At 38.3% G+C, this 72,089-nt stretch overlaps 1 protein-coding gene across 2 annotated transcripts; it reads left to right on the top strand.

Annotated features, from left to right (window-relative positions):
* The first annotated feature begins 14,247 nt into the window (after nucleotides 1-14,247).
* Nucleotides 14,248-69,685, top strand: LOC144374197 (palmitoyltransferase ZDHHC19-like). 2 transcript variants are annotated; one of them, XM_078037135.1, is made up of 14 exons: nucleotides 14,248-14,806; nucleotides 35,826-35,981; nucleotides 36,416-36,490; nucleotides 38,112-38,422; nucleotides 38,684-39,017; nucleotides 39,498-39,584; nucleotides 51,243-51,364; nucleotides 51,874-51,980; nucleotides 52,433-52,602; nucleotides 53,037-53,142; nucleotides 63,148-63,385; nucleotides 65,070-65,101; nucleotides 65,586-65,690; nucleotides 69,521-69,685. In XM_078037135.1, exons 6-13 carry the CDS (start codon nucleotides 39,532-39,534, stop codon nucleotides 65,670-65,672), a joined length of 915 nt encoding a protein of 304 aa, XP_077893261.1. In that variant the 5' UTR covers nucleotides 14,248-14,806; nucleotides 35,826-35,981; nucleotides 36,416-36,490; nucleotides 38,112-38,422; nucleotides 38,684-39,017; nucleotides 39,498-39,531; the 3' UTR covers nucleotides 65,673-65,690; nucleotides 69,521-69,685. The 2 variants fall into 2 exon arrangements, with proteins under 2 accessions (XP_077893261.1, XP_077893262.1); XM_078037136.1 differs by lacking the exons at nucleotides 14,248-14,806; nucleotides 35,826-35,981; nucleotides 36,416-36,490; ... (4 more) ...; nucleotides 65,586-65,690; nucleotides 69,521-69,685 and adding exons at nucleotides 58,552-58,622; nucleotides 58,955-62,324 and having other exon boundaries at nucleotides 39,180-39,584.
* Nucleotides 69,686-72,089: the final 2,404 nt, after the last annotated feature.

Raw genomic sequence — 72,089 nt, 5'->3', positions numbered from 1 at the left:
GGCTGGGATAAATGCATGTGTCTCTGTACTCATAACTTGTAATTAAAAAGAAAAAGTAAGATGAAATGATCATGAATTGAGAGAAAGACAGGTAAATATATTAACTAGTGTATACTGAACTCAGAAAATGCTCTGTCTTTAAAAAGTAGCTTTTTGTTCTTGCATAAGTACTTTCTCTTAGGCTTAAAAGCCTTCTAAAAATTAGGGTTGTATAACTTTTGTTCACCAGGTTGTTATTGAGATTTACCAAGATAATATTGAAACATGTTAAGCAAAATAGTAAAATAATGGCATACTTCACTACTTAAAACTGACCTAGAACTAGTGTGTATTTTTCACAGATTCTAATATTCAAAAGTTAAAATTATTTTTAAAAATGCTTGTGTCCTAACTTTCATTATCAATTGGGCTCTTCTTTGTGCTTTATAACTCAGAGCAAATCAGCAATTAATTTATAAATCTATTTATAAACATCTCCTTTAATAAAGAATATAATCATCCCCTTCTGTGAGACTAATCAATAGCATCAAAGGCAAAAAATTAACAAATGCCAAGTACTGGATTGGCCGACTACCATTTCTTCCCTACCTAGTTGAACAGAACCAGCAGATCTTTGTAAGAGTAGCTACGTTTCCATGTTGATCTCCAACTGACATGGAACACAAACTCCTCTTTAACACAATGGATGCTGAGGAGTCATGATGGGGCTTAGCTCTCTTGCAGTCAATGAATCTACTTAATCTCTTCCTTTTGAGATAGAACTTAATAAATGCTCAAAACTTTAGGCAGTGATTCCAACAGCTTGTAAATTTTTCATTGCTCCGGAAAACCATTAGAAGTGCCATTCAAAGGTTGGCATCCACCCTGGAAAACAGTGATATGGGGCTCCCTGCAGTTAAAGAAAATCTATTTCAAGGGATGGAAGGATTCAGGGAACAGATCTATTAGCCACGTTGACAAAAAACTCTTTTTTGATATCTTCCAGTGACATTACTTGAAGCTCTCTAATAGCTTTGAATGATTTTAATTTTATGACAGAAAAGAAAAAGTCCTCAAAGGATAATTCACCAGAAAGGGCAAGGCTAATAGGAATCAGGTTCCTAAAATGGGGACAAGGTCAGAGTGTTTAATATTTGTTGGCCAAAGCTAGAGGCTAAGTTGCCAAAGCAGAGTGCTGCTGCTTGGAAACAATTGTTAAATAAAAAATCATGAGTGCATAAGAACTAAAAAGAGTGTTGTAACTATTGAGTCTAAGTGTGTGTTACCATGAAGACTCAGGGTTTGGGATCAATCAAGACATGTTATAATAAAAGCTGTTAATTACCAGACTGCAGGGCCAGTTCTGGCAGAAACACCACAGCAACAGAACTGACAGAGACAAAGGAATAATTTAAAACCTATTTATCCCCCTCCTTTTGATTATAGAATTGTCTTCATTAGACTTCAAGAACTACCACATATCCAGCAATCCCTATTGGCTATATATCCCAAAGGAATGAAATAAGTATGTCTAAGAGACATCTGTACTCTAATTTTCATTGCAGCACTATTTAAAATATCCAAGGTAAAGAATCAACCTTAGGATTCATTAATAGATGAATGGATAAAGAAATGGTACATACACACAATAGAATAATATTCAATCATTAAACTAAAGAGAATCCTGGTCTTTGTGAGAAGATACATAAACATGGAAGGCATGACGTTATTAAATTAAAACCATGCACAGAAAGACAAACCCCATAATTTTACTTGTAAGTACAATCTAAAATTATTTCCCATTGAACTGCAGAATGGTGCTTACCTGGGTCTGAGGTGGATGTGGGAGGGTTGATAGAGAGATTTTGGTCAAAGGAGACAAAAATCTCAGTTAAGAGTAACAATTTTAAAAGTTCTGTTGTACTTCATGTTAGCTATAGTCAATAATCATATAGCTTAACTTGAAAAATTCTGGGACAGTGGATAGTATGTGTTTTCACAACAAAAATAATAAATATGAGAGGTAATAAATATGTTAATTAATAAGATTTTATTATTCCATAATGCATATATACTTCAAAACTTTTTGTACATAATAAAGAAAGAAAGAAAGAAAGAAATACAATTTTATCTGTCAATTAAAATAATAAAAAAAGAAAAAAATAGAAAAAAAATGTTATCTGTAAAGTAGCTGGGTATAAGATCAACATCTTTATTGTGGTAGCTCTTACCTAAATTGAATGCTTGAATAGAACAAAATAGCAAACTCTCCCATGAGTAAGTAATAAGGAGCTTCTCAACTGTTTCAGTTGTATATTTAACAATATTATATATATATATATATATATATATCACAGACAAGGGCTTTTTCAATGATGACCAGAATTTGTTGTATCTACCAATGTAATTTGTCACATAATGAACAGAAACTGATGAGTATTAATAGGCAGATGAAACATATTTAATAATATTCAATGTCTATTAGTGACTAGGAAATTATTTTTAAAAATCAGAAGTAGAAATCAATTAACCTATTAAAATTAGTTTCCATTTTTCAAAAGGACAACAAATATGAAGCAAAACATCATCTTGATTTGGTGTGCTTGTATAAGAGACCATACATAAATATCTGCTAGAATAGATTTTCTTATTTTAAGTATATTTTAGCCTTGTCTCTCAAGGTAAAAGTATACTTAAAATAAGAATATTTAGAAGAATTTGAGCGAAAAAGTAAAACTCAATACACTCTTTGAGAAAATGGACATTTAACTTTTATAATTATTAAGACAGCTTGAAAAGTAGCTGGCTATAAGGTCACCATACTAAATTTGATGTTTTATCCGTCAATTAATGTTTAACATGCTAATTATGTTAAATTAATAAATTCATTTCTAATCCAATGAGAGTAATTTGGAAAACCTGTGTTGTTTTGTTGTTATTGTTGTTACATTGATAACTTTATTAAAAATTGAATAGAACATAATTTTAAAGGCTCCATATCCATCATCTTGCTCCCCACTTCCATCTTCACTGAGAAATTCTGCAAAATTTTTTTCTGGGTCTGCTGTTTTGGGCTTCTATTATTAACCACATCTTTATTTTCAAATCTGGTATTGCAACTTTTTGATCATTTTAGAATTAGCCTCAAGAGAATGACATCTCCTATTGATCCATTGGCAAAGCTGTCACTTTTGTCAATTTTCTGATAGTCTTTTCCTGGATACATTTTGATCCTCCAGTTACAAGTTGCTTATATATCCTTCAGAGGACTCATTACATGTCTGTATTTATTTCTTCACATTTTGAATAAAAGTTCTGCTCAATATGGCATCTTCTGCTCATTCCTCCTAGTGACTATATTCTTTCTTTTTTTCTGACAAAATCTTGATTTTACTCAAAATTTGGACATCTTATATATGTACTTGCTCCAAAGTTAATTTAATAGAATCAGGAAAGTTTTGGAAGAACATTAAATAGGGTCTGTCAGAATTATGTAAAAAACAATTTTATACAAAATTGTGATGTAGTTCAAAACCTACTCATGTCTAAAAATATTACTAACAAAAAGTTGGAAAGTTTTCCTCAGATATAAAATATTGGTACCTTTGTTTAAAAACAAATTAATCTAAAGTGAGATTGTTCATTATGTTCAATCTTCAGAAAAATTTCTGTGAAATCAGAAACACAATGCAAATACCTGCTAACAACTGTGAAACATGTAATATTTTAAATGCACATCTTCTATCATTCAGTAATTTTACCAAAATCCTTCAATACAAAAATATAGGTACATGTAAATATTCATGCCAATTTATTTGTAAAATGTAAATTCAGCCAGGCATAGTGATGCATGCCTGCAATCCCAACAACTCAGAAGCCCGAGGCAGGAGGATTACAAGTTTAAGGACAGTCTCAGCAACTTAGAACTTGTCTAAAAATTTAAAAAATAAAATTAAAAGAAATGGGGATATAGCTCACTGGTTTGGTGACTCTGGTTGTTTCCACATAGGAGCCTAATTGCACTGTGACTTTTGTATATAAAATTGTGTTTTTATACAGAATGTAAACAAGATTGTATAAAGAGGGTGCAATGATGAAATGCATAGATTCACAGTGAAATCAAAATATCTTTCTTATATTAGGAAATAAACTGTAGTGTGAATGTCTTTTTATATAAAAGAGTGCAATAAAAAGATACAACAATGTACACAATTCATAATATAATGTATAATATTCCATAAAATATTATGCTTCATATCTCTAAATAAGAAACATGGATCCTAAGGCAAATTAAATGATTAATTTTGTTTTAAAATTAGCACAACATGTTACTAAATTGTCTCATTTCTAATAAGATTTTAGTCTATCATTTGCTAATTAGACAGGATGAAAAATACTTATGACTCAAAATCAAATGATAAAAAACATAAAATACAGAAAATAATGAAGAAATTAATATAAGCTGTACAGAGAATCATGAGATTTTATCATTAAAATATCTAACTTTCTTACTTGGAGAGAAAATACCAGATTTTGGTTACACAGTTTTATGTTTAAAGCCTTGAAATTTTTTAATTTTTTTTTGCTATATCTAAGAGATGAAGATACAATAATCAGAGTGAGACTTGTGTGTATATATAAATAAAAAATATCTAGGTATATTATGGCTAACATAATTGTAAAATGATCTCATTTGTCTTTAAATCAGTGGCTAACATAATTTTAAAATGATCTCACTTTTCTTTCAATCAGTGGCATTCAGGAAATGAAAATATAATAAATTTTTTTTGTGAATAAGCATGCACGTGCATTTCTAGTGATTAAGTTTATGCATTGATTCCTCTGAGCCACTTGTCCCCAGATGTTTGGTCAAATATTATTCAGATGATGCACATGAAGGTGATTTTTTAATGAGACTGATTTGAATCAGTAGAGTGTGAAAACAGATTACCATTTTTACTGTGATAGCTCTTACCCAATTTGAATGTTTGAATAGAACAAAATATTATGATTAACTAAGTAAGTAATATGGAGCTTCTCACACCTGATTACCTGAACAGAAACATCTTTTTCTGCTTTGTTTCTGCCATTGGACAAAAACTGAAATATCAATTCTTCTTTGATCTTGAATTGTCTGATGTTTAGACTGGAACATATCTTCCCTCTTCCTCTTCTATATCCCCAGCTTGCCTACTACAGATCCTACAACTCCTCAGCTTTTATAATTGCATAAGCCAATTTCTTAACATAAGTCATATTTATGTCTATACAAGAATGAATGTGTGGTGTGTGGATACAATGGGTTTTTTTTCTATTTCTATAAATAATCCTGACTATCTCACTATGGAAATCAGATACCAGTAAATTTACCATATAATTTATTCAACCAGAATGAGATTTTGAAGAAGTTTTAATTCTCCTAAAAATTTCCAAATGAGGAAAGGAATATGCAGACTTCAATCATCTTGTGAATTATTCATGGCCCATATCACACTTCCCCTAAAACCTTTTTAAACTGAAATACAATGAGAAGGTAGGGAAGTACTATGTAAAGGAAACAACAGTAAGAGCTGTTTGTAAAATCAGTATACAGATTCTTCACCATGGTTCCAGATTTATTTGCCTACATAAATTAGAGTGAAAACAGCATCTAAGACATTGGGAGGAAATTATGAGTATTTGATTTTTCTAGAACCATTAGGGACAGTTTTTTTTTTTTTAAATATTAGAGTAAAAACCCTTTCCATGAAATCCATGGACACACTTTCCTTGCCTTTTACAGTCACCTGTTCAAAACTTTCATTGAACATTTATTGTGTGACATTACATCTTCTAAATTTTGTAGATAAACTGGCAAGAATCAAGGACTACAAGATGCTTTTATGTAACCTGTTTCATAAAGGAAATATTGCAAGTAATAAAAAAAAACATATTTTCCAAGAGCATCTTTTTCCCCTGAAAAAAAGGCAGCAATCAAAATTAATTTAAAAAGAGCATCATGATGCCACAGAGAGTGAGGAATTTAGAGCATGTACAACAACAACAACAACAACAACAACAAATATATCCTTTTAATTCCAGAAACACAGGAGGCTTGTGGCATAAGGATTGAAAGTTGGAAGCCAGAATGGGTAACTATCTCAATATTAAACAACAACAACAAAAAAAACTGGGAATGCAGGTCAGAGGTAGAGCACTCTTGGGTTCAGTTTTCAGTGCTGACAGCAAAATCAAACTATACAAAACAGAAAAAAATTACCAAATAAATTTCTTGCCTATGTGCCTAAAATGTATGTACAATAATTATTCTGACATTTATTTAATATTTTTACTAAAACAACTAGATGGAAAAAGTGTAAACAGGCTCTCTGAAGCAACACAATCAAAAGAAGTAAATTAGGCCAGGTGTGCCTGTAATCCTAGCAGCTCAAAAGGCTGAGGCAGGATGATTACAAGTTCAAACCCAGCTTCCTCCACAATGGTGAGGCACCAAGCAAATTAGTGAGACTCTTTTTGTAAGTAAAAGTCAAAATAGGGTTGGAGATGTGGCTCATTAATTGATTGCCACTGAGTTTCCCAAAACTCCCCCAATAGAAAGCAAGTACAAAATAGTCAAGCAGAAAATTCATTTGCTTCTTTAAAATGTTTGAGAAGAAAATTTCAGTGAACAATATTTGTTGGAATCACACCTGAAAAATCAAAAGCAATCTGAAAGTAGATGAAAGTGCTTGGATGATAGCTGAAATCAATGGAAATTAGTAGCACTTGTGGAGGGAAATGATATTGGATGGTTCCAGAAAATCTCCTTCTCCCACATGACTCTTTGGTAGTCCCTCCTGCTTTTAAAAGATTAAAGGAAAGTGCATGGGCACTTGAAGTGAGAAAAAAAACTCATTGATTAGTTTTGATTCTTATTTAAGGACAGCAGTTACTCTCTCTTACTAGGTACTTTAAAGTTTTAAATAATTTTTACAAGGAAACCACCCATGTGTAATCAACAAAAATATAATCCTTGGCATTAATATGGAATATTATTAGTTTTAATTCAAGCGTGGCAGATTTGAAAAACAAGAAGAAGTGTAGAATGGAAGGATAAGCCAAGAGAAGATACTAAAAATGGGGAAAATTTTTAATAACTCCACAAAAGTTTATCCAAATGGCCAGTGAAAATATATTCAAGCTCATTATTACTACTCAAGGAAATACAAATTAAAACCACAAGATACCATTACATACATATATATGACAGAACTTAATAATTGAAAATATATGTAAAGAGCAACATGATCTTTTATGTATTCTAATAGCAGTAAAATCTGTACTAGTTTGGAAAACTGCTTAGTATTATTTCTTAAACTTTAAGATATACATACTTGATGACAAAACATTTCTATCCCTGAATATGTACTACAGAGTAATTAACTGCATAAGTGTACCAAGAGACATGCACAAGAATAAAATTATGTCATTTGCAGGTGTAATGGTGAAACTAGAAAACATAATGCTAAATGATATAAGCCAATTCCAAGAAACCAAAGGCTGAATGTATTCTCTGATAAATGGATGCTGATCCACAGTGGGAGTGGGGGTAGGGAAGAATGAAGGGCCTTTGGATAGTGCAAAGGAGAGTGAAGGGAGGGGTGAAGCATTGGAGATGGGAAGGACATTACAATTAAACAGACACTATTAGCTTATGTATATATGTATAATTACAGTACTGGTGTGACTCAGCACCATGTACACCCAAAGGAATGAGAATTTATGCTCCATTTGTGTACATTGTGTCAAAATGAATTCTGCTTTACTGTCATGTAAAACCAGTTAGGACAAAAAATCACAGTACCTGGCACATAGTAGGTGTTCAATAAATATTGTTAAAGTAATTTACACAAAAGAATGTTCATAATAGCAAGTTTTATCAGTAATAGAAAAACATTGTTGGGCTGGGGTTGTGGCTCACTTGTAGAGTTCTCACCTAGCAAGTGTGAGGCTCTGGGTTTGATCCTCAGCACCACAGAAAAATAAAATATAATAAAAGCATAAAATTATCAACCATAAAAGAATAAATTACATCTTATGAAGAAAATTGGAAGAAAATTTAGTACAACAAACACCATTATCAGTGATGCTTACAGATGAGAGATGACAATATTCTTTTGTATATATGTACCACATTTTGTTTATCTGCTCATCTATTGATGAATTCTTGGGATTCCTTCCACCTTTTGGCTACCATGCACATCTCATTCTGTAAGGATTAGTGGTGTTGAGTAAATTTTTGGCCCTTTTTTTGGAAAAATATCTAGGTAAGTCCTTTGCCCATTCTCTAACCAGAATTTTAAAATAATTTATAAATAAAAATTCTTTATACATTCAGGACATGTATTGGAGACATGATTTTCATGATACTATTTAGTATTTTAGTAGTAATTAGTACTCACTCAAAATAAGTTCAATTTCCTGTAACTTTGGAAGGAGAATCATAAGAAATAAGGCTGGACTAGTGTGACTTAAGGTTATCACTTTCTTTAGGAATATAAAACACAATATCAGACCATATTTAAGCCACTGTTTTAATTTAAAGTGGCTATCTACTTCAGTGACAAGAAAAATCTATTTGTGAACTTAGTATTTAAATAGTTTTTTAAATTTTATTTCCCCAAAGCACATACATTATATGGGCAGATGGAAAAACATTTATATAATGAGAAATTGTTAGATATCATACATACACAGTTGCCTAAAATTTATTTTCAAATACATTGCTGAATTGCTGTTACTGATAGCAATATTTTAAAGTTCTTTTTGTAGAAAACACTTTTTTGTTCTTTATAAATTGGTCCCCTCCCATGGTTGATTATAAATCTTGTTTTTCATTTTTGTCCTCATATTAATTCATATGAACTCCTTTTTATAAAGATGAATTTTAGTTTTTAAAACATTCTTCAATCATTATTTAATAGGAATAAGAAAATAATCTCATTTCCCAATTTACAAATTCTTTATGATACAATTTTATATTCACATGAAAATATCAAGTCTGTCCTTCATTGCTAAAGACATGAGAATCATAAGAAATAAGGCTGGACTAGTGTGACTTAAGGTTATCACTTTGTTTATCTGCTCATCTATTGATGAATTCTTGACTTCAGTAAATTTAGAGTAAGTATTGGTTCCTTTTTTAGGAGGTCTCTAGTTTAAAGCTTCAGGGGAAGGTGTATTGTTACACCCCCTAAACCTTTTAGGCACATGACTTCACTTCTCTGTGCTTCACTTCCTTTATTTGTGCCATGTTTATGATAAAAAGGCTTATCTTACAGGGATGTAATAAAGATTAATAAGCTAATGCATAAGAGAACATGGACAGAGAAATACAAAAATAGTCATCTTTTTTGGTTTAATATCTAATTTTTAAGTGTTTATAAAGTAAGTCATTTATTTTAGTAAATTCTGCCAGTTTTGGGGGGGGGGTATTTACCATGTGTTAAAACAAATTACTGACCAAAATATATAGGAATTTATGTGTTATTTATGCAATTTTTCTGTGAATGTGCTGTCGCTTCAAAAGAAAAAAAAATAAAGAGAGAAAAGGCTTACTTGGAAGACAAGTTCATTAAGAGCCATTCTAAATATCCTAAAGGCTAAGTTCATTGGGTATTTAGCAAAGCCAACATGTAAAAAGGACCTGGAGCCCATGAAAGAGTATGATTAATTTGTAAATAGTTCAGTATGATAATTTGCATGTCAGTGTGGAAAATTTAGAATATAGGCTTTCAAATGTCTATACAGAAACTAGCTTAGAATATTCTTAAGCTGAAAATTTTAAAAATATTTTGCAAATTATTGGATGAAGTTTATGCCAGAATCATGATTTATATACCAATAAATATAGAAAATCTCAAATTCTAAATATCTGAATTTTTTTCCTGCTTGACAACCTGTAATTATTACAGAACTCTATTAAAAAGACATATGCTGGGGATGGAGTTGTGGCTCAAGCAGTAGCGAGCTCACCTGGCATGCGTGCGACCCAGGTTCGATCCTCAGCACCACATACAAACAAAGATGTTGTGTCTGCCAAATACTAAAAAATAAATATTAAAAATATTCTCTCTCTCTCTCTCTCTCTCTCTCTCTCTCTCTCTCTCTCTCTTTCTCTCTCTCTCTCTCTCTAAAAAAAAAAGACATATGTAACCGTTTGGGTGGGCTTAAGCTAAGTAGACTTTAAAAAATTAGTATCATTGTAGCCCTAGAATCCAATAAAGATTAAATAAGTTAATGCATAAGAGTTATGTTGAACATTAGTGGCAATTTAGAAATTGATGTCAACAAAAACTGAATAAAATGCTTTAACTATTTCTAAAATCAATATCCATCTTTATTAAGAATATTTTAAAGTGGAGTTTAGAAGAAACATCAGAAATTTTAAAGCAGCAAAATAAGTGATTATGCTAGTAAATTTCACTTTTAAATTTTTAAAAGTACAGAATAAGCAAGTGTTATATTTTTGGAAACTTTATATGGTAATTTTACCTATTTTTCCTAATACTTTAATGTTTTATTTCTTAGTCTAGAGATTAAGATATTACTTCAAATGATAGTCACTTAAATTATTTTTATTGCTAATCTCTTAATAGCAAAACTTCTCCAGGTAAGTGCCTCCGTGTTTCATACATAAAGTAATTATTAGGAGATGAATTAAAGTTAATGGATCAAGTTCTCAAATAATATTTTACCATTTCCTTACTGAGAAAAAAAATATCCCTGGATGCTTTTGAGATATTGATTGAAATATGGGGAAAATATAAACTTTGCACACATTTTCTAGACAGTTAAAATCATTAAATAGATTTAAGTTTTATTTTTTTTTAAAGAAGTGATAATAATTTGTTACATTTGTTTTTGCATAAACATACTTTTATATAATTTTATATGATATTTATGCATTATTCCACTTTGAATTTTTCTGTCAAAAGAGCTGAAATATAGAAGCATAGTCCAATGTAATTGATTTAGAAAAAATAAACTTTCTTTCTTTTTGAGAGGGAGATACAAGAGAAGTTTTGGAAAATGAAACAAAACCAAAGATTTGCAGACTAACAAACTGATTTTTAACTATGATTTCTCAGGATTATAACATAGAATATTTATTTTCATGGTTTTTTGATACTGAATATACTGGTTTTATTTTTTCTTATAAAAATTTTAGGAGAATCCTTTATGGACTCTGTATGCAGAAAAGTTTCTGAAGATTTGAAGTGGTAAAGGTTTTCTACTTTATTCTGTTGTAAAACAAAGATATGTAAATTTTTTGAAATTGCTGAAACTCAAGTATGTTATCCTTAAAAGAATATGAAATCATTCGTAGGAGTTTATCCTGTTTCATGCAGTCACAGTTACTAATAAATAAAAGTAACATAGTTTTCTTGTTTTAGATATTTTAAATTATTATTGTAAATCTAGAAGATGTTTAAATAATATTCACTTTTTTACTGTTTGTTTTGGTAGTAATAATTTACATGTATATTGTATTTGTAGAAAGAGGCTTTGTTTAAGGGATAATAAAGTACACAGAGTAGTGTAAAATAACTGTTTTATTAAATATATTTAAACTGTATTTAAAGATTTAAATGCTTGATGATGCTTTCTCTAGTAACAAAAATTGAGGCAAGAATTAAACAATGCAGTTTTAATTTATCTTTTTGGATATTCTTAGCAATTGGAAGCTTGTGGTGAGGAGCTAGAAGACAGAGAAGATTTGAACCAAGCTGTTACTTCTCTCATGAATCACGAATGGACATAATGTAAAAACTGTATTCATCTAGACACCAATCTTCTTAATTCCAAACTGAAGAAACAAGGAATATTTCTTCATGCTTCATTGTATTTGGTGCTTGGTTTTCTCAAAAAATATAAATTATAATGAAAGTTGCAATTTTAAAAGTCGTGCTTTTCTTTCAATTTTCTGTTTGTTTTACTTTTTATTAGCTCTTTCACAACTAATACACCTAAAATGTTTTAAATTATTTTTATAATCAATACAAGAGTTTAAGTTTCTTTGTAATTTTACTACTTAGGGTAATAGGAATTTTGAAATATAGAGTCTGTAGTAGTTCTTTTTCACAGCAATGAAACAGGGCATATATGTATTAGTGACAAAGTTAAAGGAACATAAATTTTGTTTATAAAATTTAGTATTTTGTTATTTATTTTTTTTCTTTTAAAAGTCTGTGTATTATACCTATGGTTTTATTTATACTGATAACTCGTTCTGTACCACTGAATAACACCATTAGCCCAATGCAATATTTTTGCAACTTGATTTGAAAGTTTGCCCTTGAGGCAATTAGAAATTGGGATTGTGCAATTATTGATTAAACTTAAATTCTTATCTTTTTTTAAAATTAGAGATCTAGTTTGCCCTTTTTATAATCATCAATTAATTAGAAAGAACTGGACCAACAGAAAAATGACAGAAATTGGGAAAAATAGATGGATGGTTAAGCAAAGATATTGCACAGTGCTGCAATGAATTCATAATGGAACGACAAATGACAAGAATTGGTGCTAAGAAAGACATATTTTTTTCTTTGATGGCTTAATGATCAGAAGTAAACTGAATCATGACCAGACCAGCTTCCAGATTACAGTAGTGCAGACTATAGATTAAAAAAAAGTTTTCTTTTATGTGGAGAGTAGAAATCTGTGATGAGGAAGATACTTGTGGGGCAGACATGCCTTTGCACTAGTACCCCCAAATGACAACAGTATCATATTTGCTGCTAAGTCTGAAGAAGAGAAAAATAATTGGATGGCAGCCCTTGCTTCTCTTAATTAAGCATCATATAGCTGAACGCAATTTTTTTGTAGTTCTATGTATGCAGTACTGTAGAAAAGATTTTATAGAATTTGTATGTTCTATAAAATGATAGGAAACTGGAATCTTTAGTTGATTAGTTTTCTCTGTTGTATTTAAAATGTTTTTTTATTTATGTATCAACAAATTCCTTTCCTTTTGGTTTTCTTCTTAGATTTGAAATTCCAGATCCAGAACCTACTGAAGCAGACAAATTGGCAATAGAGAAAAGTGAACAGCCATTCAGTGTTGGACTTCGAAATAAATATGTCCAACCAGGACAACTTAGGTTTTAATTGAATATTACATTTTCTATGTGCCATTAAATGTTCAGTTTATAGTAAACACAAACGTTCTTAGCTCTTAATTTAAATGTAAGTATTAGTGTTAACTTGGTGATCATTAAATTTCCAAATTTCTTTATCTGTGAAGCTATTTTAAATAAATTCTCTGAAGAAATGTAGCATGCTATTTGCATTAGCTCTTTCAGGCATGTGATATGTTTACAAATCAAAGTGTGTTATGGTAAGTAAAACTGAAATGGGAAAGGGAGGGGCAGCGTGGGGGATAAAGGAAAAAGAAAAGCAGCCAGTCAGTCCGGGGGTGTATCCGAGAAAACTCGGTCCCCGCTGTTTCCTTCCACCTCTTTCCCATAGAACTAATGAACACATAAGTCGGAATTCTAAATTAAGAAGGGTCCTACACAGAGCCTGGAGACCCGGTCACTTCCCTTCCCTTCCTCCCCAAGTGGGCTGTCCAGGGCGATAGGGTGACAGGCGGTGGGGTTCTGCTTGCAGGGACAATGAGGTGCCAAGGGGCTGGTGATGGCCCGCGGGATCCCAACCCATTGGAGGGCGGTGGTCCTGCATCCCTGGGCTCCTCAGGACAACTCTCCACAAGCACCAGCTGCTTTCAGGCGCAGAGACGCGGTGAAAGCCCGCAGCGGCAGCGGCTCCCATGGGTCAAGTTCAAGGCCGCCCGGGCCCCTGGCTGCACTGGAGGCCGCCTGGCGCGGGCGGGGAGGCTCCGCCTCGCGCGGTGGCGCCAGGTGGGGAAAAGTTTGCAGGAGCGCTGCAGGGCCTCGCCCGACCTGACCCCCGCTCCCTCTGTGGCGCCTGGTCAGGCCCAGGTCCGAGCACCCCGCGGCGTCCCCGCCCCGAGCCTCCTCCTCCGACCCCACGGGTCGCCCGGGGGAAACGCCTTGGGGCTCCTCGGGCGGGTCGAGGAGCAAGTGTCCCGGGAAGACGCACGGTTCGCGCGTAGAATCCCCCGCTGGGGCGCTCCGGAGGGCAGCCCCCGAGCGGCCCTCGCCCCCGCCCCCCGCGCGGCGCCCCGCTACCCCAGTGCGCAGGCCCGGCTGCCCCAGCGCGCATGCCCTGGGCTCGGGAGCGCTGCTGGTCCCCAGCCGCCCACGTGATCCTGTTGGCTGCTGTCGGGTCCCAGCCGCCACTGGCTGCGCTGCTTGGACCTCTTGCGGCCCAGAGGTGAGTTTCCTGCGTGAGCAGCGGCGGGGGCGTTCGTCCCCACTTTGCTTCGACCTTTGCGGGCTCGCCGGCGGGTGCGGGCGGCGAGAGTCTGCACGGGGCGGAGGGACGCTATGCCGCGGGAGGGAGGGCTCCTTGTCAATTTTTTTGTGCAACTGGAGCCTGTGGCGCGCGGGCGGTGAGCGCGGGGACCCTGGCGTGGCAGAGCCGTGGATGGACCCGATCCGGGCCTTGGACTCCGCAAAAAGCTGTGGTCGCAGCGACACCGGGAGATGCGCTCCTGGGTCCGTCTGGGGGCCGGCTGGACTCGGGCGCCCTGGCTCGCTTCGTTGTCGGGCTCAGACAAGGAAGACAATGGGAAGCCCCGGTCCTCTGCCTGGTCCTGCCCAGACCCCCACCGAGGAAGCGTAGCGAGTCCACCTTGGCCAAAGAGGACATCATCGATGGGTTTGCCAGGACCAGCTTTGTCCCTTTTGAAGGGCTGAAGGTAAGCTCCCCCTGCCCCCCGCCCCCCCCCCCGTCTGCCTTTACGCACAAAAATTGGGAAAAAAAATGGTTTCTGTGTTCCTTCCAGAAACAGCACTGTTACTTGCACTTGGCTTCTGCTCCTAACTTTGCCACTCTCTATGTATTTAACCCTAAGAAAATGTCATAATCCTTTGTACCTCATTTTAAAGGTGTTGAATATATAGATTGCTACTACACCTTCCAGCAGTGGAAGTATGTGATTTTACAGATGACTGAATGCTCTGAATAAGATTAAGAAAGCTTTCTTTTTTTTTTTTTTTAACAGTGTCTACAGGTCAATCCAAAGTGCTATAAGTGATAAGTGTCCTCAGCTCTTAGATTGTTTGGTATCATTGGAAACTCTAGTATCGAGTTGTTTTTTTAAAATAGGCTCAAATTTTCACTTGTCTTAGTGTTTCACTTTGACTTGTAGTGATTCCTACTTAGAACTTTAGAGAAGATGGGTTAACTAGTGCAGAGGATGACAAGATGTCTGGAAAAATCATTATTTGAAATACTCTCCATATAAATAAATAAATATTCTCCCAGTATTAGGGATTGAATTTAAGGGTGCTCTTCACTGAGCTACATCCCCAGCCCTTGTAAGAATTGCTTTATTTTGAGGCATGGTCTCCCTACATTGCCCAAGTTGGCCTTGAACTTGTGATCCTCCTGCCTCAGCCTCCTCCATAGCTAGGATTGAAGGCATGTGCCACCATGCTTGGCACTCTGGTTATATTATTTATTGTGCTGCCATATGAATTTTCCACCTGTTCTTCTAACTTAATTGTGTGTATGTATATATATATATATATATATATATATATATATATATATATATATATTTATTTATTTATTAGGGGATTCTATCTTAAAATGAAATAGCAGCATAAAAAAGAAAAACCACAAGTATTACAGAAAGTCTTTAAATAGATATTGGTTTTAGTTTTACCATGTATAACCTGTGTATCTTTGTGCAAGTTATTCAAATCTCTGATCACCTGGCTCCTTGGATGTGAATTCGAGTGATAACATTGCTTATATTTCTTTATAGAGTAAATGCTGGCGTTACTCAAATAAGAAGGGCTTAGAATTATAACTGTTGATAACTCCTTCAAAAAGATATTCTAAGAAGTAAAATGGGCCTATGAAAAATTCTTTTTTTTTTCATCCATTTTTTTATTGGTTGTTCACAACATTATAAAGCTCTTGACATATTATATTTCATACATTAGATTGAAGTGGGTTATGAACTCCCAATTTTACCCCAAATGCATATTGCAGAATCAAGTCGGTTACACATCCAAAATTTTACATAATGCCCAATTAGTAATTGTTGTATTCTGCTACCTTTCCTATCCCCTACTATCCCCCCTCCCCTCCCCTCCCATCTTCTCTCTCTACCCCATCTTCTGTAATTCATTACTCTCCTTGTTTATTTTCCCATTCCCCTCACAACCTCTTATATGTAATTTTGTATAACAATGAGGGTCTCCCTTCATTTCCATGCAATTTCCCTTTTCTCTCCCTTTCCCTCCCATCTCATGTCTCTGTTTAATGTTAGTCTTTTCTTCCTGCTCTTCCTCCCTGCTCTGTTCATGAAAAATTCTTTAAACATAAAGTCCTATCCACCTGTTCATCATTATTAATTGTTACTATTGTTAGGCTTTTCATGCAGAATGCATGCTACTTAATTAATATTTGGATTATCAGATATGAGTTTTAATTTGTGGAATATAGTTTTTCTTTAATGTTATCAAGACATATTGCATTAATATTTATTGGTACTATCTTTGCCTTCCTAGAGAAGTCCCTACATTATCATGATTTATTTCATTTATTGAACGTTTATTTTAAATAAACATTTAAGAATGTATATTTGCTATGCTCTGCTTTAGCTATATCAAATTTTGACACACAGTGCTTTGTTTTCAATGTCATTGAAATTACATTGTGATTTGCTATAAAACCCTTGTTTTTTTGTAAAAGAATGCTTTTGAAATTTATTCCTGTCCTAATTTTTTTTTTATTTGCAATTGGTTTGTTGACAAAACCAGGTCATTTGTTTTATAGTTTGTCTTACTCAAAAATTTGGTAATGTATCCTTGTCACATGTTTCTTTGTCCTCTCTATTTCCTTAAATTTGACTATTAAATCTAGAGCCTTAATTAGGTTTTAGTGACACATCTCTGGCAAGAATATAGTAGCCAGGCATGGTGGCACTCGCCTGTAGTTTCAGCTACGCTGGAGGCTGAGGTATGAGGATTGGTTGAGCCCAGGAGTCAGCCTGTACAACATAGGGAGACTCTGCTTCCAAAAAATAGAGAGAAAAAAAAAACTTCATAGGTATTATTTTTGTGTTACCATTAACTGACAGTAACATGTTATCATATTTTCTAATGTTAGCCATCAACAATTATTGTCTGCATCTTAACCAGTAATTGATAAAGGACAAGAGTGTATGTAAACATTACTTTTAACTGTTTGTTGAGATATTTCTATAAAACAAACGCACTCATATCAGCAAGTTGACTCCCTAGATTAAATTCAGTCAGAAAAGGTCATATGAAAATGGGATAATTTCTTTCTCTTTACTGGATGTGTTTTTAAATAATGGTCTTGTTCTCTAGCATGAACATGATGAAGAGTTCTTTTCTTAGTATCATTATGAAAGCACAGAATGAAACATATGTGATTGTTTTAATTATGGAATCATGACACCAAATTTGTTCAGATTTTTGCATTAGAGACCATCCTGAGTCCCTCTAACATGAACTCCAATATATTTTCACAGTTTTCTTAATTGTTTTCAAGATCATCTTGTGCATTTTTATTACTATTATTATTATCAATATATATTATACAAAGTAATGGGTTTTACTCTGACATTTCCATATATACACGTATCATATTTTGATCATGTCTACCCTCCATTCTACTTTCTCTTGCTCTTTGCCCCACTCCACAGTATCCTTCCCCCTTCCCAATAATTTCTTTTCTCCTTCAATTCATCTTCTTCCCACTTTTTACCCTTTGAAAAAACACTAAGGAATGGTCTATTTGGATTTTTTTTTTTTTGTGGTGGTGGTAGGGAGGGGAGAACTAGGGATTGAAGCCAGGGGTACTTAGCCATTGACATCCCCTGTCTATTTATTTTTACTTTGAGACAGGGTCTCACTCAGTTGCTAGGGCCTTGCTTAGTTGCTGAGGCTGGCCTTGAACTTTTGGTGCTCCTACTTCAGCCTCCCAAACTCCTGGGATTACAGGTATGCACCACTATCCCCAGCTCTAGTTGGATTTTATGGTAAGTCTATTTTTAGTTTTTTGAAGAATCTGTAAATGGTTTTCCATACCAGCTGTACTAATTTACATTCTCATCAACAGTTTATACAGATTCATATTTTTTCCACATTTCAACTAGCATTTGTTATTTTATTTTTTGCTTTTGCTTTGGTTTGTAGATTTATATGACAAGAGCCATTCTGAATAGGGTGACAGGAATCTCCATGTAGTTTTTTGTGATTTATTAAGGCTAAAGATATTATTTTTACATATATTTGTTGTCTTGTATTTGTATTCTTTTGAGAAATGTCTGTTCAGATCATTGGTCCAGTTACTGATTGGAATATTTGTTTTTTCTGAAGATTAATTCTCTGTCAGATTAATAGCTGGCAAAGATTTTTCCCCATTCTATAGATTTTTCTCTTCACTCTCTTGGTGGTTTTTTTTTGCTGTGCAGCAGTTTTGATTTATTGTAATCCTATTTGTCAATTGTTGCTTTTGTTTCCTGAGATATCAGAGTACTATTCAGGAAATCATTGCCAGTCCCAGTATTTTGAAGTGTTTCCTATATGTTTTCTTCCAGTAGTTTCAAAGTTTTATGTCTTAAATTAAGATTTTGATCCATTTTGAGTTGATTTTTTTCAGGTGATTGAAATCTAGTTTCAGTCATCTGCATGTGGATATCCAGTTGTCTCAGTACAATTTGTTGAAAAGGCTTTTCTCCAGTATATGATTTTTGGCACTTTATTGAGATCAGCTGTCTGAAGATACATGGGTTTATTTCTGGGTCCTCAATTCATATATATATATATATATATATATATATATATATATATATATATATATAGAGAGAGAGAGAGAGAGAGAGAGAGAGAGAGAGAGAGAGGGGGGCGGGAGGAGAAATTGTAATAATTGTATTATCTATAAATAGGAAGATATATCTTATTTATGTTTATATTCTCTCTTTTTAATATTTATTTTTTTAGTAGTAGTTGGACACAATACCTTTATTTTAATGTGGTAGTGAGGATCGAACCCACATGTGCTAGGCAAGTACTCTGCTGCTAAGCCATAACTCCAGCCCCTTTATATTCTTTTTGTTGTATCCATGTATATCTGTTTTTATATCTATACCAGGTTTTTTAAATTAAAATAGCTCTGTAGTATACTTTATTTATTTGCTTGTTTAGTCATTTGCTTATTTATTTTTTGCATTACAATTCTTAATACACCTTTATGCCACAATTTATCATATCTTTAAGGTATGTTGACACCAAATTCACATCTTCATATTTTATATACTGATGAGGGTCTCTATAGTATATTTTAAAATAAACGATTACAATGCCTATATCCTTAGTCCTTTTGCTCAGAATGATTTTGATTATTTGTGGTCTTTGTTCATTCCAGATCAATTTTAGGATTTTTTTTTCTATTTCTGTGAAGAACTGTGAAAGATGTCATTAGTATTTTGATTGTGATTGCATTGAATCCATAGATCACTTTCAGTACTATGGCTGTCTTAACAATATTAATTTTTCCAATCCATGAACATGGAAGATCTTTACATTTTCTACTCTCTTATATCTTTCTTCACTACTTTCCAGTTTTCACTGTAGCAATCTTTCGCCTCCTTGTTCAAGAAACACTGATTTCTTTCTCAGTCCATTCATTACTGATGTATAGAAAAGCTATTGATTTTTGTATATTGATATTGTATCCCTACTACTTTGCTGAATTTATTTATCAGTTTTGAGTCCTTTGGTGGAATCTTTAGGATTTTCTCAGAATATAATTGTATTATCTGGAAATAGGGACAATTCAACTTCCTCTTCTCATATTTATATCACTTTATATATTTTTCTTACCTAATTGCTCTGGCTAAAATTTCAAGCAATGTACTGAATGAAAAGGTTGAGAATAGAAACTCTATTTTCTGATTTTAGAGGAAATGCCTTCAGTTTTTCCCCATTCAGAATGATGATGGATATAGGTTTATCATATATAGGTTTTATTATAATAAGGTATCTTCTTTCTATATCTGATTATTCAGAACTTAATCATGAAGGACTGTTGAATTTTACCAAGGACTTTTTCTGCATCTATTGAGATGATCATGTGATGTTTACTCTTGATTCTATTTATGTGCTGTATTACATTTATTGATTCATATATATTGAGCCATCATTGCATCATAGGAATGAAACCAACTTGATCATGATATATGCTCTTTTCAATGTGCTGTTGAATTCCATTTGAAAGTATTTTATTGAGGATATATATCATCTATGTTCATCAAGGACATTGGTCTATAGTTTTTTGTTGTTGTTGTTGTATCCTCATCAAGTTTTGGTAACGGGGTGATACATTGCAAAATGAGTTTGAAAGAGTTGCTTTCCATTTTAATTCATGGAATAGTTTGAGGAGCATTGGTGGTAGTTCTTTAAAAATCTGGTAAAAATTCATCAATGAATCTGTCTGGTTCTTATACTTTTTTGTTGGGAAACTCTTTATTACTGCTTCAATCTCATTGCTTATTATTGATCTATTTAGATTTTTTTATGTCCTATTGGTTTGATTGTGGTAGGTCATCTGGGCCCAGAAATTTGTTAACTTCTTTTAGAATTTCCAGTGTATTGGTATATAGTTTTACTCAATATTGCTAATGATCCTATGAATTTCAGTGATATGTGTCATATTATCCTTTTTTCATCTCTTTATTTCTTTGGGTTTTCTTTCTTTTTTTTTTTTTTTTTGGTTTGTTTAGCTAAGTATTTGTCAATTTTGTTTATCTTTTCAAAGAACCACCTTTTAGTTTAATTGATGTTTTCTATCCTTTCTATTCATTTATTTCCTGTTCTGATATTTATGTTTTATTTCCTGCTACTGATTTTGGATTTGGTTTGCTCCTGTTTTTCTAATGCCCTGAGAAATATCATTAGATTTTTTGTGTTTGCTGTGGTGATTTTTTAAATGTATGTACTCATAGTTATAAAATTCCATCTTAGTACTGCTTTCATTATACTTCTGAAATGTTGGTAATTATGCAACACTGGCTGAGTCATAAAGAATTGAGTGTATGTCTTAGTTGTGATTATTGATCCTGAGTATATTTTAGTTTCCTATGTTGTGAAACAGGAATATTTGTTTCTTTGAGGATTTTGTAAAAGTAGTCCTGAGTAATTCATTTCAGATTGTAATGACAACTTTTATTACTGCTTAAATTTTTGTTTTTATTTATTTTTAAAGTTTTTGGTACTAGTGATTGAACCTAGGAGTGCTTTACCACTGCGTTACCTTCCTTATTACCCTCTCTTTTTTAAAACAAATTTTTGAGATGATTTTGCTTAGTTGCTGAAACTGGCCTTAAATTTGTGATCCTTTTGTCTCAGCCTCCTGAGTTGCTGGGATTCTAGGCATATACCTCCATGCCTAGAGTATTAGATAAGGTTTTAGAGGGAAAGTAAGAGAAGGAAAACTTGGAAGTGAATATTCAACTCTCTGTACCAAAGTAAGATGACTTTCTTCTTTTTTTGAATCCTGCCAAATATCACAAAACCTGGACAAAAAGAAAATAAAGGTTTTTTTTTAGTTTTTTTTTTTTCAATGTAGTAAGAAAAAGTGGGAGCAAGTAAGTATTTTCTTATGCAATATCTTAGAAGAGTCTTCAAATCTTGTATAAAATAAGTGGTTTTTATCTTGAAATTGCATATAGACACTGTCTTTTTCTTATTAGACTGCAAGTGCTCCTGCAACCCCTCTAATAAATAACCACCACCCAACTTTTTCGAGGTCCAATACTATTTCCAAACCATATGTTTCAAACATCCTGCCATCAGATGCACCCAAGAAGAGGCGTGCCTCCAATGGCAGCATCTCAGAGTGCCCCTCAGGACCTTACAAACATACAGGAGAGGCCAGCTTCTTGTGTGGTGAAATCCACAAGTGTGGAGGAGACTGATAAGTTGGGTAGATTTGTTTTGTTTTACAGGATGAGACAAGGTTACGTAACTTAGACCCCCAAGAAAGTTAGTAACAGTTATTAATATGTAATAACATGAATAAGTACTTAACTAAAATTGGTACTGGGAAAAGATTATATGTAGTTTGATGCAATGAAGAATAAGTTGCTATTTTAAGGAGCTTTTTTTTTCAAGCAAATAGCTGGTCTATAAACATTAAGTCTTACTTAATGCATATATTACAGATGAAAATGCTTATTTTCAAATGAAAATGTTTTTAAACAACAGTCTTTGTGCTAATTCATGGGCTTCTAATTTGTATGTCTTCTTTACCTAATTTTGAGATTCTGCAGAGGAAATACTGGTGTGTACCTAAAATCAATACTCTATTTTTTAAAATGAGCCTTTTAATAGAACATATTGTGATTACCTTTATGTGTTCTTATGTTCAAAGCATTGTTCTATGTGTACCTTTTCCTTTAAGTTTTATTTTTATTCTTTTTCTTTATTGTCTTATTTTTACTCCCCCAATTATTATTGGTTCCCTTTAATCCTAAATTTGGGAATCTATTAGCAAACAGCTTTTTATGACTAAGCAATCTGAACATTCTTGCTTTATTCATGTGGAAGGTAGATGATTTTTCAAGTAAATGTGATTGAACATAAGATGATGTATTATGTTGCTTGTAATCACACAATGATTTTAATGACTTTGAGAGCAATTTTTATTTTGAAGTATTCAAGACAACAGGTGGTCTTCTCATATATGGTTGAAGGATTTTATTTCCTCCTCAGAAATTTAGTAAATTCTAGCCTCAAGAAATGAACTCTTCCCATCACCTAATATGCATTTGGGTACTTTCTTAATTTAAAAAAACCCCAGCAACTTGATTATAGTTTTTTTGTAAACTATCATGTGTGTCTTTAGAACATAGCAATTTGAATAGAAACACATCTTTAAAGAAATGCTTAATGAAGTTGTTACTTAGAAAATCAACTCTCTTATTTCTATTAAGACATCTAATTTAATGTTTGTGGTGTAAAATCTCATAAATCAGGAATTTTTTTCTGTGATGGAATTATTTTTCTGACAAACTTTTCCAGAGTTACTGCTTGGTAGTTGAGTGAAGCTTTGCAAAAAAGGTGATCATTGAGTTCAGTCTTAAAATGAGTGTGGGAGTCCATCGGTCATGTGGAGGACCCTGTCCAGAGATTCAGTTCCTGAATACAATAGCTTGCCTGGGTGTGTGCAAGGATCAGATTGAACCAGCAAGGAAATCTAGAACCAAGTTAGGGTCAGAGACTTCATTTTGTGCTTGTAGCTTCTTTGCATTTCTTCATAGCAAAAGCATTTTCAGGGTTTTTTTATACTTGTATTTACCCTAAAATTACATCCTAAGTGTGTAAGTTATTATACTCTCAAGTAGTTACCAAAGCATCTTTTTCTGTATATAGAAATCATCATAGCCCCTGCTTATAAATCTTTCTTCTGGATTTCCTCATTTAATCCATTCCAGTGAAGTTCCTTTGTACTTGGATCCCCAGGAGGTCTAGGTTGTCTCTTAAAATTCTGGACTGTGCTACCAGTGACCTTACTGAAAGCTATTTCTTTTGATTCTCGCCCTCTGCTCTATGACCACTTGGTGCCCTCTGTTAAGTAATCTTTTTTTAGTATGTTGCCTTTGGCAAACTACACATCTTTATACAATTTTTGATTATTTTTTCTTTTGATCTGGACATCTGGATAGTTCTTTGGTGTATTGTTCAGCAGAACCCAGAATTTTATTTGTTTTTCCCTAGAGAAGCTGAAGAACCATTTTTTATTTATTCATTACAAAAGTGCATGTATGCACACACGTGAATTCTTGGTTTGCCTAGGCATCTTAGTGCCTTTTCCTTACATTCCTGGCCATATTTGATGTGAATAGTCACCCTTTGGTCCTGATTTTTTATCTTCTGCTGCATCTCACTGTGTACCTCCGTACCTTGCACAGATCCAGGAGGAGTCAGTTTTTGTTGTTGTTGTTTTTTTTTTTAGATGGGGATTGAACCAGTGATGCTTTATCACTGAGCAACATCAAAAGGTCTTTTATTTTTAATTTTGAGACAGAGTCTCGCTAAGTTGTTGAGGCTGGCTTTGGACTTGCAGTCTTTCTGCCTGAGTCCCTGGGATTACAGGTGTATACCATGGTACCCTGCTAGGAACCAACTTCTTATACTTTAACCACATCCTATTTTTATTTTCCTTATTGTCACTCTTTTACCCATTGTCTGAATTGGAGATACCTGAATTCATGATTCACTATGTTCACTCTACTCTTTAAGAGGCAGCACATCTGTTCTTTTGTTAAATCCATGGGCTGATAATTTTCACTATGTGATTTTAATAGTGTCCCCCTAGGTCCAGGTCTTAAATAAATGAAGTCATATTTAAAACTAGTGTTTTGTGGATGTACTTATGGGTGTAGAGATGAGAGCATCTTAATTTTAAGTTAGACCCAAATCCACTGGTGAGTATGCCAATGATGAGTCCACAGAGAGGGCACATAAGGTGAAGACAAAGCAAAGGTGATGTCATGCTGCTGCATGCAGCTAAGGAGCACCAGCAGCCAGCAGAAGCCATGGGATCATGGCCTTTCCAACACCTTGATTTCCTTGATTTCAGATTTCTGGCCTTAGAAACCATGAAAGAAGAACTTTGGGTTGATCTAAGCTACTCAGTCATGGTAATTTGTTATAGCAGTTATAGGAAACCAATATATCAGTAACTCCAATTGTAACTCCAATCCTGGTATTCTTCTGGTTGTACCTGACCTCACTGTTACTTAGTGACTCATTACACGAATAAATCAACATATTTAAAACCAAAATCATTTTTTCCCTCCTAGACTGAAAAGCTAAAGATCATTTTTTAGTTTTTTCCTTATTCTTTCACATCTACTTAGAAACCAATTCTTCACATAGTCACCCTTCATAATGTCCTCCATTTCCTTTGCAGAAGTCATTCCTAGGAAAATACAGGCAGAGTAAGGTGAGAAATAGTATTGAACTTATCCTCAGGATGCTCTAAATGGAGCAAGCTGCCACATTTCTATTTGTTAATTATCATTTCCCAGTTCAGAAACCTCAGTTTGCTGTGATTGATTTTCTGGGTCTCAAGTTTCTTTACAGACTGATCATAACTTTTAAACTTTTAATCCTCATCATTTTCAGGATGCTTTTAACTCTGACCACAAGATTTGACTTACTGTCTCTCATGTGAAATCCTGCTTCCTTTCCTTTCATAATTGAATGGCCCGATTGCAGGTACAAAAGTGCATGTATGCACACACATGAATTCTTGGTTGCCTAGGCATCTCAGTGCCTTTTCCTTACATTCATTCCTACTATCCCATTCAGTGGATCCTGGTTTTTTTTAACTTAATGAAGAATTTTTTTTTTCAGATTTTATCATAGAATACTTTTTACTTTCTCTTAACATGTCTCCCTGTGCCTTTTTATTTTTTTATGTATATGTTTAGGTAGCATGTTCATATATTACATAATGCTAAAGATAAAAAGGGGAATACAGTGAGAATCATCATTTTCTGCTTTGTCCTCAACTAAATTCTTCTGCCCAAGGCAACCAATATTGACAGTTCAAATCCCTTTCAAGAACTAATGAATGTATGCAAATTCAAGTCAATACTCATACTACCTATTGTTCTTTTCCCATGGTCATGTGCTACCTATACCATGTTATTCCTCACTTTTGGTACTTAATGATTCATTTTGGATATCCTTATTAGAACATAGAGGGCTTCCCTTGTTTAAAGATTGAATAATATTACATTGATGGATATAACAGGATTTACTTACCCTGTCATCTAAAGATAAATATTAGGGTTAAATTGTTATTGTTTAAAGCGTAAAGCTCTGTTAAATTTTCCTTTTGTCCTCTTCCAGCTATAGGGCAGGAATTGTATTCTCCAGCAAAATCCTATAACACTGTAGGTATTCAAGAGAATTGGTGGTATAGTACAGAGAATTGACAAACATTAATAAGTAGAGCTTCCACATATCCAAGTATATTATATACAATGAGAATTTGTCATATCACAAAATTTTAGTATTTATTTCAGTTTTGTATTTGTTGAATTTTCTGAAACACTTGGATAACATAGGTTGCTTATATTTAGTTTTATGGTAACTGGACCACGTGGCTTTTAGAAATGTTTTCTTAGGCTTTTATAGAAAATCCAGAATTTTGACAACCTTATATTTAAAAATCAAGGATGAACACCTAAAACATTATATTATATATTACACTGTGCATATAAATATAATTAACCATTGGATTGACATTACTTATATACAGACATTCAGAAAATTCAGCAAAGCATATCAATTACTTAGTTTACTGATTACTTGCTGAGGCTGGTCTTGAACTTGCAATTCTCCTGCCTCAGCCCCCTGAGTTACTAGGATTACAGATGCCACCACTCCTGGCTGAACTTTGAATTTTAACAAGTCACTATTTTATGTGATTGAAAGTACAGGCATGTTGGGGAAAATGTAACTGGAAGAAAAAATATTTGTACAAATCTGTTCTTAAGTATGCAGAGAATTTTAGATACACTTATGTCCTATGATTTTCATTGTCTGTGATGCAAAATAAACTACAAGGGTGCACTGTTTAACAGAAGTACAGTGTTGCAATCTTTTCCATTTTTTTTCTTCCAAACTATACTAAAGCAGAAAGCAAATATTGGAAATATTTATGTGATATTAGAAATACAAATGCTTACTTTGTATGAGTAAAGTGACAGAAAATAAGTAAGAGAGATAAATACCAGTAATGTCTGACAGTGATTTATAATTAGCAGTTTTATCCATTTTGAGCTTTGAGTTCATTTTAGTGTTCTTTTAAAGTCACTAATACTATGTTTCCCACAATCAAGGCTTACCAATAAGTTAGTTCAACTGTATCTTGAAAAAAATTGTCAAACATATCTCTTTTATATATTTTTTTGGCTGCCCGTATTTAATAATTTGCCTAATTCCTCTAAGACATTTCTCAATATCGACAAATTAAGATATTTGGATTGTGTTTTTAGAAATTATACTGAAATTATTCACATTACAGGCTGTTGATTTTCTGAGCTGATTTTGGAAACTGATTGTGCAGTTTCCAAAAAGAATTCATAAAATTTAAAATTAGTAAAATAGTCTAAATTTTTCTTGGAATAGATCTGTACCTAAAATTTTCCCCATTTAAGACTGTATTTTATAGAATATATATTTCACTGTCAATTTCATGTCCTTAAATTTTTCTGTACTTTTTTCCCATTATTTCAGGCTTCATGTCATTTTCCCTATAAAGGTGGATATATTCCTATCTACAAAAATGTTCATTTGAAAAGAAAAACTTTCCAATTAGAATTTTTCTGGCAGTTTTTAATGGAACTTTTGGAGCATTTTGTGCTTCTAATGATTCAAAATGTCAATTCTGTGACAAAATATAAAATATTTGACTCATTCTCTTATTTATGCAAACCATATCCCATGCATTAGTATAGAAAATATATACAGTTGTATATAGTAAGACCAACATGTGTGAAACAGGAAGTCAGAAATGCAGTGACTTGACTTAAATTGAAAGTGACTTATAATTCTGGAACTAAAACTAAGTTCAGAAATCTAGTTTCTGCACTGTATGTGCAGAAACTAGATTTATTACATTAGAAGAAGAGGTAAAAAAGTTGAATTTGTGGATAATCTTGACTCGGAATTCATAGAACCTTTGGGAGAATTTTTCATTTGACATATTTGGTGTGTCTTTGCGGCTTAGAGCTATGTGTACACAACACCCACCAGCTTTTCCACTGACCACTAACATGATATGCCATTTTCTTGGGATATTGATTTGTGACTGAAAACACAGTTGGAATAATCTCTAGTGGATATTTCATTTTGTCTCCTTTTGCATTCTGCTACAAACACTCAAAGATTTAGCAATTGAGACTTTTGACATCTAGTATTATGCAAGTGAAATTTAATACCTAGAGTATTCATTTTTAATAAGTAACTTAATTTTTTCAAAATATGTGCTGTCTTCATCTTTTACTCACTTTTATATCAATGGCTTACAAGCAGATGATGTATCTGCTTGTATGAGTAGGTATATATTTGTTTTCATTTTACTTAATTGATTTTAATCCTACTTTTCAACAGAGTAATTAAGGTTGTACTCTTCTATATATAAAGTTTGTATTTGTAGTCTTTAAGAAATATACTGTTTTTTAATCCAGATCATCGGGTAACATTTTATTTTCCCCTCCACTCTCCTCTTATCATATGGAAAGTGGACCACACACATCATTCTACAATTGCCTAGGAACAGTGGTTACCATGGCATTTGCAGTTTGATACATCAAATACAGCTGTCTGTACTTCCAAAAATATGACTGGTTTCAGTAGAGAAATGCACTGGCACAATATATTTAATCTTTCCCAGATATAAAGCATATTTGGTTATTGTGGTTTTCATAAGGTTCATTTCAAGGGTCAGAATAACAAAAGCAATGGTGAATGCTTATATTATTGACTATTAATATTACATATCAAGTTTAAAGAATATTACCCAGTTAATGTCCACAATAACCCTCTGTATCACTACTTTTTAGTTTTCTGCCCAGTTTACTTCTGACCGAAATGTAAAAAAAAAAAAAAACTATGCTCATTATAAATTTAAATTTTAAATAAAAATATTATTCAAAGAACAATGGGTTGTGGGATTAATGTGGATTTCTCTTCCTTATCTATTAATATGCAAAAAAGTTGTTTCTCTCTAAAATTGCACAAGATATTCATAAAACCATATTGAAAACCATCAGTGTTAGGAGGCTTTCTTGACCAATCCTTGTGGTTCAAAGTTCACTTAGCCTGTCTGCCATGGGAGAGATTCACCTTTCAGTGGTAATTGGTTTGTGATAACAGAGGCCAGGGCAGAGAGAAGTGGGCATCTTTCCTAGAATGATGGTGATAAGCTTATAGAGGTGGGGCACTGTCTGGAATGAGGCCAGCTATACATCTTTGGTGCATTTTTTGGAATCAACTGAATTGGCCCCAGTTTGTTTACCTGTTGGTGTTGCATATTCCCCTACCCTGTCCCTAGAAAGACTTCTGCTAAAATGATAACAGAAGACTAGAGTTACCACCATTCCCTATCTTTAAGCTTGATCATGGGTTCTGCGCTCTTCTGGTTCATCCTGTCTTTTCCCCACAAGATATACTATTGAGAGAGGCCCTCATCTTTGGTCTTTAACAAAATGTAATAAGCAAAGGTTTCTCAATAACAAGAATTGGTTGTATGCTATCACACAAAATTGTAGGGCTTATGAAATGAAAGTGCATGTTGCTTCAAGAGAAGTGTAAAAACATTTTCAGGTCATAACACAAATTGAAAAATTTGTAATTTATTTCTTCTTTGCATAGAGAAGGGCTGGAAAAAAGAAGTATATTGTGGCAGAACAGGAATTGTGGTGGTTTGGAGTATGGTTACATTCTATTCTTGGGCCTATGATTTTTTTTTTTTTTGTCCTTGTCATTTTCTTTTCCATCATCATCTTCATTGAATTTCTCTGTGGCTTGGTTTTCTTCTCTGTAGAATAAGGTTTTGTAACTGTGTTCATCAAAGTGTCTTCCAGCTCTAGTATTGTAAAATTATTTGATCCTTTTATTGTCTTTTAAAATTGGATGAAAGGGCTTTGTTGTGGGAAGCTTTGATCAGTGGTAATGAGATGGTGATGCCTACTTCAACTCTGTGAGGATTTATGAAACCTAAACTACAGAAACAACTTAAGACATTGAATAATGGACATCTTTCTCCCTGGACTCCTGAAGGACCACGTGGGTATCACTAAAAAGTGCTCAAAGACTTAGTTTCATGAAGATGTGTTCAAGTTAATGAAGTTGCTTAGATATTCAAGTTAATGAACTTTAATATTTCATACTATCTCATAGTATTTACAAGGAATATATAGCTGGCAAAGAATAATGTTGATCTGTACCTTAAAAAAAAAAATATATATATATATATATATATATATATATATGTGTGTGTGTGTAAATATATATATATATATATATATATATATATATATATATATATATATAATTTATAATAATTTTACAGGATTTCTTAGGTTCTCTCTATTTACCCCGATCCTCCCCACATGTGAAAATAATATTGTAAACAGATAATAAAAAAAACTCCTAATAGATACATTAAATAACATTATTAAAATTAGGCTACTGTTTATATGCCTTAATTGATTTTTTTCTTTTTGTGTTCTTTTCTAGAATGCATTGATTCCAGTGACCCACATCTTATGATTTACCTAATGATTAATAAGTGACCTAGTAACTAGTGCAAAGCTAGTCCTCAGCTAGTCATCAGTCTTTTTAACATTATTTAATTCTGTTTTCAACTTTTATTTAGTTTCATTTGAACCAGTGAATTTTGATTTGGATGAGAATTGTGGGACATTAACGATCTGGCCTGGTTTTCAACCTGACGTTGCCCTTTTTGCTAGAGGATTCTGTTTTTTCCTTGTAGTGTTTCCCTTTTCACAGAGCACATGGTTTGGTGATGTGTGTTTCTATTACAGGTGCAGTGGTCACTAATGGCAGACAGACTTATCAGTAGCTTTAACTAAATTAAATAATTGAATATCTCTAATGATTAACCATAACAGTTTCTCCTGGTAAATAGAAACCTATTTTCTCATATTGTAAACCCTTTAGACTTAAAATAATTAAATTTTAACCACTGTTAAATATATATGTATGTATGTATGTGTGTATATCTATATCTATATCTATATCTATCTATCTATCTATATATATATATATATATATATATATATATATAATTTGACCAAAGGAAATGTATCCTGGTTATAAAAGGTAAACATTTATAAATTATTCTTTATTTAATTCTTCATGTAAACTTCACCTGTTAGATTGTTCAGATTTATATACTCTAATGCATATTCACGTACTCATCACCAGCATTTAACAAACTAGTGTTAATTATTTAACTTTTATTAAAGTCCTTCATGGTATGATGAAATAACTTGAGGTGATTAAAGGTGGAGAATTTTAGAACAGCGAATTCGGCTTATGCAGCAGACTAAGCACAGGTTCCTGAATATTGAACACTGTTGGGTTTTAAAGTTGATCATAACTGAGATTGATTCCAATAGGACCCCCAATTCCACTTTCACCAAAGAGAAAGGCAGTCATAAATATTTCCTTTTTTAAATATCCATACTTTTCACTTTAACCTTAATAACTATCATGTTTTTATTTTGTTTACGGAATACATTCACATGTCATGTAATAACAGCTGATAAATATGGAACATGTACTGTGTACTAGGCACCATTTTATATATGCTGAGATCATTTAAGGATCACAGCACCTTTTAACATAGATATGGTTACTTTTTATAGATGAGGAGACTGAAGGTCACAGAGACAGTAAATGACACATTTCTTGGTTCTCCCCCTAGTGTTGACCCCATAGTCCATTTTGGGGATCACCATTGTGGTGAGCTATCTTCCAACATAAAAAAAAAAACTTCTATGAACCTCCCTCTGGTTCACACTAGGTGATTGAATTCTGATCAGTGCAAAAGTACAGTTACTTGGAGACTATTGGGAGCACATCCTGAAGGACACAGGAGAATATATTCTAAATGGAAACTTGTGTATTACTTAAAGAACTGTCGTAATTTAGGAAGTCTACTTTCTTAGCTACAATCTAACCAAGAAGTACTAAAGGGTTTTAATGTAAATACTCCATTTTTCCTGAAGACTTTCACCCAAGAGGAGGATATGTTCAGTAGATACAGACCATCTTTTCCTCAAGACCAAGTACTCCTCCAGGTTTTCTTAGTAGTGATATTTTAGTCAACCTCAAAAAACTTCAAATTTGACTTTTAGTAACTTTGTTTGGCTGTTACCTTGGCTGACTGAAGCTCTTTTCTGAGAGTCTCTTTTTATAAAAACAACTAACCTCTTCTGTATCCCATAGGACGACTGAAAATATAAAGCTATTTTTTAAATGCTATTACTGGTGTTACATCTCAAAATTTACATTTCTATTATTAATCTTGTGTTGATTAACTAATCTCACAATTCTTATTAATTCAGAACTCCTGCTTTTGGATCATCTTATACTAATTGTTACATTTATATTTTGTCTCTTTATTTAGCAAGTTTTCACTATTAATTATAAGATGGAATCTAGTTATGACAGGCACAAGTTCTACCTCATATCAATTAGTAAGAATCATGTCTCTCCTAATGTCCTTGTTCTGAGGGTCTGTGGTTCAAACTGCAACTCTAGAAATGTACGCCCATTTATACCAGTGTTTTGTAGAATGACTATACCATATATGCTTCCCAAGGTATCCACAGCTTTGCATTCCCTCAATTGTCTTCATAAATGCTATTTATTTATTCTGACAAGTTTTAAATTCCTTGTTCATAGAAATATACATATTCTGTACAAAAATGCTAGCTTATTTTAGGATCTCCAGACTGATAAATATATGAATATGTGGGTATTCTGTATTTGAGTTATGGATATGTTTACATGAATTTGTGAGTATAAAAATTCCTCTATTTTTAAAATTTCTATGCTGTCTGCTTTACTGTATTATGAAAGTCTTTAGCTCTTAAACACTATTGTCTGTGAAGTTCATATCATGACTGCTTTTAGCATGTAATAGGTGAGATTCATAAGTGACAGTGATTGAGAATATGGCCTAAGGTGGAAGTATTTTTATTATATACCTCATGAAAGCAATCAGTCAAAACATGAGAAAGATGAAACTAAGGAGGAAGATCAAAGATGTCATTCCTTGGTGTGCTTTTACTGCATTGTTACTAATAAACCAGGTCTACAGTGATAGTGATGCTTGAATAAGGCTAAACTAAAGTCAGTTTCTCAAGAAATAACATCTTTAGATTTTTAGAGAAATATTTTAAAATGTTCTTTTAGCATTTAACCACTCCTTGAGTTTCTCTGAATTTGCTAATACTATGAGAGATCAAGTGAAAGTTTCAGACCACAGAGGCATTATAATCTACTCAAATCAGTATTTACTGCTAATTCCTCACTATGTTTCTATATCATCTGTTTATTACTGAGGATCCTTCTCTTGAATTATTTTAGAGGTCTGTTGGGGATTCATCCCATAACCTCCCGGTGGGGGATGATCACGATAGTTAATTAGAATTGACTTTAGTGGTTCAGAATCAAAATATGAGTTTGAGTGGCAGGTTTTCTTTTCTTGCTAGATTATTAGAGGTTTGAGTTCTGAAAGAAGGAACAGCGTAATATGATGGCAAGGGCTAGCTATAACTATATATCAACTGATATGGTAGAAGTTTAATATTTGGGGGGATGATGAGATCACCAGCCACCTTATCTCTCCTTCCTTAAGAGGAATTATGAATGAGGGGTTTGTATAGTATAGAATCTGCCATGTAGGCTTGTGTTTCTGTCTCTGTAGTGATCCATCGTTGTCTTTAGTATCTCACACAGTTGGCAATGATGATAGCTTTTAAATCATTTTTTTTCTTTTGGGGCAGGTTTTTTTCCTCTGGCAGAAGTATTAGAAAGTTATGAAATAGTAAATTCGTCACTTTTTTCTGGATGTGTAGCAAAGCACAAAGACAGGGAACTTCTTATGTATTGGACTATTTTGCTTGGATGTACTTACATGGTCCTGTAAGAGTGGAATGACCCAAATTTACACAAACATTTAGTCCACGTTTATTAAGACTTCTTACCCATGAAGAAGAAAATACAGAATTCATTTTCCACTCACTTAAATATTTATTGAGAAACTTCTGTATGCCAAACAATTGTTCCAGAATTACAGCAATGAGCAAAATAGAAAAACAAGTTCCTGCCCTTATAGCCAATTCCAGTGGAAGCAGATAATAAACCAGTAAATAAGCCAAAAGCTATTAAAGGCTTACAGTAAAAAAATAAAGCTTGGAAATGGGATAGAAAATTTTGGAGTCAGGGAGGAAGGCATTGAAAGGTGACATGTGAGAAATAACCAGAAGGAAATGAGGGAGAGAAACATTAAGCTATCAGAAGGAAGAATGTTCTAGGTATAAGAACAGCCAGGGTAGCCATCCCAGGAACTCTCCAGGCACCATGAGAGGCAGCAAAAAAGCCATTGTGACTGGAGTGAGCTATTCTGTCCTTGCAGATGGTCAGAGACATATAGGAACCAGGACATCAATTAAAAGGACTTAGATTTTCTGTGCCAATTGGGAAAATACTAGAAGGTTTTGAACAAAACATCCTAAAGTGACTTACACACTTTAACAGGATCTTTTCTTCCTGCTATGTTGAGAAAAGAGAGTAGGCATGCAGTGTACAAACAGAGCCCTGTTAGAGTGTTGTCATTGATTCAGACTCTATGGTAGAAGTCAAGCTGATGCTCAGTGTCTTTTAAGGGAGGAGCCAACAGGGTAGATTTGTTATGGATGATGAGAGAGGAAATGACAGCAAATAGAAAAATGACTTGCTCTTTGCTGAGATAAAGACCATGAGAAGTACAGGGTTTGGGTAGAAGGAAGAAAAGGAATGACTGCTAAGATTTCAGGTTTAGACGTGCTAAGTTGAAGTGGCCTTGACGTGGAGACCAAAACAGGTCATCAGATGGAGTAGACATGAGTTTACAATCATCAGCATGTATATAAAACTTACAGGTAACAAATCATCAAGAAAGTGTGAGTATAGATATTAACAAGAATATGGCCAGAGTTCTGGTGACACCAATGTTGGTCAGAAGATGAAAACTAATGCACCAAAAAAGCAGAGCAACCAGAGTATGGATCTGTTGAGAGTGAGAAATGTGGTGTTCTGGGTAAGAAAAAGCACTACAGAAGGGAGGTCATGTGTGTTTATTGCTGCTAACAGGTCCAAAAAATGTGTTCTGAGAAATGACCACTGATTTATTTGTGGTCAAGGTCATTGGTGATTTTGATAGGAAAAGTGTTAATGGGTCAAGGGTTGGTAAAAGTTTAATTGGGAAACTCAAGTGGGAAAAGAGAAATTGCAGAAATAAAGTATGAACAATTCTAAGTTTTATTATAAGTCAAAGAGCAAAGATGGTGTGGCAGTTGGCCAGGAGGCATCAATTTGCCTGAGGAGGCAGGATAGTCCTAGGTTCTGCAGACATTCACCTGCCAGGAATGTGAGCAGTAGCCACTTGTAGTCTGTGACCTCAAGGACCTTATCTTGGGCAAATATAAATTCTTGAAACATTTTCCTCTGATACACTGGTGCTAAAAAGAGATAGATTAACTAAGACAGCAATTAGTGTACCAGTACTCTTCTCCTTTTTAACCCTTACTTTACATTCAATAATTTCTCTGATTCTTCTGTAAAAGTTAGTTTTTAACTGTATTTCTCAAAAGCCTTTTACATTTCAATTTGTTATTTTTATATTTGTCCCCTGCCCTAGTCTAAGTTAATTGGGGAGGGATATATTTTATTTTTCCTTATATTTTACCTTACTTCTGCACAGATTTTCTTTGTTCCATAACTATTTTTTTTAATAAATTACTATTGTGCTTCATTTTGGTAGATGATGGATTTGTTTTAAAGATCAGTGTCTTCATAAGGTTTGCAATTAATTTCTATTCATAGGATTGTGTTTGGTGGTTTTGTTTTTTACAGAGTCCCTGTGAAGCAAGCATAGTGAGAACAGGCTCACTGCGGCTCAGTAGCTCCTCCATAGGGGAACTTCATCTTTGAGGAGAACAAAGTGAAAAGCACCTTCCCCACCCTCCAAAGCAGCTCAGCGTTCAAGTGATGGAAATGGCCCAGTGACTGGTAATGTTACTTTTCCCATTAACACTTTCATTTGTATTATGTTCTGCTTAATACAAACAGAAATGATATGTTTGTCTTTTTATTAAATAATGATATTTAGGATTTATAAATAGTCCCTGATTATTCTCACTTGACTACTTTCTATGAATCTGCAACACAAAATAAAATGACAAAATTATATGGCTTCATTATCCGAAAATGAGCAGATTGTAATTTGTAAACTTATTTAGAAAACATTGCCACTCCAGGATTGACTTATATAGTCAGAGAAATGAATCTAAGTGGAATTTTGTCATTTCACAGTTGGGTAGTAAAATGACTTTTAGCAAGGTCAAGGCTCAATTCTTTCTGGATTATTTATAAAAAAGCTACAGTGAAGCTGTAAAGGTGCTTTATGTATGAGGCTTGTTTATAAATTGTGTTGTTCCTTTCAGCCCTGCAGTTAGTAGATGGGATTCCTCCAGACAGTGCTTTGGAAACAAGCTCTCCTGAGGGGCCATCCAGCCCAGGTATGACACCTTGACTCCACTCTGTGTCAGTACTGAAAAAGAATTTCCATGACAGTTGAGGAATAGATTTAATTAGAATGCTCTATGAAAGAGATCAGATTCTTTGACCTCATTTCCCAAATTTATTTCATGAAATGAATTCTCCTTCCCTTACTCCCCCCAGGAGTAGGGATTAGAGTCTGAAACTGGCATAAAATCAACATTTCAGTTCTGGAATTATACCTGGAGAACTTTCCCTGTTTGGTCTCTTGTTTTTCCTTATTCAATGTCAGGTTGACATTTGTTAACCTCCTTCCCAAGAGTACTGACACATCATAGTTAGAAACGTTTAGTATGTTTTGGGAAAAAAATTTACATTAAAATATAAGCATAGTTTTTTAAGCAATGCTTCTAGGTATGGATTCAATGACCAAGTATCCTACTGTCATGGTAAAAATTTGTTACCCTGAAAATACTTTCTATTATATAACTTGCATTATCAGTTCTCCTCAAATAAGTAACTGAACTAAATTTTATTAAAAGCATGTGCACTATGATAAAATTTTATGTGCATTTTGACTTATATGTTCAATTATCAATATTAAATTTGCATATATACTGGTATATATTGTTTATAGGATATATTCTTCATCCCCATGTTTACCAAATTTGTAATCACATGACTCACATTTTACTTATGCCTGTATCAACATGTGGTTTTATATATGCTTTCATACATAATTTCACAGTATATTCTTATGAATATTGATATTTCCCAATTCACATATTCATTCTTACACTAAAACCCTAACACAATCCAAAATTTTATATTGACCTTTATGTTACTTCTATAAGAAAGGCAAATTTTACTTCAATCCTTGTACACCAATAAGAATTTTAAAGTGTATTTTGACTTTTATTTTCAATGATCAATATTAAATTCACATACATATCACTGTATATAATTTATAGGGTATATCCTTGAAACTCCCTATTTACAAAATGTCTCATCATATGATTCATATAACAGTCTCCCTAATGTCATACCATGCATGTTTTTTATGTATTTTTAACATATTTTCACACATTCATCTTATGAATACAGATATTTCCCAGTATACATGTCCATTCTTTAACCCTAATCCTAACTCAAACCAAATTTTTTACTATCTTTACATTACCTTTCTATCTAAATCCAGTTTGACTTGAATCCATGTAGTCCAATAAATTTTAAATTGTATTTTGACTTCTATTTTAATTGTTTAATGATAAATATGCATCTATACTAATATATGTAATTTATAGGTTATATCCTCACCTCCACTTATATACAACATGTATAATCACATTACTCATATTGTATTCTTCTCTGTGTTATAACATGTATGTTTATATATGTTTCAGTACATTTTTAATGTAAATACTTAGGACTGTTCATATTTTCACATACACATGTTAATCTTTAACCCTACCACTAACTCAAACCAAAATTTCATATTAACCCTAACCTTACCTCTACATATTAACCAATTTTACATAAATCCATGTGATCAGGTGTATATGTATCTGTGAGTGCTAGCTGTGCTTACTGGTTCAGATATGTACGTGTGTGTATGTATATATACATATATATATCTGACAGGAGACCTCAGCAGTCTTGTGCAGCCAAGCAATTGCATCATCACTACCAGGTCCCTGGATTGGCACCGGCAGGTTTCCATGTTTGGCCAGAGTTATTTAGTGCTGAGCACCGCATTGGTCAGAACTCCAGTCCTCCCAGAAGTTGAAGCCAGGAGGGCTGTGAGAACTACCTTGGCTCCAAACAGCAAAAGTTGTGCATGGACCCCATCCTCAAGCGCTACTGCAGGGGAGCGGGGGTACGACACAACATTCCTGCACTGCCTCCTATACTGTGGCCCAGACAAGGAACCGGCACCCTACGCCACCTCCTGGGCAAGTTCTGCAGCGCCCCCTCCTGCAACACAAGCCATCCTCCCCATCTTCCCGGGAACTCTACTTCCCGCTCGCCCTCCCTGCACATCATGTGGCCCCACCCCTATATTGTTGGGCACAGCCCTGCTCTCAACTCATAAGTGAATGCATGATGCGCACACGAACGAATGCAAGACGCGGTCATGCTCCACGCGCACATGCACGCACACACACACACGCACGCACGCATGCACAGACTCACTGCTAACTACTTCTGTGCAGTGGGTTTCCTGCGGCCTAGAAGTTTCAGGCAGATGGTGGAGAAGCGCGTGTCTTCAAGTAGCTGAGGACCTACCTTTGCAAGGCTGCCTGGCCTGCTCTGCTCCTGGCCAAGAAGCTTTGTCGCCCTCTGGGATGAAGTCCCTTCTAGCTTTCAACTTTGCGGTTCCTGGTGAGGATGTGAGGCTTCCCACAAAGGCAGCCTGGCACTCACCACTGTGCTCCTGTTGGACATTGTGCATCCCAGTGGAGAGCCTCAGGTAGAGAGGGCACCAGTGTGTCCAGCAGTTTGTGGGGTGCAGCACTGGCTGGGGCGGCGTCATGGGACCAGAGCTGGGTAAGTAATGCATGAGGAGGAGGCAGAGTGTGTCTCTCTCCCTGTAAGGTGGTTCATGGATGCGCGGACCCTGCTGAGTCCTATTTGGGATAGGAACCTTGCTGGATAGTTCTTAGGGAACCAGAAGCAGGGTGGGGTACGAGGTGGGAGGGGTAGATGTGGGTGAGGTAGGAGCTCCGTGGGGTAGGTGCTGGGTGGGATAGTGCAGGGGAGGGTGTGCTCTGTGCTATCCATGGGAGGCAGTGACTGAAGGGGTGACCATGCTGAGGCTTGTGGGGGAAGGGTCCTGGCTGGAGATCTTAGGGGACCCGAGCTGGGTGGGGTAGTGTCTGGGGAGAAGGCGCACTGTGCCTGTTGTTGCTAGACATTACCTTGTAACATTCCTGGGCAAAGTCCCACCCTCAACACACAGGCGAGTGCGTGAGGCACACAAGCTTGGGCGGGCATATTGCAAGCTGTTTCTGTGCTCTGAGTTTCCAGGCATCCAGAAGTGGCCAGTAGACAGTGGAGAAGCATGTTCCTCAAGTACCTGAGATCCTTCCTGCTGAAACTGGGAGCAGAGCCAAGGTAGGGAGACCTCCAGTGTCCTCAGCAATGTGTTGTGTATGGCCCTGGCTGGAGAGGTGTTGGGGGACCAGACTGGATGGGGTAGGTGCTAGGTGTGGTAGTGTGTGACGAGGGGGCACACTGTTTCTGTAAAGTGTTGCCTGGAGAGGAAGCTCATGCTGAGGCCTTTGGGGGCACCGCCCTGGCTGAAGAGGCTTCAGGGGAACGGAGCTGGGTGAGGTAGTTGGTGGGGAGGGGCACACTGTGTTTGTACCTGTGAGGAGATGCCTGGAGGGGGCGCTCTTGCTGAGGCCTGTGGGTACAAGGCCCTCACTGGGGAGGTGTTAGGGCACCAGGAACTGGATGGGGTAGTACATGGGGAGGGTACTTGCTGAGCCTGTCACTGCAATGCAATGCCTACAGTGGGTGCTTGTGCTGAGGCTTGTGGGGGTGCAGTCCTGGCTGGAGAGTTATTGGGAGACCAGAGTGAATGGGGTGGAGCTTGGTGGGGTAGGAACTTTTGTGGGGAGAGGTGCACTGTGCCTGTTCTTGCTAGGGGTTAGCTGGAGGGGGCAGTTTTCCTGAGGTTTGTAGGGGCACAACCCTGGCTGGAGAGGTCTTAGGGGACCAGAGCTGGGTGAGGTAGTACCTTGGGAGGGCTGAACTGTTTTTATAACTGTGAGGTAGGGCCTGGGAACATCCCAGCACATACCCCCGCCCTTGACACACATGTGCATGCAGTTTGCACACATTCACTGATTCATGCAGGAACTTATTCCAAACTGCATCTGCACAGTGGATTTCTGGGCAGCCTAAAAGTATACTGCAGATTGTGGAGAAGCTAGGGCCTTCAAATCACAGAGATCCTTTCTACTGATGGCTGCCTGGGCTGCTCCAGTCTTGCCCCTAGACTATGTCACCCTCTGGGAAGGTGTCCTTGCCGTCCTTTCTCATTTATGGTTCCTGGTGAGGATGTTGGGCCTCCCACAGGGGCAGCATGGCCCTCACCACCACCTCCTGTTGGTCCTTGTGGACTTATGAGGACAGTCTCAGGTAGGGAGGACTCCAGTGTCCCCAGTGGTATGTGGCATATGGCCCTGGGTGGAGAGGTTTTAGGGGACTGGAGCTGGGTGGTGAAGGAGTTTGGTGGGTAATGTGTGGTGATGGGGCACACTGTGCCTGTCTCTGTGAGGCAGTTACTTGAGGGGGCGCTCATGCTGAGGTCTGGAGGGGGCGCACAGCCCTGGCTGGAGAGGCATTGGGGATTGGAGCTAGATGAGTTAGAGCTGGGTGGGGTAGTGTGTGTGGAGGGGGCATGCTGTGCTGGCCCCTTGAGAGGGGCCTCTTTCTGAGGCCTGTGGGGGTTGGACCCTTGCAGGAGAGGTGTCCTGGGACCAGAGGCTAGGTGGGGTAGGGTGTGGGGAGGGGGCACTCAGTGCCTGTGGCTGCAAGGTGATGACTGGAGCAGACACAGGTGGTGAGGCCTCTGGGGGCGCCACCCTGGCTGGAGAGGTGCAGAGAGACTGGCAGCTATGTGGGGTAGTGGCTGCCTGCTCTGAGTGAGTGCCTGGAGGGGGCATTAGTGCTAAGGCCTGTTGAGGTGGGGAAGTGTGGCATAGGAGTTAGTGTGCTGTTCCTGGGTGCTCTTGACATGAGCTGAGTGGGTGTGGCAGAGGTTGCAGGGCAGTGGGGCAGAGGCACTTGGGTGCTGTTCCTGGGTGCTCCTGGAGGCAGCTGAGTTTGTGTGGTAGAGGTTTTAGGGCTGGTACCTGGCTTCAATAGTGGGGCCTTGTTGGGGGAGTAAGTGTGAAGGGAAACTTTGGTTGGGGGCTAACCTGAATGGGGGGATGTTGAAGGGAGAAAGAGGAACACCTGGTTTAAATGGGAGTATGCATGTATCATTTTTAAAGTTGTGCATATGGTGTATCATTTTAAAAGCTGTGTTCTAAACTTTATCTGCCAGTGTTTTCTTTTGTTTGTCCCCCCAAAAGAGTAAATTACAAGTTTTCAGTGTAAGTCTATTCTCTACATTCTGTACATATAATTTATGTGTTTTTCTTGTACCTTTTATTTTATTACAATTAGGTGATTTGTAATGATTCATTGTTTATATATCAATGTCTTTCATATTTTAAATCAATCATTTTTATGGAAACCATTTTTGTAAGTCCTCATTTACTTTGCTTTTTAGTTCACTATTTCCCAGTAAGTACAATTACTCATCCATTGGCATTTCCCTTTTTGCTGTGCAAAGTATTTCATTCTGAAATACTTTGATGTGTATTTTGTCCAGTGTGTCTTACTCAAGCTTCATGGAAATTTAATTATCAGTTGTTTTCGTCTGATATTCTTAACTTCCACTCATTTACTGGCATATGTCATCACTTTGTTCTTCTTTAAAACTGAGTAATATTCCATTGTGCATATTGACCACATTTTCTTTATCTGTTCGTCTGTTGAAGGACACCTAGGTTGGTTCCATAGTAAAACTCTTTTGTGAGTTGAGCTACTTTATAGCATTGATGTGGCTGCATCACTGTAGTTTGCTGATTTTAAGTCTATTGGAAATAGACTGAGAAGTGGGATAGCTGGGTCAAATGATGGTTTCATTCCAAGTTTTCTGAGGAATCTCCATACTGCTTTCCATGATGATTACATCAATTTGCAGTCCAACCAGCAATCTATGAGTGTGTCTTTTCCCCCACATCCTCACCAACATTTATTTTTGCATATGCAGTAAGTTAGGAGAAACCAGAATGACAACACTTTACCTTCTCAATCAAACAGCATCATGCTGAATGATCAAAGTTCAACATTAACTGTACTTGACAACAGATGTTAAGTTTCCCACCCCCTACTCCATGAAATAAGTATCATCTGTCCAATTCTTGTAGAAATGTTTTGCCTAAAACAGATCATGAGGAGGCAATCAGAAACATTCAAATTCTGCAGAACAACTGTTCAGGACACTTCCACAATGTCAGTGCTGTATAAAAAATGTCAGAAAACCATTATAGATTACAGGATTCTAAAGAAAAATGACAACAAAATGCAACATGTGATCCTTGATCATATCCTGTATATTTAAAAAATCCAGCTATAATGGATTTAGGAAAATTTGAATATGGAATATATACCTTGATAGTAGTTTCATATCAATATCAAATTTCCTCAAAGTGATATTAGTATGGTGGTACAAGAAAATTTTCCTATACATACCAAAATATTAAAATTGATGAATTTAGCTGAATACATATTGGTGTCATGCTAATCTTCATTTTTGCTTAACCTCATTTACATATAGAAAAGTATACAGATTATGGTGCACATTATTTTACTGTTCTTGAAACTTTCCTATAGGATTAAACATTTTAAAATAGCATTTTAATGGGAAAAAAAAGCAGTGTTAGACAAAGTTCTACATAGTCTGAGTTAGTTGCACCTACCTAAGCACACATTCTAAAACTAACTTTGCTTCTACCAGATGTCTCTTCTACTTGGGGCAGTGCTCTGAGGTCAAGGTAAATTGCTTTGCCTCTTACTAGCCCTTGCCTCAAGCCTCAAAAATCTTTGGGAAGTAAAACAGTGAAACATCACAGGTCCACTATGTCTTGTGGAAGCTTTGTACCACAGACAGAATTCTCCATAGCCAAGGAGAAGAGTTACACCTAGGATTGTTTACCACATGGAGATTTTCTTAGCCAGGTGTGTGTCCCTCCTGCACCCCACTGCCCTACCTGAGGGACAGGGCTGGCAAATTTGCAGAAGTCAGGGAGGTCAAAAGCAATCCTGATTTCTTCCTTTTGAAAATTCACATGTTGGAAGTTCTCTGGTGGGCTGAGATGACCAAGTGTGGGGTCAGCTGGCAGGAAAGCACTCCAAGTAGCTCCTTTCACCTCCATACAAGCTCCCATGGAGAGGCCAGGAGAAGCAGCATATGCAGTCAGAAAACAAAAGGACCCCAGTCTTCCCCAAGTGTGGGCTCCCTGCACTGGTTGGTGTGAAAGACTGAGGGGAAGCAGGGAGTCTCCTCAGGCAGGACCCTATGGGTTTCTTCCTTCCCCTCTTTTGCCAGCACCAAGCTCCTAAAGGCAAAGAGAGCTGGAGAGAATTCTTGGGCAAACCCAGTGGGAAGTCCTGAAGGAAACAACATTTCCTGTGAACTTGCTTGTGGGGTGGCACAGTGATTAGTTAGAACTTTACAAACAGATGCCGGCATATTTGTCTTCCAAGCTGGTAAAGCAAATTTTAGTGTAGCAGGGCTCAAAGTCATTTTCAAAGTCAAATGTTATCAGTCTATTCCCCATTTGCCAATCATACACCCATGCACTCAGAGCAAGCACATATGTTCAAATGTTCAGTTGCCTGTCTCCCCCCTCTGCCATCTCTCCATGCTTTGCCTTCCTCCCAGGTGCACAGGCTGTGGAAGTACTGACTGTGCCCAGTGAAAGACAGGAAGACGAGTCTCAAAGAACCTGGAGCTTGCTCTAATAACTTTGCTTCTCCTTCAAAGAGCCTTCTAAACTCCCTCCACTCCTTTCCTCCCACTCAATGAAGAATAGTAAAGCTCAGATTTTGCATAAAATTCTTGTTCTATTAAAAAAATCTGTCCTCTCTTATTCGTAAAGCAATCCAAGAGAAGGATTATGCATTTGATTGAATTGGTTGGTTTTGTATCAGGTCTCTGAGACAGGACAAACATTTTAAGTGAAATCACACATTCAAATTTTGTTTGTATAGTCCAGTTTCACCTGGAAAAGTCAGTATGTTACTAAGAATATTTTCTTCCATCTTCAAAGTGGTGAAGTATTTGGAGGCCAGTACCCAGGGTTGTGAATTCTTCCCTCAATTTTATTATTTCATTGTTTTCATTTGAGCTTCTTTATAGCAATGTAAATATATATATTTCAACAGTCCATCCCAGACAACATCAAATTGTATAATTTTACTCTTGACAACATCTCTGTGGCACTGACTAGAAAGGGTTTATTTACCCTGGGAAGAATATCAATTAAAAATCAAATGTTCTCAAAACTCTTTACACTTATGTTGGAGCTAAATAGCACAAGAGCTACCAGAGTTCTTCCTGCTACTAATATCATGGTTTCATGGTAATACCAGGCACAGTATGAAGAAATAAATTTCAGTAGCAAAGGTAGGTCCCTCTCTAACAATATATATATATATATATATATTATTTCAACATAGAAGATAATCCCAGAAGAAGATAATGCCTGCATTCCAGCTATGGTGCTGCCCTGAGCGGCAGAGTGATAGAAGGGGATCTTGTCATTGCCCAAAACTTTTCCCATGCCAGGCTCCATCAAACAGAACCCTGAGGGCAGCATATGTGGCCTGGATGTATCGAAGGACCTTTCAAATGCCCTGGTGCCCACATTGCTCCTCCCACTGCCCACCCAAGACCTTCCACTGTCCCTGTTGTAACATCTTTGTGGACATAGTGTTCCACCTCCCTGTCCGCTCACCAACCCATCCCTGGACACCTGGTCAGGACCAGGAAACTCACAGCATAAGTGGGCCACAGGTGGGTATGAGACCATCTTCCCAGTCTGCTAAAAGTGGCTCCCTGCTACTCTTGCTCACTTCCATCTGTTATTGCCTCCAGTTCTGCACCTGTCCTGGGAGGCTGGCCTTGCTTGCACAGGTGCTGACATGCAAAGGGCATCCCCTCTGTGCTGAGCCTGGTGGAGTCAGGGGGAGGAAAGGCAGTGACTGTGCCCTCCCCTGGCTTGCTGATACTAGATTCCCAGCCTTTTTTGCTGACTGCTGCCTGGTCCTGGGGATCATTGCATGCCTTGGTCTGGGTGTCCTAGTTGTAGGGTTTCCTGGTTCTGAGTGTGTTTGTCTGATGTGCCCACCCTACTCGGGTTCACAAGTGCAGACGGCTGGTTGGGCAAGGGTGTTTTTTTCATCCTCATCCAGTATCTGAGAAAACAGAGGCCCAGAGTTTTTATGTCCTGCTCCAAGTGACACAAGGCGGATCTTTTCTCTAAAAATCTCGCTCAGAACAGGTGACCTGATGTGCTATGGGGCTAACTGTGCCCTAACCATGGAAATGCCAGGTTGTCCTTGAGATGAAAACCTGTGTGTAGGGCCAAGAGCAGGAAGCCTAGGGGGCTGAGTTGGGGAAGACCTGAGCATTTGGGGGTGATGGAAGTCAGGTCAGATAGACCCTTGAGGTCTGCCTCCTCTCCCCTAGGAGTTGGACCACCACTGTGGGCAGGTGAGCAACAGCTTGAGGTATCTGAACATCTGGCATTTCCTGCTGCTACTTGTGTCCCTTTGCCTGTACCTGGGTGCCCTTCTGGTGATGTGCATCGTCTTCCTTGTGGCCACCACGGTGATGTCATTATCCTTGGACAAAGCCATTGCTAGCCACACAGTCCCAAGGGCCCACACTGGGAATAGCATTCCTATAGAGTATTTATACATTCACCAATTGAAGGATTGTTCATTGTATCTAGTTTTTCCACAGTGTTTTAGTTTTCTTTTGTTTGTACCAGGGATTGAACCCAGGGGTGCTTAACCACTGAGCTGCATCTCTGATCCATCTGCCCCCTTTATTTTTCTTAAAGGTTTTTTTTTTCTTTTGAGTCAGGGTCTCATTGAATTGCTTAGAACCTTGCTAATTTGCTGAGGCTGGCTTTGAACTTGCAATCCTTCAGTCTTAGCCTCCCAAGTGGCTAGAACTTAGGCACACGCCACTGTGCCTAGCTAGTTTTTCACAGCTATAAAGAAAGCTGCTACAAACATTGGTGTACAGGCATGCGAACCTAAGTTTTCATTTCTGTTGGGTCAATTCTTAAGGGTGGCATTGCTGAGTCATAAGGTAACTGTAGGTGGAACTCTGTAGAAAATTGCCATTTTTCTTTCAAAATCACTGTACCATTCCTAATTTCTACCAGCAAAGTATGAAAATTCCAGTTGCTCCACATCCTTACCAACATTTCACACTGTCATTTGTTCTTGTTTTGTTTTCTCTTTTTATTGAAGCCTTTCTAATAAATGAGTAGTGGCATCTCATTTAAGCTCCAGGTTATGTTTTCCCAATGAGCAATGATGTTGAGCTTATTTTTATGTCTTCTTGTCCATTGGTAGGTCTTTGGCAAAGTGTTGGCTCCAATCTACTTCTCTTTTAAAAAATATTGTTTTCTTTCCTTACTAAGTTATAAGAGTTGTGTACACTGGGTTGAGATCTATGTTTTCCAAATTTTTCTTGCAATCTGTGGCTTTTCATTCAGTTTTCTTCATAGCATCTTTCGAAGAACAGAAGTTCTTAGTGGTGTTGTTTTTCCAGTTCTGGAGTTTGAATCGAGGTGCTCTGCCACTGAGTGTTGTTATTTATTCTACTTGGAAAATCATGTCCTCTGTGAGGAACAGTTTTATTTTCTTCTTTCCAACATGTGTGTTTTTATTTTTTTTTCTTCTTAGTGTTGACTAGGAATGATAGGAGTGGGCATCTCTGCCATGAGATTCCTTTAGTATGGCAATCGCTTGATTAAAGGCTCTTTCAGGAAGACTGGTGGGCAGCATCAGTGGGGGGAGGTGAAGCTGCAGACTCTGAGACAACTGAAAAGACAGAGGATCCTGTCTGCTCATCACCTCCCATCCTTTTATTCAGCACCCCACCACTGCCATATGTGGTTCCCTCCCACCTGTGACTCTTGAGCTTGGCCCTTTTTCCTCAGCCCTGTGGTCTGCCTGTCTTCTCCTCTGTCCAGCTTCACTCCATCATTGAGTTTGCCTGGCAGCCTTTTCCCTTCCTCCATCCTGTGGTTCTTCCAGCCCCAGGTCAGGCCATAGGCCCTTCCTCCTCTGCTCAGAATGAGGCCCTCCATGTCCAGGATCACTATTCTCAAGGGACCTAAATGTGGTCTGCCCTCTGGGATTCCCCAGTCAGGGTTCCTTTCTATTATTGGAAGCACCCATCTCAGGCATTGATCCCATGCTCCAACTTCACTCCCTTTCTACTCTGCCCCCTGACTGCAACTCCTCCTGGAGTCCCTTGCTTGGTGGTTGGTGGCAAGGTCTCTCGAGCCAGACCTCATAAGTCCAAATCACAGCTCTAGAACTAACCAGCAGGGAGACCTTAGGTAACTACTTAGCCCCTGGTCAGTCAACTTCCCTATCTGTAAAACAGAGATTGTGGTATAATTCATGTAAACCACATAGAACAGTGGCTGTACCAGAAAGTGCCCTGTGTGTTGAATACAGACCACAATAAATGTTGGTGGATGAGGATGTGGGGGGAAAGATACACTCATACACTGCTGGTGGGACTGCAAATTGGTGTAACCAATCTGGAAAGCAGTATGGAGATTCCTTAGAAAACTTTAAATGGAACCACCATTTGACCCAACTATCCCTCTCCTAGGTCTATTTCCAAATGACTTAAAATCAGCATATTACAGAGACACAGCCACATCCATGTTTATAGAAGCTCAGTTCACAATAACTAAACTGTGGAAACAGCCTGGATGCCTGTGAATAGATGAATGGATAGAGAAACTGTGGTATATATATACCTAATGGAATATTACTACTCAGCATTAAAAGAAAATAAAATTATGTGTAGGTAAATGAATGGAGTTAGAGAATATCATGCTAATTGAAGTAAGCCAATCCTCAAAAACCAAAGGCTGAATGTTCTCTCTGATAAGAAAAAAATGGAGGAACTTTGATGAGGCAGAGGAGAGGCAGAGGTGAGGATGGGGCATGGGGATAGGAAAGATGGTGGAATGAGATGGACATCATTACCCTAAGTACATGTATGAATGCACATATGGTGTGATGCTACATCAGGTACAAGCATAGAAATGTAAAGTTGCGCTACAGTTGTGTACAATGAAATAAAATGCATTGTGCTGTTATATATAACTAATTTAAAAAACCAAAAAACAAACAAACAAAAAAAGAAAACCTAAGGCTAGCATGGTCTGCTACAAAGCTCAATAGACCTGGTATTTATGATTCTAGAACCACTCCTGACCTTTTTCCATGACCCAATGAATGTCATCCCTTCTTGTGCTAAAACAGAAATCGACATAAAATTTGAAGGTAGACTGTGACTCAAACATCATTGCATTCTCAGTAGAAACACAATTGACCAAGAGAAAGCTGAAAAAAATGTTCAACATTACTAATCCTTAGAGAAATGCAAGTTAGAATCATAATGAGATACCCTCCCACACCTATTAGAATGACTATTATCAAAAAGACCAAAGAACCAGCGGCACATGCCTTAATACCAGTAACTCAAGAGGCTGAGGTGGGAGGATTATAAATTCAAGGTAAACCTCAGCAACTTAGTGAGACCTGATCTCAGAATAAAACTTAAAAAGGTCTGCAGTTGTGTATCTGGGTAATGTACCCCTGGGTTCAACTTGAGTATAAATAAAAGAAAAAGAAAGACAAAAGATATTAAGTACTGGTCTGGATAGGGAGAAACTAGAATTCTTGTAGAATGTTTGGTGGAATTTAAATTAGTCTAGTCATTAGGAAAATCAATATGGGAAGTTTCTTTAAAAATTGAAAATAGAGCTCAGTTGGTAGAGTGCTTGCCATGCATGGACAAGGCCCTGGGTTCAATCCCCAGCATCAAAAAAAAAAAATTACCCTACAGTCCAGACATCCAACTACTTGGTATATATCCAAAGGAAATGGCATCAGTGTATTAATAGATATCTGCACCCCATGTTCATTGCAGTAATATTCTCAGAACCTAGAAATGGGAAAAGCTGTGTCTATCAGTGGGTGAGTTGATATAAAAAATGTGGTTTAGTAATATAAGGGGACACTATTTAGTCTTTAAATAAAATTAGGAAGTCCTGTCACTTGTGGCATTGAATGAGGGAGGCCAAAGGACATTTTACTGGGGGAAATAAGCCAGGCATAGGACAACTATCACATGATCTCACCTACATGTGGAATCTATAAAAGTTGAACTCATAGAAACAGAGAGCAGAATGGTGACTGCCAGGGGCCCAGGAGTGGCTGGGCTGTGGATGGGGGAGATGCTGGTCCCAGGAAGCCAAATTGCACTTAGATGAGGGGGATGAGTTTAAGGGATCTATTGTACAATAAGATGACTACAGTTAATAATAACATACAACAGAATGAGTACAGTTGATAATGTTATATATTACTGGAAAATGACTCAGAATAGATTTCAAGGGTTCTCAACACAAAAAAGAATATGAAATAATGTATATGTATACATGTTTCAAAATATGTTTTATGCCATAAATATGTACAAATTATTATCATTATGTTATCATCATCATCAGGGATTGTACGGAGGGTTGCTTAACCATTGAGTCACGTCCCCAGCCCATTTTATGTTTTATGTTGAGACAGAAGTATGTCATAAAACCCACCCTGGAAGTGAAGGAAACTGGGAAGATATTTAGTTGGTAGCTTGCTACCTCCTCCCCAAAATGGAGCTTTGTTACAACAGAAAGGAAGAAGTGGCACTAGGATAAGCAAGGAGCACTTATGCCTACTTCCATTAGCACTGGGCCTGAAAGGGGGATAACTAACCATCACCAAACTTCTCCCCATAAACCATATGTCTCTGTATTAGATGCTTTCTCTTGCTCTAACAAAATACCCAAGAATGGGTACTTTATAAAGAGATGAGGTTTATTTAGCACAGAATGCAACATTTGGTAGCCCCTGAGACTGATCTTTGGTGAGAGTGATTACAACATGGTGAATGGCATCATGGTGGGAGGACATGCAAGGGGTCGAGACTGAATGGCCAGAAACTGGGGAGGATGAGTCTTGTTCATTTTATAACACCCCCTCTCACAGGAACTAACAGGGACCCATGAGAAGTTCATTACTCCCTTCCAAGGGCCTCATCCCCAGTGGCCAAATTACCTCCCACTAGGCCTTACCTCTTGCAGGTTCTACCCCCTCAACACTGCCACACCGAGGACCTAGCCTCCAGCCTAAGAACCTTTGGGGGATAAACTACATCCATCCTCACAAGCTCCAACAAAGCCACATTGTAAGAGCAGGATGTCCCCGTCCAGAAGTGTGTATCTGAGGCCAGGGGAAGGTTGATATCAGTGGGCACAGGAAGCAGCCAGAGCCCCCATTCCGGAACCTCTCTGATGTCACATTTGTAGTCATGGTACTCTGGGTGCCAAGCCAGGAGAAGGAGCAGTTGGCTCTCATTTGTTTGAGAGCAGGCATCGCAGCATGACTGTATCAAATGATTTATTGTCCCCACCCCGACCCCCAGCCAGATCCTGGCTATTCTCAAGCCTCTGGGCTTGTTTCACTGTGGCAGCCCTGGTGTATCTAAGTGCTGTGTTCTTTATATTTCCTTGAGTCTCCGGGCCAGCTGTGGGTTCTCAAAAAGAGACAGAAGGGAAATAGACAGTGAGAGTGCAGAGGCAGGGAGGTGGAGGGAGGCCAAGAGGGGAAGGAGGATATTTAGTGGGAAGCACAGAGATGTGGGGAGCCTGAGGATTTGGGGGGACTGTTGGAGGCTGGTAATGCTGGTGACATTTGGTGGAGGGAATGGGGTCTGTCTCTAGCCTGGATATTCAGATCTGTCCTTAAGGTGTGTGGGTCTGACCTCAGGTGAGCCGGGCCTCATGGGGGCTTCGGGTTGCCCCCGACTAGAACGGAGTCTGGCTCTGATTTCAGAGGCCGAGCACTGGCGCAAAATGGAGAGTGGGCCTACCCAGTGGTCTCCGGACTTTTCTGCCTCCTGAGTTTGTATAGCCTCATTGGCATGAATTTTTCAGACCCAGGAATCTTGAACAGAGGTAAGGCCTCGGACTCCTGGGAGAGGGAGGTGGCACCCCAAGGCTGGTGCCTACAGGGGTCATTTGTAAAGGGCTGACCCCACCTGTGGCCTCAGGATCCCTTCTTACCCTGTCACTATTACTTGGGCCCTGGCATTTCATTTCCCAAGCCACTGAAGTGTGAAAAACAGAATCCTGGAGGTTTTCCAGTTGCTTTAGAAGGGAGGACGGGCCAAGAGAGGCAGCAGGCTCTTCCAACCACGCAGTTCCCCCTTCCTCCTTCCCATTTCACACCCAACTCCAAGCACTGATCACTATTCCACAGGGGGAGCTCCATGTAGAGCTCCTGTGCTGGACAGCCCTTCTCTCTGACTGCCGCCCATCTGAGTGGTCAGCTTGCTCAACAGGGACTGGGGTTCCCCTGCCCTCCTCCTCCCCACCTTCTTGATGCCCAGTGATGCTATGGGGCTGCCCTGAGCATCAGAGTAATACAAGGGCCTCCTCCATTCCCACACCTCTCTCCCTGCCAGGCGCCTTCAAGCAGGACCCTGAGACTGTATACATGGCACGAGTGAATGGCAGGTTGTACCACATGCCCCGAACCTTCCACTGCAAAAGGTGTGACATCTGTGTGGAGGTGAGTGCTCCTCCTCCCTGTCCACTCACCAACCTATCTCCTTGCACCTGGCCAGGACCAGGAACCTCACATCATGAGTGGGCCAGGTGGGGGTATCAGACCATATTCCCAGAGTGCTTCATGTGGCACTCTGGGAACATGGTTCACAAGAGCAGACAGCTGGTAGTGGAAGGGCATTTTTTTCATCCTTTTCCAGTACTTGAGGAAATGGAGGCCCAGAGTTTTCATGTCCTGGTCCACGTGACACCAGGCAGGTCTTGTCTCTAAAGACCTCACTCAGGACAGGTGACTTGATGAGCCATGGGGTCCTAACTGTGCTCTCACTGAGATGGGAACCCTTATGTAAGGTCAACAGCAGGCGGCCTAGAGGGCTGCGTTAGGGGAGGCCCCAGGATTAGGGAGTGATGGAGGCCATTCCAGAAGGACCCTCAGACCTGTCTCCTCTCCCCTAGGAGTTCGACCACCATTGCAGGTGGGTGAATAACTGCGTGGGGCGCCGAAACATCCGGCTCTACCTGCTACTCCTCGTGTCCCTGTGCCTCTATCTGGGTACCGTGCTGGCCACCTGCGTGGTTTTCATCATATGCAGGAGGAACGTGGCGTTTTTGGACAAAATCATGACGTATCCACACACTCCCAAGGGCGCACACTGGGAAGTGCTGATGTGGTGGGGAGGGAGGGGCAAACAGCCCAGTAGGGTCAGGGTGACAGGGGAGGGGCTGATGTGGGCGGGGCTAGAGGGAGAAGTCACTTCGCAGGACCTGTGAAGGACATTTGGAAGGCCAGTGGAGTCAGGAACATGGACGAGATAGGATGCCTGTGGAGTTAAGAATCTAGGGGCCCTCAGAGTAGGGTAATGAAAGTTGAAAAGGGACAGGTGGGAGGACAGTGTGGTGGAGGGAGGTTTCCCTTGGTTGTACTGGACTAACTGTCCAGTCCATGGAGGGAGAGCCATGGGCAGTGCTACCTGGGGTGGGAGGTAAGGAGGGAGCAGTGGGGTCGAAAGCGGGCCAGGGAGGAGCTCTTCCATGGCTTCCATTCTTAGCCTGTGCACAGCATCCTAGTGGCTGTACCCACTGGGGCCCTCCTGGTCCCGCTCATCCTGCAATTGTTCATCAAGGCAGTGGCGGTGGGCACCGCAAGGCGACCCTATGAGGAGAAGGTAAGTGGTGAGTGTGTGTGCCCTTGGCTGTGTGGAGGCATCTTGCACCTCTTCAATTAGACACTTTGTGCACTTTCTCCACTGCCCTTGGCCTTGATGATGCCTCATGAGTCCTTCCAGACCCACCTCTGAAGATGCAGCTCAGATATTTCTATAACCTGGAGCTTGGGGCCATTTTGCCTCCTGGGTGCATTGCATTGAAAGCCTACTGTGTGGGCTGGGGATGTGGCTCAAGTGGTAGTGCGCTCGCCTAGCATGCGTGCGGCCAGGGTTCAATCCTCAGCACCACATACAAACAAAGATGTTGTGTCTGCCAAGAACTAAAAAGTAAATATTAAAAAATTCTTAAAAAAAAAAAGAAAGCCTACTGTGTGCTGGGTGTTCTAGGTGGTAGTTATTTGAGGGATGGGTGTAGGGGTGAGTAAGTACATCATGCACTTGTGTTGATAAGCAACCTGCCATCAGAATAACACTGGGAGACACCAGGAACACTCTGAGCAAGGGGTCAGTCCTGAGTGGTGTAGCCAACTGGAAGAGACTGGGAGTTTGGCGAAGCCCAGGCTGTAGAGGAGAACATGCCACTCTTTGTGTCCTAGGTGTGCTTTTGGAGAGGCAGACAGGAGGGCATTGACTGTGAGAGGTACAATTTTGTAGAAAGGCACAGAAATCTGAAAGTAGGGTGTTAACAGAATGATGAAGAAATGGATCCTAGTTCAAGGACAAGGTGACATGGGCAATGAGGTTGACCCTATGGGGGTCAAGATTAGAAAGGCCCAGAAAGCCAAGCTTGGAATTTTGTTTGCAAGAACTGGAAACCTGGGAGCCATGAAAAATTTTGTGAAAATGTCATTCATTGAGGGGTAATTAGAAACAGTAAATTCACCCTTTTTCATCTATAGTTAGGGATTTTGACAAATGACATTGTGTACTCCCCATCAAGATCAAGGTTAACCAGTTTCACTACCCCAGAAAATCCTTTCATCTCTTGTTGTCATTTTCTCTCCCTGAGTCCTTGTGGTTTTTCTCTTTCCGGAATCATGCATCAATGGTGTTTTGGGCTTTCTAGTCTGGCTTCATTCACTGAGCACGATGCATTTGAGATTCATCTATGTAGTTGCTCATATCAGTAGTTTATTTTCTTTTATTTCTTGTAGTATGTATTTCCCTACAGACTATTTGTACATTCACCAATTGAAGTATTTTTACTTTGCATCTAGGTTTTGGCAGAATTTTTGTTTTGTTTTTGTACCAGGGATTGAACCCAGAGGTGCTTAACCACTGAGCAACAATCCCAGCCTCACCCACCCCACAACCAGCACCCTTATGTTTTCTTTTTGAAAAATTTTTAAAATTTTGAGAAAGGGTCTTACTAAGTTGCTTAAGGCCTTCCTAAGTTACTGAGGCTTTGAACTTGTCACCCACTTGCCTTAGCCTCCCAAGCCATTAAAGTCATGGGGAACTGTGCCCAGCCAGTTTCAGGCAGTTATAAATAAAGCTGCTACAACAACCATTGATGCATAGACATGTGGACATAAGTTTTCATTTCTGTTGGGTAAATTGTTAAGGGTGGCATTGGTGAGTCATGAGATAAACTTATGGGACATTTTAGAAAACAACTCTAATGTTTCTATTTTGTACCAGCAATGAATGAGAATTCCAGTTGCTCCACATCCTCACTAGCATTTGATACTGTCATTGGTTACTATTCTTTTTTGTTTTCAAATTGTAGCCTGTCTAATAAATGAGTAGTGGTATATCACTAGGGCTCCACTCTGTATTTTCCTAATGACTAATGGTGTTGAGCATATTTTTGTGTCTTATAAGCCATAGGTATATTGATGGTGAAGTGTTTGCTCCAAACTTTGCCCATTTTAAAAAAAAACTGTGTTGTTTTCTTATTGAGTTTCAGGAGTTCTCTATACTGGATTCAGATGTATGTGTTGCAAATCTTTTCTTGCAATTCATGGCTTGACATTTTATTTTCTTCATCGCATCTTCCAAAGAGCAGGAGTCCTTAGTGTTGATGTTTTTCCAGCACTGAGGATCGAACCAGGGGTGCTCGATCACTGAGCTTCTTCCCCAGCATTCGTTGTTGTTCACTCTAAAAGGAACCTCATGTCCTGTGGAGCAGTTTCTTTGCTTTCTTCCCCATCTGTGTCTTTATTGCTTTTTCTTTGAGCATCCACTAGGAATGATATAGTGGGCATCTTTGCCCTGGGATTCCTTTAGTATGGCAATCACTTAACTAAAGGCTCTTTCAGGAAGACTGGTGGGCGGCATCAGTGGGGGAGGGGAAGCTTCAGACCCTGAGATAGCTGAACAGACAGAGGAGCCTGTCTGCTCATCACCTCCCATCCACCACTGCCATATGTGGTTCCCTCCCAGCTGTGACTCCTGTGCTTGGCCCTTATTCCTCAGCCCTGTGGTCTGCCTGTCTTCTCCTCTCTCCAGCTTCTAGTATCATCATTGACTTTTCCTAGCAGCCTGTTCCATTCCTCCATCCTGTGGTTTTTCCTGCCCTAGGTCAGGCCTTAGTCCATTGCTCTTCCTCCTCTGCTCAGAGTGAGGCCTTCCATGTCCAGGATCCCCAAGTCTCAAGGGACCTAAATGTGGTCTGCCCTCTAAGATTCACCAGACAGGGCTCCTTTCTATTAATGGCAGCACTAATTTCAGGCACTGATTTCATGCTCCAACTTTCACTCCCAGCATACTCCATTCCCTGACTGCAACTCCTCCTAGACTCGCTTGCTTGGTGGTTGGTGGCAAAGACTCTGGTGAAGACCACATAAGTTCAAATCGGAGCTCTAGAACTGAGCAGCAGGGAGACCTGGGGTATGCTACTCAGCTCCTGGTCACTCAATTTCCCTATCTGTAAAACAGGGAATTGTGGGTTAATTCATGTAAACCTCATAGAAGAGTGGATGGCACCAGAGAGTGCCCTGTGTGCTGCTGTTACATCACTACCATTCCTTCCCATGGTCATCTACACATGTTTGTGCTCATCTTAAAAGTCATACAAGTCCCAGCCTTAACATCCCAGGCCTCCACTCCACCTGTTGTACCTTCTGGGCCTTATTTCCTGAAAGAGTTGATCTTGTTCACTAGCTCCCCCTTCACTTTCTGGCCCAGCTCAGCCCAGCCCTTGCTGTCAGGATGATGCTCTCATTAATGGCCAAATTCAGCAGACATTTTCAGACTACTCTTTCTGGTCTAGACACAGCCTCTGAAACCAGAAGTCGCTGTCTCAGCACTTAACTCTCTGGGCTTCTCCTCTGCATGTACCTGGGTGGTGTGAGCTGGGTTGCCTACATGGTTCCCATGATACTCTCTCTATGCTCTACCCTTTCCACTCCCCTTGGTGCACAGGGCCTCAGGTTGCAGCTGCCCTCACCCACTGAAAGTAGGCTGGCCATGCTGTTTGCGGTGTGCTTTCCATCCCCAGTGCAGAGACGGGGCTTTGTTTTTTTGCTACTCGGTATTAAACCCAGGGGCACTTTACCACTGAGCTACATTCCCAGTCCCTGCTACTTTTTATTATGAATCAGGGTCTCACTAAGTTGCTGAGGCTGGTCTCAAACCTGCCTTAGTTTCCCAAATCACTGGGATTACAGGTGTGTGCCACCCTTCCTGGTTGGACCCAAGCATTTTTGATGCCCTGAAATATTTCTGATGGGGGTGCATCTCCGTGGTAGAGTGTGTGCTTAGCATGTGCAAGGCCCTGAATTCTTCAATCCCCAGCACACAGAGAAAAGACATCTGAATCAATGAGTGAACCATCAAACAGAAGAACCAACATTTGGGGATAGAAGGAAAGAGGAAAGGAACAGAGAGAAGAATTGTGTCCGGACCCCCCAGGATAAGGAGAAGGAGAGACAACAGGAAGTTGGGCAGAAGATGGGGCAAGAAGAAGATGCTGCTGAATTTTGGTTCTGTGGAGTGTGAGGGTGTTTGAGACACAGAATTGGAACAGGAGCCCCAAGAGTGGAGCCAGTGAGAGAGGCTGGTCTGGGTGCCTCAGAGATGTTGGATTCCAGTTGTGTGTGATAGGGTCCCATGTGGGGGGAGGACGGTATTCACATTTACTGCTCAGTTCTTACAAATTTACTATCATTCCTTAAACATTTTCTATACTTTATGTACAATCAATATTTTCTACACATGATATATATCTAATCAAATATTCTTTCTCAAAGTTTAAAGATTCTGTAATTTTTTAATGCTCTGCTATTAGTTTATTTCTTCTGGTACTAGGGATTGAACCCACAGGTGCTTTACCACCAAAGCTGCATCCCTAATCCTTGCTCTATTTTGTTTTGAGATAGGGTGTCACTAAATTGTTGAGGGCCTTGCTAAGTTGTTGAGGCTGGCCTTGAACTTGTGATCCTCAGCCTCAAAATCCCAATTCCCTGGGGTTACAGGTGTGTGACACTGTACCTGGTGGTATACTCATTTCTTATGTGCTGTGAACACCTTAAAGGAAGCAGAACCTCATAGAGGACATTGATTTGAGTTGCTTTTTTGGACATATTCCAGAGCTGTTCTGATGTGGAATCATCTTTCCTTTGGCAGAGGAGAGTGTTGAAGATGAAAGTCTTCATGTGTAGGCCATTGGAGACTTGGGGTGGATAGAGGTGCTGCTGGGCCACTTTCTACTATAACAGAGTATTTTCTACCTAAAGCTCATGAAGTTGGGGTGAAACTCAACCTGTTCTGGAAGGAGGAGTGGTTGAGGCTGATGGATGGACTCAGGGGAAAGAGAAAGTAGAATAAGGGAGAGGAGAAGCCAGTCAGAGTCCTGGGAAGGACATGACCTTTGAGCTTGGCCTTTCCTGCTTTGTGTACTGAAGGTCTTCAGCTCAGATTTTCTTGGAAAATCTGATTTTTGACTAGGGAAATATGTCTGGGCATCCCCTGCTGCCACTGGTCTCCCAGATAGTGAAACTGAATGAAGGTAGATTTTTAGAAAAATCGAGTGGTAAGACAGTCAAGTGGGAGTGGGGTGGTGACATGATCTTTGGATCAGTTGAGCAGAACACCAGGAGACAGACCTTAAAAGGTACCTGGAAGGATGAGGTGAGAGGACAGGTGAGGCCAATGGAGACAGAGCAAGGATCCTGCAAAGGGAAGCACTAGGGGTTGAGAGCCCTGAGAAGGCAGGAGAGGTGGGTGCTCGGTCAGCACTGTCTGGGGACAGCTGCTCACAAGTGGGTCGAGGGAGGTCACGCTTCCTGGGAGCCTGGGAAGACAAGAGGCCCTGGGTCACTCTTGGGCACTCCTGTACCTAGAGCCTGGCCACAGGCCCAGGTTGAGCCCTGGATTGACTGACCAACTTAGCAAGTGTCCCTGAGAGATGACCGTACCCAGTCCTGCTGATTCTGAGCTCCTCTTCCCTTCCTCATCTCCCTCCAGTATGACAAGGCATTCAATGTGGGCTGCCCAACAAACTGTTACATCGCACTCTGTGCACCCTTGGGACCTAAGTAAGTTGGTAAACCAAGGGCTCAAGTGGTGGACCCTGGGGCTGGTGGGGGGAGTGAAGCTTGGTCTAGTTCCCTGGTCCCTGTCCCCAGCTCCCAGCCTTAACACTCCTGTTCCTTTCCTTTGGGATTTTCTCCAGGGCACTCTGGGAGTTTCTGGGAATTTCACTCTTCCTTGGTGTTGTAGGTTCTTGCCCCAAGAAATGTGCTTGAGGGGAATGGCAGCCTGGATAAGGCTCCTGGGCTCTGTGCTTTCCCAGATGAGGGTGAGAGTGGTCAGGGAGACCAGGCCAAGGTGGGTAGTGACTCCTTGCATTTGGCCTGTTGCTTCCCAGGTACATGTCCGAGGCGGTCTGCATTCAGGTGGACCAGGGGACCAACTGGGGGCCAATAGAACACCTTAAAGACCTCCTTTGGCCCAGGTGCACCACTCAGGCCCCCCCAAGGAGTGACAAGGCTGCACCTGTACAGAAGGAAAGGAGTATCGGGTGTGCTTTGAATCATGAGGATCTGTGGTTGCACATGTGTTGGGGGAAGCCCCGGATGTAGGGCTGGCCCTGAAGCTGAAGCACTTGGAGCATAAGGAGTGGGATTATGGACCTGGAGGGTGCAGGGTCCAGGTCACAGGGCTTCAGAGCACACCCAGGTGTCCCTGGATAGAGAAAGAGAAAAGACTGAAACACACTTTCTGGTTGGCTTGGTGCCAGTCCTTACTTTTTTGGTCCCCAGTTTCCTCATCTATTAATGAGGACTGAGACTAATCTAGTAGTTTATGTTTTAAAGAAAATTCTGTTTCTTTTATATGTGTTTGTGTATGTGTGGTGTATGTGTGCATGTGTGTATGTATGTACATGTATAAATATCAGTTGTAGATGGACACATATATTTATTTTATTTGTTTATTTTTATGTGATGCCATGGATTGAACCTAGTTCCTCATGCATGCGAGGCAAGCACTCTACCCCAGAGCCACAACCCCAGCACTCCAGATTCTTTATTTATGGAAATTTTTGACATACAATGTGAAACATTTGTGTGGAGCATTAGGTGTACAGTGGGGTGGGTAACCCACAGTGTCCCCCATGGTCTCTTGCAGTAATGTGGTGCCAGCCCTCTCCCTTGTCCTGACTCTTGGCACCAAGGGACTTGACTGTGAGTTGTGGGGTGGAGGGTAGGGAGATCCCCCATGTACTGACTCTGTGTTTACCTTCTGATCAGCCCAGTGGTGCATTGGGAGGCTTCCAAGGGAGGCTTGGCCTCCTATTCTCCCTTCACACCCAGCAATGCCAGGACAAGCACCAGAAGTTCATCTCCTGAGCCCCATGTGGGGGTCTCTTGTTCCTGAGCCCTCACTCCCCTGTTGAGAGTGCCAAGAACCCCATGTCTGTTATATACACATGTTTGGTGCTGCTTCCTATGGCAGCTGTGCCTATGTGTCCTAGGTTCAGGGAAGTGTGGGTGGAGGCTCTGAGGGGCTGGGACAGAGCCCTCCTGGAAGGGAAGATCCTTGCTCTCTGGAGACTCAAGCTCATGAACCAACACTGCCTGACTCTTGGCCGGAAAGGATTCCATATAATAGGAAGGGAACTTGTTTATTATGAGTCCTAATAGGCTATTAGATTAGTCAGAAATTACAAAGTTTCAGTTAAACATGAGTAAGTTTTGGAGATATAATGGTCAATAAGGTTGTTCCAGTTAATTTACTGCACACTTGAAAAGTGATAATACAGTTGGGCACAGGAGTGCCCATCTATAAGCTCAGCTACTCAAGAAACTGAGGCAGGAGGATCACAAGTCAAGGATCAGTAACTTAAAGAGAATTGTGTTCTTTATCAAAAAAAAAGTTTTGGGGATGTAGGTCAATGGTAACACACCCCTGAATTCAATCCTCAGATGTGGAAAAGGAAAGAAAAATTGACCATCAGTTTTGTGGGTTTTCTGTTTGTTTGAGGTGGAGTTCCCAGTATATTGGCCAGGCCAGTCTTGAACTTCTGAGTTCAAGCAAACCTCCTATGTAAGTGTGCTGAGTCCTGGAAGGCAGGTGTGCACCACTGGACTGGCTAGAAAAGGGATTGTAAACTGGGTTTGGTGGCACATGACTGATTCCAGCAACTCAGGAACTCAGGCAGCTTTAGGCCAGCCTCTGCAATTAGCAAGACTGTATCTCAAAATAAGAACAGCTAGGGATAAAGCCAAGTGGTAGGATGTCCTTAGGCTCAACCCCCCAGTGCTGGGGGAAAGTGTACAAACATACACACACACGCACACACACATACACATAGATATAAAGATATATATATATTTCATTATATAGGAGGATTAGGAGATTTTAGATTTCTGCTTTGGGGCTAGTATGAATAAGCATGAAAACTCATGTCCTTGAGCATGCTAGGCAAGAGCTCTACCATTGAGCCACACCAGAGACCTTACATTTAAATTTGGGTTATTTTCTCACTGTTAGTTATTAGAGTACCCCACTTTTATCTCTTTTTTTTTTTCCATTTTTTTGTGGTATGAGGTGGGGCTTCCTCTGATGCTCAGACTGGTCTCAAATTTGTGGGCTGCAGTGACTCTCCTGCTCCTGATTTCTGAGCAGGGGGGATTACAGGTGCATGCCACCACACTTGGCTGTACAATCTCATATTGATAAGACATTTTACATGGGATAGGAATCCCAGAATAAAAAAGAGCAATTTAAGATGACTGGGCATAGTGATGTCTGCCTATCATCCCAGTAGCTCAGGAGGCTTAGGGAGAAGGATCATAAGTTAGAGACCAGCCTGGGCAGTTTTAGCAAGACCCTATCTCAAAGTAAAAAGGGCTGGGAATGTAGCTCAGTGGTATAATGCTCCTGGCTTCAATACCTAGTACTTCCAAAAGCAAATTAAAGAATAAAAACATTATGGCTGGGGATGTGGCTCACTGTTACAGTGCTTGCCCAGCAGGCATGAAGCCCTGGGTTAGAGCATTAGTACTACATAAAAATAAATAAAATAAAGGTATTGTGTCCATCTACAACTAATATTTTTATTAAAAATAAACATGAAAGCTTGGCTTTGTGGCACATGCCTGTATTTCCAGCTACTCTGCAGACTGATACAAAAAGATAACTTGAGTCCATGAGTTTGAGATAAGCCTGGGGAAAATGGTGAGACCGTAAATCCTGAATAATAATAGTAATAATAATCATCATAATAATAACTTGTGTAGCCAAGCACGTTGGTTGGTTCACCCTTGTAATCCCAGAGGCTCCAGGTAGTGGTAGGATGATCACAGGTTTCATGCAGGTGTTGGCGTCTTAACAAGACTCTTGTCCCAAATTTGCAAAAGGGTAGAGGGACTGGGGATGAAGCTCAGTGTTAAAACACCCCTGGATGCAGTCCCCAGTCCAGCAGATGGGGGTGGAAAAAAGCCAATTTGACTCCATAACATTAAGAACTTGGGACTACAGGTAACTTGTGGTAATGTTTAGCAGGTGCTTACCAGCTTGATGCCCTGGGTTTAATCCCAAATACCAAACAGCAAAAAAAAAAAAAAAAAAAAATTAAAAATCCTTTATGTGTATATCCCAAATCACAAATGAATATCGTACTTTTTCACATACATACATTTTGACTCAGAAATGGAATGTTTAGCATGTGTGTCTTTGGGGAACCAGAGAACAGCACATATTATGGGTTTTGTCCCATTATTTAGCTAGCAAAATGTATTCAAAATCAACTCAAATATCATTAGTAGTAAATTGGTTAAAAATATGGCATGACCATGTAATGTACTACAAGATTATTTGAAATGAATTTAGGGGAAAAATTTTGTAATGTTTTCCTGGGTTCAGTAGGGCATGATTGTAATCCCAGCAGCTTGTGAGACTGATTTAGGAGGTTTGCAAGTTCAAAGCCAGACTCAGCAACTAAGCGAGGAACTAAGCAATTTACTGAGACCCTGTCTCAAAAAATAAAAAGGCTGAAGGTATGGCTGAGTGGTTGAGTGCCCCTGAATTCAATCCCTGGTACTCCTCCTCCTCCCCACCAAAAAAGATCTGAAACAGTAATCACTGTATAAAGTGGGTTCTTGGTTTCAAATCCCTACATTTGTATTCCCTGAATTGCTGAGGTTGGAATGGACATGCCGTCCTGGGTTCTCTGTCTAAGCCTAGGGAAGAACCAGACATAAGAAAGGATCCTTCTTTCTGTCTGCTGTCTCCTGACTTTTGCTCATGGCTTAAGCCTTTTCAATTAGGAGCTACTCTGGTGGGTGATGAACAAGGGGAAATACAGGTTTGACAGTTCTGTCCCTCTCCCCAAACAAACCCAGCAATCCATTCCCATTCCTCTGTTTGGACCTTTCCTGTTGATTTGCAAAATAAATATGGAAAAGTAGAGTTTTAGAAAAGGAGACCATTTAGAATTTAGTCAAATCTAAAATTATGTGTATGGGTTTGTTTTATGTATGTTGATATTTGTGTCTGAAAATTGATGGTATTAGAGCAATTCAAACCACAACTCATGTCTGAATTTCCCTTTGTTAGGGCATGCCAGAGCAGGGGGCTCAGTTGCCACAAACCTTCAGGGTCCTCAAAGGAAAGCCAACGGAGCATCCTCTAGCTGTGCAGGGTGTCAACAAGTATTATAACGCCAGCACCTTGAAGAAGAAAAATCTCAGATGTCCTCCTACTGGTGAGACCTCAGACAGTGGTAAAAGACTGAATCCCATGGAAACTTGTGAAGCACTGATAGATAAAAAGATCATTTCTGGAAAAATAAAAGGTAAACTGTATTGTTCCTACTTTCTCCTACATAGATACTGCTTTTTGTCAACTCTCGGGAAGGCTCTTGAACATCATCTGGAGATTGAGGATTTCATTGATCTCATAATTTTGTTACAAATGGAATTGGATCTGTTACATTTTCCTCCATATTTCTTATACATTATAATTCAACATGATAGTGGGATTCACAATTGTTCCATGTTGTTACATTTACTTGGGGTTTTCTTTTCCTCCTCATGGGTTTAAATGATTTTTAGTTGAGAAAGAAAAAGTGTGGATTTCTAGACATGTTTATGGTTTATGCTAGAGATATGTTTTTTGTCATTGGCCTAGAAGGAATTCTTGTTTATAAATGCATAGACCTTGAAATAAAATCATTTTCTATTCAAAAATTACATTCAAATACATAAAAATAAATACCTTACCTCAAAGAAGTACTTATTCCTCAGAAATAGAATCTAAGTGGGTAAGAGTTGAAGTATACTGGGTTTTTAAAAACAGTTTGTGTAAGGCAGCATCGGAATGAAGTCCACATGGTGCAGTTGGTTGACTGATCCCTGGTATGTCTTTGGAGATTTATTTAGACTCTCCTTCTCCACGCTGGTTCTCCTGCTTTCACTTCTTTGCACTATACATTAAAAGGTGCAAAATCATTTCTCCAATTTCTCTCTGGGTAGATTTTGCCCATAACAACCCCAAGATTCATAATTTTTATTTAATATGTTTTCCATCTCTAAAGTCATATATATATTTTTTAAAAAATAATCTAAGTATGCAAAAATCATATGTGGTTGGATTAATTATGTTTAATGTGTTTACATCATCACAGAGATAAAGGCTATGTTTAAAAAAGAAGTAGACTTCTTTTCAAGTAATACTGATCTTGACTTTTTCTATAAAAAAACTTACCTGGTATCCTTAGGAAAACATCTTACTTTTACCTAGAACTTCTGTGTCAACTAGTAAGTTGCATTTTACAAAGAAACAAACCATGTCAAATATAATTCTTTTCCCAGTTGCCATGTTTGGTGGCTTTATATCCCTTGCTCCTTCGTACTCAAGAATATTTATCAAATCACGTTTACTGCTTAAGAAAGTATCTTAAACAAGGAATGTTTTATTTTAATACAACTTGGGTGGGTATGGTTTTCATTACACTTTGGTGGGGGCAGGGTACCGGGGATTGAACCCAGGGGCACTCAATCCCTGAACCACATCCCCAGCTCTATTTTGTATCTTATGTAGAGGCAGGGTCGCATTGAGTTTCTAAGCACCTAGCTAAATTGCTGAGGCTGGCTTGGAACACAAGATCATCCTGTCTCTGCCTCTTGAGCCCCTTGGATTATAGGCATGGAATTACCAGGCCAGGACTCCATTACATTTTAATAACTTGATTGAAGTATAATTTACATTCCATGAAATCCAGTCATTTGAATGATCAACTCAGGTTTTTCAAAATGTGTTTTTAAGGTTTCATTAAGATTAAAGAGTTATTAGCTGAGTCTTATATAAATTTTATTTTTAAGTTACTATTACTATCATATTTCTAGATAAGTAATTCTGCTTAAAATGAAATCGGTTTTAACACATTTCACTTGCTCCTGTTTTATATTATTTTTCTTTTTGTCATAGAAACGTTTTCTGTGGTAAATTGTTAACATTCCTTTCTCTTTCATTTTCAGAGAAGGATTGCTTCCCTTCTGGAACACCTGCAGTAAGTTGATGATGTATTTCTTATAGTTCTTGCTTTAATTAAGGTTACCAAAAGAAACCTGTTTTTAATTTTTTTTTTAATTTCTAAAATAAGAGGTTGGACTGGGGTTGTGGCTTAGTCGTAGTGTGCTTGCCTGGCATGCATGAGGCACTGGGTTCGATTCTCAGCACCACATACAAATAAATAAAATAAAGGTTCATCAACAACTTTAAAAAAATATTTAAAAAAATAAAATGAAGTAAAGAAATATTTAATGTTTCTAAATAGCACTCAAGAATATTTATCATATATGCTTATTTACTTTTCCATATTTCAGAAAATCATCTTTATTTTTTAATTGAATATATTGTAACCAGTGAGTTTTAGTCATTTAAAAATTAGCTATGGAAAAATAACTTCTTAAAGTTTGTTTAATAAAAGGAGACCTGGTCACATGTTAATCTTTGTCTTTTCCTGGCTTGTCTTCCTTTGCTCCTGAACACAGCTGAACACCAAGGTGCCGGAAACATTAGCAATAGTAATGGAGGAAGATGATGGTGATGGAGAGGTGCAGCCTTTCACTGTCCCATGACATGGCCATACAAGACAAGTGAGTGACTAATGACCCTGGTGTGCACATCTGTGCATGTGTGTTGAAAAAACTGCTGTTTGCATTTGACTTTCAGAGATAATTTCAAAAAGCTTCAAGTTTGAAATATTTTACTCTGAGAAGATTAATTTAAGATTAAATTAAAGTTTTCACCTAAAGAGTACTCATCAAAAACCACTTTTTTGAAAAATAAAAATCGATGGCTTCTTTAAAAGTTAGAATACTTAACTCACTGCTTTTTTCTTTCCATGTTTTGTCCTCTTTTCCAGAGAGGTCATCTATTGCTCTGTTTTTTCTTTGTTTCATAATGTGGGTAACTCTTCTACCTAAAACGTAGATCTTTCCTCTTCCCCAGATTATGTACTCTATTTCTCATTTTGACATTTCTCTCAAAGCCTTGATGGCATTTGAAAGACAGTTGAGAGTGAAATTCCTCCCCAGCTGAGGAGAATTTCAACAGTAATGAGCTCAGGTGGAGCCAGGGAGAGAAGTAGTAAGGGGGCTGGACTGTGATGTGGTGGCTCTGAGGACTGCCATTGGATTCCCATCTCATGACAGAAGGCTGTGTTTTCTATATTCCTTACAACTGGCTTTTTGAAGTGAAAGGGAGGGGTAGGCATTATATTTGTTAAAATATTTTGAGACTTGATTAATGATAGATTATTTTAGTGGAAACTACCACAGTGAAACATAAAGATAGAAATGAAAACTTTTAAATGCAATAGCATCAGTAAGCTGTGATACAGTTTCAAGGGTTTTCATCATGTGTATTGAATTTCTGATAGAAAAAACTAACCCAGAAATGTATGTCCCAAAAGCTAAATAATAGCTTCCTCAAATAAAGTAAAGTCAAAAGTACTTCTACCTACCTGAAAAAATAAATGTCTGTCTGTTATAAAAGTATCTTTAAAAGATAAAACCATTTAAATAAAAATAGTAACAGTGGAGGCAGGAGGTATGCATTAGTAAAATGACAATAAGAGCATCCGGGCCAAGAACAACCACCCTAAGATTCTTGTTCTGTGTGACATGGTGTGTCATGTGATAGTCGAGTGTGATCATTGAAAGATGCAAACATTCAATAATAAGATGGAGTCTTAGCTAATCACTAAGGAAAGAAAGAATAAAAAAGTGAAAAATGAGAGATGGAGCAACAGGAATACTCCTGCATTGCTAATGGGAGGCTCCACTCCAGAAGAGGGTTTTTTCAGTTTCCCACAAAATGAAACATGACCTTACCACATAACCCAGCAATGTGTTTCTAGGTATTTACCCCCATGCATTGAGATGTGTCCACACATAAACCTGTGCAAAATTTTTATAGCATCTTTATTCATATTTGCTAAATCTGGAACAAGATGTGTTTCAAAAAGTGAATGTGAGGACTGTGTGCAGTTCAGTGGTAGAGCACATGGCTAGCCTGCTGAGGCCCTGGATTCCATCCCCAGCACCACAATATAAACAAAAGAAATCCAATGTATGTGCTACATCCATACAGTAGAATAGTATTCATGGATTAAAACTGAGATATCATAACACCAAAAGGCATGAAAGAATTTTATCTTATCTCTTTATTTATAACAGGGAAATAACTTGGATAATTGACTACATGCCTATGGTGTGGGCATATTATTCTCTGAAAGATCTTTAAGAGCATAGTGCTTAGTGTTGCCCTTCCATCTAAAGGGGCTAGATGCTCTCCAATTCCAAGTGTAGCGTGTGGGCTAGAAGTGTTCAATCCATGGTAGGGTACTTGCCTAGCATGTAATTTAGGACATCTCAAGTATGAGGAGTTTTAAAAAATCATTGATTGCAGGGATTCAGGGGTGTGAAGAGGATGAGTAGTAGGTTTTTAGGGCAGTGAATTTATTTAGTATGATGTTATAATGGTAGATACACAGGACGATATTCATTTTTCAAATCCCATAGAATTATATAACCCAATAGAAAGAGTGAACTCTAATGTCAAGTGTTAGCTTTGGATTAATAGACGTAAGTTCGTATTTGTTCATTTGTGGTAGAGTGCTTGCCCGACATATACGAGTCCCCATGGTTCAAGCCCCAGCACCTCCAAAAATCAACAAAAGTGTATTAATATATAGATATGTATCCACAATAGGTATCATTGTAGTAAGTATACTGCACTGTAATGCAAGATATCAATAAGAAAATGAGGGGCCAACATGGGAAAATTTCAGGATCCACATTTTAAGACCCAGTATGCATTTGGAAAAAGCATTTGCAAGGCTATCTAGTTGTCTTTTCAGTTTTGGAGAAGGTCAGCGGGATCCCTTAAGTGTCCTTCCTGTGTCAGAGGCAACTTAGCGAGGGTCCCTATTGTCTGCTCACTTTTAAACCTAAAATTTATACTAAAAAATCCATTAATTAGAAATAATTTCACTTCTAGAAACTTAAAGGTAATAATCAAAAATTAAAGAATACAAAGATTTTATAAAGGGGATTGGTTAAATTATGAAAACACCCATATTAAGGCACTATTCAATTTAGCCATTAGAATCATTTTATGGTCAGTTTTTAGGAATGATGTAACTGGCATATAGCTTTTGAAGGAAGAGAGTGTCAGTATATCCAAATCATTTTGAAATGTGACTTTTAAAAAGCTTGTGAAGTTTTAACAGGATAGTCCATATTGATAGAAGGATTGTCATCATTTTTCTTAATACTTTTATGCATCCCAGGTTGATTTTGTTTTCTTTAAGCAAATGTATTGTATTTATACTTAACCCAGAAAAGATGAAGCTGCCAGGCCTTGGGGGCACACACCTGTAATCTCATCTTCTGGAGAGGCTCAGGCAGGAGGATCTCAAATTGGAGCCTGCCTGGGCCACTTAGAGATACCCTGTCTCCAAATAAAGTGAAAAGAGGGCTGGTGTATAGCTCAGTGGGAGAGCACTTATTTGCCTAGCATATTCCTGGGTTCAGTTCCTGCACCACCTCCTACAAAGAAAGGGCAGTGGTGGGGGGAGTTGGTGAAGAAAGAATTGAGGGAGGAAAGGAGGGAAGTTGAAGAAGGAGGAGGAGGAGGAGGAAGAAGAGGAGGAGGAGGAGAAGGAAGAGGAGGAGGAGGAGGAGAAACAATAAAGGAAGGGGAAGGCGGGAGGATACAAAATTCAAGCAGGAAGAGAGAATGATAACCTCATTTTACTCACTGTAGTATTTATAGTGATTTTCTTTGTAGAATGCAGAGGGGCTAGAGATGTTGTTCAGTGGTAGAGTGCTTTGCCAGCATGCACAAGGCCCTGAGTTTGGTTCTAACACCACACACACACACACACATACACACACACACACACACACACACACACACACACACTCAAAATAGTTCCAGTAACTTGATAAATTATATTATAACTTGTTGAGCTACCTTATAAATGTCATAAATGCTATACTCAATGGTTGTACACCTGTGATCCCAGTGACTGGGGAGCCTAAAGAGGGAGGATCACAAGTTTAAGTCCAGCCTTAAGAAGTGGGGTAGACCCTATCTGAAAAATTTAAAAGAAGGTTTAGGGATGTAGTTCACTGGTAAAGCCACCATGGGTTCAATCAAATATCGTGTCCTTTTGATACTGACATGAGTGTATTAATGGTCTGTTTAACTGTTGACTTTCAGAATTTAGAACAATTAAAAACAACTGTTTTCCAAACAGCTTATAAAAGTTATGGTTGTGACTAAGAGAGGTTTGGGGCAGGTATTAAAATATGGGTTGTTTAAGTCAACTGTATTCATAAGTAGTCTTCAGGCCTTAGTTGAAAGTACATAAAATGTTTTGCTTCTAAATTATGCACTTTTTATTTTCTCTTTGCAGTACCCACTCCTGAACATGGTGAAATGGCTCACAAGTTAATGCCTCACATCTTGGGAGCCAAGGAGGTTCTCAAGAAAAAAAACTATGAATGGCATCCTACTCTTTTAATTTTCTGGAAAGGAAAATGTTAAAAATTTTAATAATTAAAGGGTTCATTGTTTTAAAGGACTGGTACCATTAAATTTGCCATTTTAGCCCTATTAAGTGGACAACTCAGAGGCATTAATTACACTCACAATATTGTACAACCTTCTGTTTCCAGCACACTTTTGTCCCTCCAAACAGAAGCTCTACCACCATGTAAGTAAGAACTCCCATTCCTCCTCCTCCACCCCTGGCTGCCACCATTCTTTTTTCTTTTCTTTTATTTGTTCTAATTAGTTATACATGGCAGTAGAAGGCACTTTCACACATCATACACAAATGGAGTATAGTTTCTCATGTTTCTGGTTGTACGTGATGTAGAATCACATCAGTCATGTGGTCACACATGCACCTAGGGCAATAATGTCTACTCTTCTTCCCACCCCATACCTGGCTCCCCTCCTTTCCCTCCCCTCTGCCTAATCCAAAGTAACTTCATTCTTCCATAGCCACGCTCCTTATTGTGAATTAGTGTCAAATATCATAGAAAACATTTAAACTGTGGTTTTTGGAATTGGCCTATTTTGCTTACTATGATATTCTTAACTTCCACTCATTTACTGGCAGATGCCATCACTTTGTTCTTCTTTAAAACTGAATAATATTCCATTGTGCATATTGACCACATTTTCTTTATCTGTTCCTGTGTTTAAGGACACTCAGGTTGGTTCCATAGTAAAACTCTTGTGAGTTGAGCTACTTTATAGCATTGATGTGGCTGCATCACTGTAGTATGCTGATTTTAAGTCTATTGGAAATAGACTGAGAAGTGGGATAACTGGGTCAATTGGTGGTTTCATTCCAAGTTTTCTGAGGAATCTCCATACTGCTTTCCATGATGATTACATCAATTTGCAGTTCTACCAGCAATCTATGAGTGGGTCTTTTCCCCTACATCCTCACCAACATTTATTTTTGCTTGCCTTCTTGATAATTGCCATTCTGACTGAAGTGAAATGAAATCTGAGAGTAGTTTTGATTTGTATTTCTTGAATTGCTAGAGATGTTGAAATTTTTTTCACATATTTGTTGATGAACATACATCTTCTGAGAATTGTCTGCTCAGTTCCTTAGACCATTTATTGATTGGGTTATTTGGTTCGGGGATGTTAAGATTTTTGAAATCTTTATATATCCTGGAAGTGAGTGCTCTATCTGATATGTGTGTAGTAAAGATGTTCTGCTACTCTGTGGGCTCTCTCTTCACATTGTTGATCATTCCCTTTGCTGAGAAGAAGCTTCTGAGTTTGAATCCATCCCATTCATTGGTAAGGAATATCATTTTATGGCCCAGAATATGATCTGTTTCAATTAATTTATGAAGTGCCCTTAAAGGGAACGAGAGTTCTGTAGTTGTTGGGTGTTGTATTATATAACATCAGTTAGGCTGAGGTAGTTGATACTGTTCCTCCATCCTTCTATTTACCCATTTAATGTATTTACTGAGAGGCACGTATCAAAATCTCCTGCAATGGTTGGTAACTGTTTCTCCCTTTCATTCTGTTGATTTTTGTTTTATATATTTTGAAGCTCTGTTACTTAGTGCAAGAGCATTAATTATTGTCATATCTTTCTTCAGGATTTCTATTTATGCTAATACTTTTGCAGTTTATTTTATCTTATATTAATACAGCAGTTTCAACTTTTCGTTCTTTATTTTTGCATTATTATTTTCCTGACTTTTTAACTTTCAATCTATCTGTATCTTTAGATTTTAAGCACATCTCTTGTAGCCATGATTAAGTCTTGATTTTTTAACCCATTCTGATAATCTCTGCCTTTTAACTAGGTGTTTAATTCATTCTGTCCAATGTACTACTGATATATTTGGACTTAGGCCTCATATTTTGCTCTTTGGTTCCTGTTTGTACCATCTGACCTCTGCTCTTCTGTTCTTACTTTTCTGCAGTCTTAAATTTTAACCATCAACTTAGAATTAATGTCTTTATTTAAAATGTAAAAACCTTCTAAGTCCATACACTATTACTTTATATTATTTTTTTGGTACCAGGGGCGTACCTAGGGGCACTTAATCACTGAGCCACATCTCCAGCCCCCTTTTTTAAAATTTTTAGAGACTGGGTCTCAGTACAGTTTTTATGGCCTTGCTAAGTTGCTGAAGCTAGCTTTGATACTCCTGCCTCAGCCTGAGTCGCTGGGATTGCAGACATGTGCCACCACACTCGCCCAGTCCATACTAATTTTAACCTCCTATTATATGCCACAGTTCTGAGAAAAATTCCAGTTCCATACCTGATAAATCCCACCATACAATGCTGTCATTTTTCTTTAAACTGTAGGATATTTTTTAAATGAATTAAGAGAAAATGTGATAGTTTGAAACTATGCTCCTGCATAATTTACATAGTTACCATTTCTGGCACTCATATCTTTCTGAGGATCTGATCATCTACTGGTACCACTT

This window comes from Ictidomys tridecemlineatus, unplaced genomic scaffold (genome assembly GCF_052094955.1).
Source record: "Ictidomys tridecemlineatus isolate mIctTri1 unplaced genomic scaffold, mIctTri1.hap1 Scaffold_61, whole genome shotgun sequence".
Taxonomy (NCBI): domain Eukaryota; kingdom Metazoa; phylum Chordata; class Mammalia; order Rodentia; family Sciuridae; genus Ictidomys; species Ictidomys tridecemlineatus.
The sequence above is the reverse complement of the archived record's forward strand: the minus strand, read 5'-3'. Positions and strand labels throughout refer to the sequence as shown.

Coding starts and splice junctions, on each gene's coding strand:
- LOC144374197 (XM_078037135.1), top strand. CDS start 39,532: ATGTTCCTCAAGTACCTGAGATCCTTCCTGCTGAAACTGGGAGCAGAG. Junction 39,585..51,242: donor AAACTGGGAGCAGAGCCAAG/GTAGGGAGACCT, acceptor CTCTGATTTCAG/AGGCCGAGCACTGGCGCAAA. Junction 63,386..65,069: donor CATTTCTGGAAAAATAAAAG/GTAAACTGTATT, acceptor TTTCATTTTCAG/AGAAGGATTGCTTCCCTTCT.